Source organism: Somniosus microcephalus, chromosome 25 (genome assembly GCF_052327205.1).
Source record: "Somniosus microcephalus isolate GS21.2 chromosome 25, FLI_Smic_1.0, whole genome shotgun sequence".
NCBI classification, from domain to species: Eukaryota; Metazoa; Chordata; class Chondrichthyes; order Squaliformes; family Somniosidae; genus Somniosus; species Somniosus microcephalus.
This window is the reverse complement of record NC_141011.1, coordinates 57,281,620-57,353,708: the sequence shown is the minus strand read 5'-3', so window position 1 is coordinate 57,353,708 and position 72,089 is coordinate 57,281,620. Positions and strand designations below refer to the sequence as shown.

At 47.3% G+C, this 72,089-nt stretch overlaps 1 protein-coding gene across 2 annotated transcripts; it reads right to left on the bottom strand.

Moving 5' to 3' along the window:
• Positions 1–40,455: 40,455 nt before the first annotated feature.
• Positions 40,456–67,282, bottom strand: LOC147100923 (trypsin). 2 transcript variants are annotated; one of them, XM_085967539.1, is made up of 5 exons: positions 67,065–67,282; positions 52,859–53,006; positions 52,617–52,761; positions 49,128–49,394; positions 40,456–41,137 (listed from the first exon to the last, which is right to left on the bottom strand). In XM_085967539.1, exons 1-5 carry the CDS (start codon positions 67,123–67,125, stop codon positions 40,988–40,990), a joined length of 771 nt encoding a protein of 256 aa, XP_085823665.1. In that variant the 5' UTR covers positions 67,126–67,282; the 3' UTR covers positions 40,456–40,987. The 2 variants fall into 2 exon arrangements, with proteins under 2 accessions (XP_085823665.1, XP_085823666.1); XM_085967540.1 differs by lacking the exon at positions 67,065–67,282 and adding an exon at positions 53,454–56,486.
• Positions 67,283–72,089: the final 4,807 nt, after the last annotated feature.

Below are 72,089 nucleotides of genomic sequence, written 5' to 3'. Positions count from 1 at the left end.
CTGCAATGCTCCATCTCACCCTCAGTAAGCTCCCCACTGGAGTGGAGCTAATCTACAGAACAAACGGGAAACTGTTCAACCTCCGTTGCCTCTAGTCCAGATCCAAGGCCGTCCCATCCTCTGTCATCGAATTACAGTATGCAGACAACGCTTGCGTCTGTGCACACTCGGAGGTCGAACTCCAAACCATCGTCAACACCTTCACCGAAGCGTACGAGAGCGTGGGCCTTACACTAAACATCCGTAAGACAAAATTCCTCTACCAACCTGCTTCCGCCAAACAGTACTGCCCCCCCAATTATCAAAATCCATGACAAGGCCTTGGACAACGTGGACCACTTTCCATACCTTGGGAGCCTACTGTCAACAAGGGCAGACGTCAATGATGAAGTCCAACACTGCCTTCAGTGTGCCAGTGCAGCCTTTGGTCACCTGAGGAAGAGAGTGTTTGAAGACCAGGACCTCAAACCCAGCACCAAGCTCATGGTCTACAGAGCAGTAGTGATACCCGCCCTCCTGTATGCTTCAGAGACATGGACCATGTACAGCAGGCACCTCAAAGCACTGGAGAGGTACCACCAACGCTGCCTCCACAAGATCCTGCAAATCCATTGGCAGGATAGGCACACCAACATCAGTGTTCTCACTCAGGCCAACATCCCCAGCATCGAAGCTTTGACCACGCTCGATCAGCTCCGATGGACGGGCCACATCGTCCGCATGCCCGATACGAGACTCCCAAAACAAGCGCTCTACTCGGAGCTCCGACACGGCAAGAGAGCCCCAGGTGGGCAGAGGAAACACTTCAGGGACACCCTCAAAGCCTCCTTGAAAAAGTGCAACAGCCCCATCGACACCTGGGAATCCCTGGCCCAAGACCGCACAAAGTGGAGGAGAAGCATTCGGGAAGGCGCCGAACACCTCGAGTCTCTTCGCCGGGAGCAAGTGGAAGCCAAGTGCAGGCAGCGCAAGGAGCGCACGTCAGCCCAAGCACCCCACCCACCCGCCCCTTCAACCACCGTCTGCCCCACCTGTGACAGAGACTGTAGGTCCCGCATTGGACTCATCAGTCACCTGAGAACTCATTTTTAATGTGGAAGTAAGTCATCCTCGGTTCCGAGGGACTGCCTAAGAAGAAGAAGAGGCAGAAGATGCAGTAGAAGCCTCACAGAAATATTCAGATCAGCTATGCAATTGGCTGGACAGATGGCAAATGGAATTTATCACTGATTGATGTTAAGCATTGCTCATTGATTGATCGCGTGTGTGTCGTAGGGCTGATTCTATGGTCCTGAGCACCAGCAGAGTCTGCACAGGTGGTGCAGAGGGTGGCACTGAATTGGGAGAACAGCCTCCTCACCAATTTCTTTCTGCACACTTCCTTTCTAGTGGATGAGCTGCGGGTGCCAATTACCTGCATGAGCTTCATTATGGCCCCAGATTTAATTCAATATTAAGCAAACCTCAGCAGCATTAGCACCAAATTTGCTCTTTTTCTCTGAATCCCAATTAACAGCAGCAATGGAACTTCCACAGATCCAGAAGCTCTTAAATAGCCCTTCGAAAGTTACTTGGTTTTGAGCATATTTTAGCTGTTTTTTTGTTAGACATGGGGAACTCCCCTGCTCTTCTTCGAAATAGTGTCGAGGGATCTTTTACGTGCACCACATAGAGAAGACACGGCCTCGATTTAACATCTCATGTGACACCTCTGACGGTGAAGCGCTCCCTCAGTACTGCCCCTCTGACCAGTGCAGCGCTCCCTCAGTACTGCCCCTCTGACAGTGCGGCGCTCCCTCAGTACTGCCCCTCCAACAGTTCAGCGCTCCCTCAGTACTGCCCCTCTGACAGTGCGGCGCTCCCTCAGTACTGCCCCTCTGACAGTGCAGCATTCCCTCAGTACTGCCCATCCGACCAGGGCAGCGCTCCCTCAGTACTGCCCCTCCGACAGTATGGCGCTCCCTCAGTACTGCCTCTCCGACAGTACGGCGCTCCCTCAGTACTGACCCTCCGACAGTGCAGCACTCCCTCAGTACTGACCCTCCGACAGTGCAGCGCTCCCTCAGTACTGCCCCTCCGACAGTGCGGCGCTCCCTCAGTACTGACCCTCCGACAGTGCGGCGCTCCTTCAGTACTGCCCCTCCGACCAGTGCAGCGCTCCCTCAGTACTGCCCCTCCAACCGTGCAGCACTCTCTCAGTACCGCCCCTCCGACAGTTTTTTTTATTCGTTCATGCGATGTGTCCATAGTCGATGCCGAGGTCGATGCTGCGTGGTCCATCCGGTTTTATTCTTATTGAAGCACTTCCTTAGTAATGACTCTCTGACAGTGCAGTGCTCCCTCAGTACTGACTCCCCGACAGTGCAGTGCTCCCTCAGTACTAGCCCTCCAACAGTGCAGCCCTCTCTCAGTACTGCCCCTCCGACAGATTTTTTTTATTCGTTTATGGGATGTGGGCGTCGCTGGTAAGGCCAGCATTTATTGCCCATCCCTAGTTGCCATTGAAAGGTGGTGGTGAGCTGCCTTCCTGAACCGCTGCAGTCCGTGTGGTGAAGGTGCTCCCACAGTGCTGTTAGGGAGGGAGTTCCAGGATTTTGCCCCAGCGACGATGAAGGATTGGCGAAATACTTCCAAGTCAGAATGGTGTGTGACTTGCAGGGGAACTTGGAGGTGGTGGTGTTCCCATGCACCTGCTGCCCTTGTCCTTCTAGGTGGTAGAGTTCACGGGTTTGGGAGTTGCTGTCGAAGAAGCCTTGGCGAGTTGCTGCAATGCATCTTGTAGATGGTAGACACTGCAGCCACGGTACGCCGGTGGTGGAGGGAGTGAATGTTTAAGGTGGTGGATGGGGTACCAATCAAGCGGGCTGCTTTGTCTTGGATGGTGTCGAGCTTCTTGAGTGTTGTTGGAGCTGCACTCATCCAGGCAAGTGGAGAGTATTCCATCACACTCCTGACTTGTGCCTTGTAGATGGTGGAAAGGCTTTGGGGAGTCAGGAGGTGAGACACTTGCTGCAGAATACCCAGCCTCTGACCTGCTCTTGTTGCCACAGTATTTATGTGACTGGTCCAGTTAAGTTTCTGGTCAGTGGTGACCCCTAGGATATTGATGGTGGGGGATTCAGCGATGGTATTGCCATTGAATGTCAAGGGGCAGTGGTTAGACACTTGGAGGTAGTCATTGCCTGGCACTTGTGTGGCATGAATGTTATCTGCCGCTTATCAGCCTGTGGTGATTATTCCTTGATTAGTAAAAGTATTGTGATTCGTTGTTTGTTAACTGCCTTGGGATATGTGTTGTAATCTCATTGGTAGTTGATGATCACATGACGTGTTGTGGCTACCTTAAATTCAGTCCTTTTCTAGCTTTAGTTGGGACTGGATGTGGAAAGATATGCTGCTGATTTTAAAGTTAATAAAGCCTAGCTTTGGAAGGCCAATCTATTCTTTATTTCAACTACATTGACCCGGATGTATATAAATATATTTTGCACTGTAAAACTTATGAAGAGGCTATTTCTACATTGGAAAAGATTTTTGTTAAACCAAAGAATGAGGTATTTGCACGTCATCTTCTATCTGCCCGTAGGCAGCAGGTGGGAGAATCTTTGGATACTTATTTACAAGCACTTCGGTGCCTTAGTGTTGACTGTAATTATAAGGCTGTGACGGCTGAAGAATATAAGGATGAATCGGTACGGGATGCTTTTATTAATGGATTACTGCCTAGATCAATTTGTCAGCGGTTGTTAGAAAATAAGACTCTGGATCTTAAAAGTGCTTTTGAGCAAGCTTCTACATTGGATGTGGCTCAGAGAAGTTCGGATTCTTATGCTCTTTTTAATCGGCCTGCGACTATGGTTTCGGCAGTTTCGGATGAAAAGGAATTATGTGGACTTCATGGGAGTGGTTTACTAGATTTTGAAACAGTTTCTACTTTGGCGGCCGTTGCCTCTCGGATTCAGAAGTGTTATTTTTGTGGGAATATCCAGCACCCTCGTCTAAAGTGTCCTGCTCGGGAGGTTGTGTGTAGTAAATGCGGCAAGAGAGGCCATTATGCACGTGTGTGCAAATCATCAGGTTCAATTACCTTCCCTTCTCCTGGTGTGGGAGGGTCTTCCTCCACTACCTCTTCTGTGACTATTCAGCCTTTAGATCGGGTGTTTATTGCATCAATTTCTGCTGCATTTGCTCATGGCCTAAACAAAGCTATAGTTACGGCTCAAGTTAATGGGTTGGAAGTGAAGGCCCTTATAGATACGGGCAGTACTGAGAGTTTTATAAGTCTTCAGTTTGCGAAGAAGAAGCATTTGAAAATTTCGCCTGTTACGTATCAGGTGTGTATGGCTCAGACGACCCTTACTTCACAAATAGCTGGTTGTTGCTTTGTGAAAATGGTTCTTCTAGGTAATACGTATACTGATATACGCCTATCTGTTTTGCCTAATCTCTGTGCGGATATTTTGATTGGACATGATGTGCTTCAGTTACACGAGTCTCTTAGTCTTTCATTTGGAGGGACTAAGCCACCTTTATCTATTTGTGGATGAACCTCTTTATCTATTCCTCCATTATCACTTTTTTCCAATTTGATGTCGGATTGTAAGCCAATTGCTACCAAGTCAAGAAGATATAGTAGTCAGGATAGAGAATTTATTAATTCTGAAGTTCAACGTCTCTTATTGGAAGGAATCATTGAACCTAGTTGTTCGCCTTGGCGAGCACAGGTAGTTGTCACGACTAATGAGAGACACAAGAAACGAATGGTGATAGACTATTCCCAAACTATTAATAGGTATACTCAATTAGACGCGTACCCTTTGCCTAAGTTTGATGAGCTTATCAATAAAGTATCTCAGTATAAAGTTTTTAGCACTATTGATTTAAAGAGTGCTTATCATCAGATTCCTATTGTTAAGAAGGATCAACCATATACAGCCTTTGAGGCTGGTGGAAAGCTGTATCAGTTTTGCCGAATACCATTTGGTGTTACTAATGGTGTTGCTTGTTTTCAACGGGCAATGGATGCTTTTATAAGTGATAACTCCCTCTCTGACACCTTTTCATACTTAGATGACATCACAGTGTGTGGCAAATCAAGGGTGGAGCATGATTCTAATTTTAAAAGATTCCTTCAAGCTGCGGAAAAAGTTGGTTTAACTTTTAACAAAGAGAAATGTATCTTTTCGACTACTGAGGTAAATCTATTGGGGTATATTATTTCGGGAAATAAGATTAAACCAGATCCAGAACGTCTGCGACCATTGATCGATTTACCTTGTCCTACTAATTCTAAGGCTTTGCAACGAGTTGTTGGACTGTTTTCTTATTATTCTAATTGGATTGCAAATTTTTCACGGAAGATCCGGCCTCTTATTCGGGTTACGACATATCCTCTATCATGGGAGGCCAGGACATGTTTTGAGAATTTTAAAAAGGATATTTTAGGAGCAGCTTTGCATTCCATTGATGAGCAGGTTCCCTTTGTGATTGAGACGGATGCTTCGGATTTTGCAATTGGGGCTACTTTGAACCAAAATGGAAGACCTGTGGCCTTTTTCTCACGTACTTTGAATAATAGTGAAAAAAGACATTCCTCAATAGAAAAAGAGGCATACGCAATAGTAGAAGCATTGCGTAAATGGAGACATTATTTATCGGGGCGACATTTCACGTTGGTAACTGATCAAAAATCTGTGTCCTTTATGTTTGATGTTGAACATTTTGGAAAGATTAAAAATGATAAAATAATGAGATGGAGGATTGAGTTGGCATGTTACCATTTTGACATAGTTTATCGTCCGGGGAAGGATAATGTTGCTGCTGATGCACTGTCGAGGGCTTATTGTTCTGTGATTCACGGAGATACGCTTATAAATCTTCACAATGCCTTATGTCATCCTGGGGTTACGAGGATGATACACTTTGTACGCAGTAAGAACTTGCCTTTTTCAGTTGAAGACGTCAAGCGGATGACTTCATCATGTTCTATCTGTGCTCGGTGTAAACCGAATTTCTTTAAGCCTCAACGAGCTCATCTTATAAAGGCTACTTCTCCTTTTGAACGTTTGAGTGTCGATTTTAAGGGACCTCTTCCTTCAACTACTCAAAACCGATATATATTTACTGTTGTGGACGAGTTTTCAAGGTTCCCTTTTGCTTTTCCTTGTGCAGATGTATCAGCTGCTACAGTTATTAAATGTTTGACTCAACTTTTTGTCATCTTTGGGATGCCTGCGTATATCCATTCGGATCAGGGAAGTTCTTTTATGTCTTCCCAGTTGAAGGAATACCTTCAGAGTCGGGGAATTTCTACTAGTAGAACTACCCCGTATAATCCCCAGGGTAATGGACAGTGTGAACGATACAATGGGGTGATCTGGAAGGCAGTTATGTTGGCGTTGACATCCCGGAACCTTAAGAATACACAGTGGGAAATGGTGCTGCCTGATGCCCTGCATTCCATTAGATCATTGCTTTCAACGGCTACTAATGTGACCCCCCATGAAAGGCTCTTTAACTATCCGTGGAGATCTACTATGGGATATTCGGTACCTTCATGGCTTACTATGCAGGGACCTGTGTTGCTTCGATGCCATGTTAGATTGTCAAAATATGACCCCTTGGTGGAGGAGGTGGAGCTGTTGGAGGCAAATTCCCAATATGCTCATATTCGATTCCAAGATGGGAAAGAAAGTACTGTTTCAATTAAAGACTTGGCTCCTTGTGGGGGCCAGCCCTCTTCTGAGGATATTAATAATGGTCATGATTCGGATAATGTGGATGCTGTTACAGATACTACGAATATTTCCAATCCGATTGCAGATAATCATACTTCTATTAGTCAGCCTTTGATAGATGTTTATGACCGTCCCAGTTCATCTTCTGATGGGATTTCTAATCCGGAAACCGTTGAGAATCAGGATATGGATAGCCTTCCTGTTGAAGATACTTCTGTGCCTTCTGGCGTGGGAGGGCAAGGAATTTCACCAAGGTTAAGAAGGTCGACACGAACAAGATATCCGGTCGACCGATTGAAAATGAACTTTTAAATTGATAGTAATGTTTTAAAAATTGTTGAAATATTATATTATATTGTTTTAGTTGAGAGATACTTAATACTTATGCGTAATGTTATTATTTGTTGTTGTTCATTTAGTATTGTGTTATGTAAATAGTTTTATTCTCGTGCATAGTAAATTGTAAAAGTTATTAGGTTGGAGTATATTTTAAAAGGAGGGGTGAATGTGGTGATTATTCCTTGATTAGTAAAAGTATTGTGATTCGTTGTTTGTTAACTGCCTTAGGATATGTGTTGTAATCTCATTGGTAGTTGATGATCACATGATGTGTTGTGGCTACCTTAAATTCAGTCCTTTTCTAGCTTTAGTTGGGACTGGATGTGGAAAGATATGCTGCTGATTTTAAAGTTAATAAAGCCTAGCTTTGGAAGGCCAATCTATTCTTTATTTCACAGCCCAAGCCTGGATGTCGTCCCGGTCTTGATGCATGTGGGCATGAACTGCTTCATTATCTGAGGAGCTGCAAATGGCACTGAACACTGTGCAGTCATCAGCGAACATCTCCACTTCTGACCTTATGATGGAGGGAAGGTCATTGATGAAGCAGATGAAGATGGTTGGTCCTAGGACACTGCCCTGAGGAACTCCTGCAGCGATGTCCTGAGGCTGTGATGATTGACCTCCAACCACCACAACCATCTTCCTTTGTGCTATGTATGACTCCAGCCAGTGGAACGGTAGCATAGTGGCTATGTTACTGGACTAGTAATCCAGAGGCCTGGATATCAGAACATCAACTGATGACACCCAGCTCCAATTCTCCACCATCTCTCTCAACCTCTCCACAGCCTCGCTGTTGTCCGATTGCTTGTGGGATATCCAGTCATGGATGAACCACAATTTCCTCAGACTGTTTATAGCCTCGACGTCATGAGCTGTGCTCCCGACCCCATATCCTCTCCGTCTCGAAGACTACCTACTTCCACCTTCACAACATCACTTGCCTCTGCCTCAGCCCATCTGCTGCTTAAATTCTCACCCATTCCTTTGTCACCTCCACACTCAACTATTCCAAAGCTCTCCTGGCCAGCCGCCCATCCTCAATACTCTTTGGCTCTTCCAAAACTCTGCTGCACCTACCCTAACCTGCACCAGCTCCCTCTCACCGATTACCCCTGCTGCACCTACCCTAACCTGCACCAGCTCCCTCTCACCTATTACCCCTGTCCTTACTGACTTAAATTGGCTCCTGGTCCCCCAAACCCACCAATTTCAAATTCTCATCCTCATCTTCAAATCCTTTCAACCCTCCTTATCTCTGTAACCTTCTCCAGCCCTACAACCGCCACCCAAACTCTCTGTTCCTTTGGCCTCTTGTGCATCCCCTTGGTCTTCGCCCCACCATTGACGCTTGAGCCTTCAACCATCTAGGCCGCACGCTATGGAATCCCCTCCCTAAACTTTTCACCCTCTCCACCTCCCTCTTCCCCTTTACGACCCTGCTTAAAATGCACTTCTTTGACTAAACTTTTGGTCATCCCTCCTAATATCTCCTTTGGCTTGACGTCGATGTTTGTCTAATTACGCCTCTGTGAAGCATCTTTGGACTTTTTTCTATGTTGAAGGAACTTTATAAATGCAAGTTGTTGTTGTTGATGTTGGAAAAAAATTTGGTTCAGCGAAACAAATTGCAATTTAATGACATGTTCATTGTGTGTAACCTTTTAAAAAGTGAAGACATTTGGCACATTTGGCCAATGTTGTTATGACATCTGGCCTTTGTGAGAAGGATGCGTGTTCCCAGGACTGGTGCACTGGGGTTGTAATATACAATTCGCTTTCTATATAAAACATAAATAAAACTGACACTACAGTTGATCCCTTTGGGAATCCTAAAGAGCCATTCCTTTGAGACAAGTTTCAAAGCAAGACATTGGAGACTGTAATTTAATTCTGCTTCACCGCACAAAACAAGATATTCTCTTTGCACATACTCTGTGACTGCTCGGATTCTATATTCAAACCTGTGCCCATTAGTCAGGAAGATCAAAGATATTTGATATTTTGAGAACAAGGGCTTTCAGTTAAATTTGTTGCTTTAAGTCAATACGTTAACCATATGAAATGATTGAAGTGTTACCTGAGAATTCGTCTTCCTCTGTGAGCAAATCTCAGGAAATGAGGGCACATGCACTTTAACTCTTAAAGGGCTATATTTTCCTCTTTTCATGAATAAAGAGTTATCAACCCTTAGTCAAATCAAAGTTCAGATGGTCGATCCCTTGACTTCAGGTTTTCTGCATAATTCGAATCCATTAACATTAACAAATCAAGTGCAGACAATCAGAATCCAGCTTTAATGATATTACTCTCTCAGTACACTATAGAAACATAGAAACATAGAAAAATAGGAGCAGGAGTCGGCCATTCGGCCCTTCGAGCCTGCTCCGCCATTCAACACGATCATGGCTGATCCTCCATCTCAATACCATATTCCCGCTATGACCTGAATTGCCTGTAATTGGCAATATCTGATCCATCCAGGTGTGGGATGTATGTAACACGGTTTAAATGCCCCACTGAAGATGCTGCAAAGCCCATTATACAAACTGGGAGCTGGACAGAAGATTAAGCCTCCTCGTCAATGCAACTCCCTCTGTCAGCCAGGACCTGACCCACACACAATGTCCATAATAAAACAGGGGAGCTGGAGGCAATCATGCGTTGGGAGGAACCAGGTGTAGTAGGGATTACAGAAAAATCAGAACTGGAAATTAAACATTGCAGGGTATATCGTATTTAGTAAAGATAGAGAAGGGAAAAGGGGAGGTGGAGTAGCTGTACTTATTAGGGATAACATAATGGCAGTAGAAAAAGGGATGTAAATATCAACAAGACAAAAATAGAATCCATATGGATAGAGGTAAAAGATAATAAAGGTTAATCACATTAATAGGTGTAGTCTACAGACCACCTATAGTGGAAGGGAGGTGGAGGAAGAAATATACAGAAAAATTAGAGAAATTAGTAAAAAACATAGAATAATAATCATGGGGGATTTCAACTACCCCGATATTAATTGGACAGAAGAGGTAGGTAAAGGGGATAAGGGAATGGAGTTCCTACAATGTCTACAGGACTCCTTTCTAACCCAATATGTAAAAAGCCCAACAAGGGAGGATTCATTATTGTAGCTAGTTATGGGGAGTGAGCCAGAGCAGATAAGAGAAGTAAAAGTAGGGGAACATATAGGCAATAGTGACCATAATATGCTTTAAGATGATAATAGAGCAGGACAAAAGTATGACAAAAACCAGCTTAATAGATTGGAGAAAAGCTGATTTTGAGGGGCTGAGAATAGAACTTGGGAAGATAAAATGGGCAACAATATTGGCAAACAACGATGTAGAACGACAATGGGGAACATTTAAAACGGTGTTCAACAGAGTGCAGAAAAAATATATTCTGCTAAAAGGAAAGAACAAACTAAACACTAATGAGACTCCATGGATGAATAAAGACATGAGGGAACAATTGAGGGTAAGGAAAGAGGCATACATTAAGTACATAGACAGCAGAGGAGTGCATGATAAGAGAGAATACGAAGGGATTAGGAGAGAAGTCAAAAAAACAATTAGGAAGGCAAAGAGGAAAAACATAGAAACATAGAAGATAGGAGCAGGAGTAGGCCATTCAGCCCTTTGAGCCTGCTCCACCATTCAATGAGATCATGGCTGATCATTCAAATTCAGTACCCTGTCCCTGCCTTCTCCCCACATCCCTTGATCCCTTTAGCCTTAAGAAATATATCCAACTATGAAATTAAATTATCAAGGAACATAAAACAAAATAGTAAAATACTTTACAGGCACATCAATAAAAATGGAAGGTTGGGATGGGAATAGGGCCACTAAGGGATAGACAGAACAATACTACAGGTAACAATAGGGAGATGGCAGAAATATTAAATCATTATTTTGCTTCAGTATTTACCAGGGAGAGAAAACAGGTGGACATGACATTGGATGATGAAATGAGTAATGAGATCAGTGCATTTAAAATAAAAAAGGGGGATATATTAAATAAACTAATCAAACTCAAAAAGGATAAAAACCCTGGCCCGGATAGATTGCATCCACGCATTTTAAAAGAATCTAGGGAAGTGATAGCAGAGGCATTACTACACATATTTAATAATTCATTAGAAAAAGGTGTAGTGCCAGAGGACTGGCAGATAGCTAACGTAATACCGATATTTAAGAAGGGGGATAGAACAAGTCCAGGGAATTATAGACCAGTTAGCTTGATATCGGTGGTAGGAAAAATAATGGAATCCCTACTAAAGGAGCAAATAAAAGAACATTTAGAAACAATAAGTAAAATAATGAATAGTCAACATGGATTTCAAAAGGGAAAATCTTGCTTGGCCAACCTTATTGAATTTTTTGAAGAGGTAACAGAGAGAGTATGTAACGTCCGTGTGTAATTGAGACACGGACTGCAAAAGTTGGTTATAACAGGTGTTTACTGAATGGAGACAAAACTGGAACTACTATACAAAGTTACTACACAGGCTTATATACAGGGGTGGTCACTACTGGTACTGCAGTATACAGGGGCTGCAGAATATAGTTCCTTCTTCAAGGTACATACACTACAATTCCTCCCCTTTTAGCTAAACAGTACACAACATTCGATTAATAATTAAATGACATACTTACAATTACAGTTGCTATATACATTAGCTGAAGTTAATCAATTATAAATTCAGTCTTTGAGGAGGCTTCCTGATTCTGTCCAGATAACGCCTCTTTGGGGTATCAGGTTCTTCTGGCAAAGTTGATTCGGGATCAACGTTGTTGTTTGGTTCGTCTGCTTCCAATATCACCGATTCGGAGGTAGATGCAATTGGTACTTCGGTTTCATCACCAGGTGTATAGGATCGTGGTGTAGATTTGATGTTTTCCAGTGACTCTAGAATCTGGTCAGCATGGCGTCTTACAATGCTCTCTCCAACGTCCACGGTATACATTAGAGGTCCTTGCCGTGTGCAGATCGTTCCTGGCTGCCATTTCTCTGTGCGGTAGTCCTGGGCCAAAACTGGTTGACCTATCTTAAAACTCCTGGTTGGCCTTTCATTCATATTCTGAAACTGCCTGTTCTCCACATCTCTTCTGATGTTTGGCTTAACCAAATCCAAGTGGCATCTTAGTCTTCGATTGAAGAACATCATGGCTGGAGTTTGGTTGGTAACCGCATGTGTCGCATTCCGGTAGGCAAACAAGAAGTTATCCACCTTGTGTTGTAGGGGTATGTCTTCATTACACATTGCCCTGATAGCCTTCTTGAATGTTTGAATGAACCTCTCAGCCAATCCATTGGTGGCTGGATGGTATGGGGCGGATGTGTAATGCTTAACACCATTGTTCTTTAAGAACCTCCGGAACTCTTCAGACACAAACTGTGGCCCATTGTCAGAGCAAATCTGTTCAGGCAGCCCATTACTGGCGAATATGGTTCGTAAGACTGTGATAGTTTTTTCTGTGGTGGTTGAGGACATTTTTATTACCTCTGGTCACTTTGAATGTGCATCCACCGCAATTAAAAACATCGAGTCCATAAATGGACCAGCAAAATCAATGTGTATCCTTTGCCATGGAGATGAGGGCCACTCCCATGGATGTAGAGGGGCTTGTGGTGGGGCGTTTTGGACCTTCTGGCATCCTGTACAGCTCTTGGTCAACTCTTCGATTTCTCTATCGATTCCCGGCCACCACACAAACGCTCTGGCTAAGTTCTTCATTTCTACCCCTCCCAGATGACCCTCATGAAGCTCATTGAGCACTCTATCCTTCAATTTGGGTGGAATTACTACTCTGGATCCACACATCAAGGTTCCTCGGCACACTGACAGCTGTTCTCTTCTCAGCGAGAATGCTGGCAACAGTGGTTCGCCATGTGCTGGCCATCCCTTCACCATTAAATCATAGACCCTGGAGAGTGTCGGGTCATTTCGTGTTTCCTTTTCTATGTTTGCATTCGTCACAGGTAGACATTCGACTATGGTCGAGTGGAATATCTCCACAGGATCCACTGCAGGTGCTTCTTCCACCGTCGGCAACGGTAGGCACGACAATCCATCAGCATTCCCATGCTGTTTAGTTCCTTTGTACTCGATGTCATATTGGTGTGCCCCTAGGAAAAGGGACCACCTCTGTAGCCGTTGTGCTGTCATTATCGGGACGCCCTTCTTAGGGTTGAAAATGGAGACAAGAGGTTGATGATCAGTTAGTAGAGTAAATTTCTGTCCGTGCAGGTAGTGATTGAACTTCTTCACCCCCCACACCAGGCTGAGGGCCTCTCTGTCAATCTGGGCGTAGTTACGCTCGGCTGCAGTTAGCGAGCGTGACGCAAAAGCTATCGGCCTCTCTGAACCATCAAGGGATTTATGAGACAGTACCGCTCCAACGCCGTAGGGAGATGCATCACACGCCAGTCTTATCGGTAGTGATGGGTTGTAGTGAGCCAATACTTCTCTTGAAGTGATCAGGCCTTTACACTTCTGAAAGGCCCGCTTACATTCATCGCTCCATTTCCATGCTACTCCAGTTTGTAGCAGGGCATTCAGTGGGTGCAGAATTGTGGACAAATTTGGCAAAAACTTATGGTAGTAATTCACCAATCCGAGGAATGACCTCAGTTGCGACACATTTTCAGGCGCTGGAGCCTTAACTACCGCTTCAATTTTGTCAGGGGACTTATGTAACCCCTCTTCATCAATCACGTGGCCACAATACGATATTTGTTTCTTAAAAAACTCGCACTTGGGGCGATTGGCTCGTAGCCCATGTTCTCTTAGTCTAGTGAGCACCTGCTCTAGGTTGGCAAGGTGTTCACTGTCATTTTCACCCGTCACTAGGATGTCGTCCAAGTAACACTGAGTCCCCGGAATCCCTTGCAGGACTTGTTCCATCGCTCTTTGCCATATAGCCGGAGCTGATGCAACTCCAAATACCAGTCGATTATATTGGTAAAGACCTTTGTGAGTGTTTATCGTGAGATATTTCCTAGAGGATTCTTCAACCTCCATCTGCAAATATGCTTGCGCTAGGTCAATTTTTGTAAAACGTTTCCCTCCAGATAGTGAGGCGAAAATATCTTCTATCCTCGGAAGAGGATACTGTACTGTGTGAAGGACTGGGTTCACAGTCACCTTGAAGTCCCCACAGGTGCGAACCTTCCTTGGCTCCTCAGACTTATTGTTTAACGTTTTCTTCATGACAGGAACGATGGGTGTCGCCCACTCGCTCCAGTCTACCTTAGTTAACACGCCTGCATTCTCCAGATTCTCCAGCTCTGCCTCGACGGCTGGGCGAATTGCATACGGTACCAGTCTTGCTTTGAAAAACTTGGGAATTGCATTCTCTTCTATTTTTATCGAGGCTGTTACGCCTTTAAGAGTTCCCAGTTCTTGTTGAAATACCTCTTTAGCGTTAGCCAAGATTTTTTGACAATCGTCCAGGTGTGACGTCGTCATCCTTTTTACCAGCCACCGTCAGTGCCTGAATGGAGTGCCAGTCTAAACTTATCTTTCTGATCCATTCACGTCCCAATAACGGTGGTCCACCATCTTGCAGTATGTACAGATTGGATGATCAGCCATGATCACATTGAATGGCGGAGCAGGCTTGAAGGGCCGAATGGCCTACTCCTGCTCCTATCTTCTATGTTTCTATGTTTCTATACAATTTCTGTATTTCCTTGCCGTTGTATTCGACAGGCACCCTTATTTTCCCTCTGGGGTATACTTTCTGCCCCGTATATGTCTTCAAGACAATGGATGTGTCTTTCAAGGGTATGTGTGAGAATAGCTGCTCGTAGTCTCGTCGATTCATGACGGTCAGGGCTGATCCTGTATCCAATTCCATTTTGACTTGGGACCCTGCTATCGTGAGGGTGACCCAAATGGTTCGGTGATCCTCTTTTGTGATTACGTTGTGTAGTTTGAGACAGCTTAGCCTCTTGTTCCCGGATTCACTATCGCTCTTCTGGTCTTCGGAACTACTGTCCATCATCTTTTGTACTTTCCTGTACTTTTCCTTAGTAGTCTTTTTGTTGTTGTTAGTCTTCTTCCCGGACCTGCAAACTCGTGCAATGTGTCCCATCTTTCCGCATTGCCTGCATGTTTTGTCCTTGGACCAGCAGTCCTTCTGGTCATGGGTTGTTCTGCCGCAGCGATAACATTTTTCAAATCCCCGTGTCATTTCATGGGTGCCGTATTCCTGTGGCTTTTGCTGTATTTCCACAGCTCCCCTTGCTGCTGCTTCGTACGATACTGCCACGCTGAAAGCCTTATCTAGCGTCAGCTCTTTCTCTGAGAGTAACCTCTTCTGGGTTCCTTCACTCAGGAGTCCACAGACAAATTTGTCCCGTAGGGTATCTGCCAGTCCTGCTCCGAACTGGCAGTGCTTTGATAGCTTGCGTAGTTCCATAAGGTAATCAGCATTGCTCTCATCTTTATGCTGATTTCTCTTGTGGAATTTAAATCTTTCTGATATCAGCAGCAGTGTAAGATTTAGGTGTTCCTGTAGGATATCAACAATTTCGTTAAAACTCTTCGCCATCGGTTTGACTGGAGTGATCAAGTTCCGCAATAGGCCATACGTTCTTGCGCCCATTAAGTTTAGTAGTACCGATGCCTTTTTCTCATCGGCTACTTCATTTGCCTTGCAATATACTTCGACTCTTTCCACATACGTGGTCCAGTCTTCTATTGCATTATCGAAGGCAGTGATATTGCCAGTCTTCGGCATCTTGGAGATCTAACATGGCGCCTCCTGCGCTTTGCCTTCTTCCCCGATTGAACAAAATGGTGCCTCCCGCACTTTGCCTTCTTCCCCGCTGGATTAAGATGGCGCCTCCCACGCTTTCTGTCTTTTCCGCTGCTGCTAGCGCTGCTGCTGGCGTTTTTATGCCTTGATGGCGACGCCCTATGGTCTTCGCGCACTTCCCCCCCGCGCTGCTGCCAACGCCGCTCTCCGCGGTCCCCGTGGCAAACTGCAGCTCCTCGCGGCTTTCTGCGCTTCTAAGTTCTTTTCTTTTAATTACTGTTCCCGTCGTCAGAGCAGACCCTATGGGACACTTTCCTCCCTCTTCTCGGGTCTGTACGCTGCCCGGCTTCTTGGCACCGGCCGCGCCCTGTGTCCTCCACCCTCTCTCTCTCTCTCCTCTTCCTGACAACGCTGCTCAGCCCCGTTGAAAAGCCACCCGATCGAGCTCTAGCCCGCCGCAGCCCAGGAAGGATCAGTGTACTACCTGCCACCAGCCCGATTAGCTGGAACACCATAGACTGGATAACCAAGCCCAGCTCTCGACAGCCTCTCCTGCAAATCTTCGAATTCGATGAATCAGAGGCGGTTGCCCACGGTCGACACCCGTTTCTTCTGTTTGTTTTTTTTTGGATTTCTTCCTTCTGGCTTCGACCTCTAACAACTTCGCTTCAGGGATGGATCCCCGTGAGGTGGTGCAGAACTGTAGGTAAGTTCGGATCTGTTCATCGCCAGTGTAACGTCCGTGTGTAATTGAGACACGGACTGCAGAAGTTGGTTATAACAGGTGTTTACTGAATGGAGACAAAACTGGAACTACTATACAGGCTTATATACAGGGGTGGTCACTACTGGTACTGCAGTATACAGGGGCTGCAGAATATAGTTCCTTCTTCAAGGTACATACACTACAGAGTAGACAATGGTAATGCAATTTATCTAGATTTTCAAAAGGCCTTCAATAAGGTACCCCATAATAGACTGATGAACAAGGTCAGAGAATGCGGAGTCCGGGGACAAGTAGCAGAATGGATTGCTGGCTGGCTTCAGGACAGAAAGCAGAGAGTAGGAGTAAAGGGTAGCTATTCACAGTGGCAGAAGGTGGGTAGTGGTGTTCCACAAGGATCAGTGCTGGGACCACTGTTGTTCGCAATTTATATTAACGATTTAGACTTTGGAATCAAAAACACAATTTCTAAATTTGCAGATGACACCAAATTGGGGGGATAGTCAATACTGAGGAGGACTGCAACAAATTACAGGAGGACATTAATAAACTTGCAGAATGGGCAAATAATTTGCAAAATAAGTTCAGCACAGATAAATGTGAGGTATTACATTTTGGTAGGAAGAATAGGGAGGTCACTTATCACTTGGAGTTTGCGAGTCTAGGTGGGGTAGAGGAACAAAGGGATCTCAGAGTACAAATACACAAATCACTAAAAGTTGCACCACAAGTTAGCAATGCAAACCAAGCACTAGGGTTTATTTCTAGAGGGATAGAATTGAAATGTAGGGAAGTTATGCTAAACCTGTATCGAACCTTGGTTAGACCACACTTAGAGAACTGTGTACAATTCTGATCGCCATATTATAAAAAGGATATAGAGGCACTGGAGAGGGTGCAGAGAAGATTTACAAGGATGATAACAGAAATACGAGGGTATACATATCAGGAAAGGATGAACAGGCTGGGTCTCTTTTCTCTTGACAAAAGAAGGCTGAGGGGTGACCTAATAGAGGTCTTTAAAATTATGAAAGGTTTTGATAGAGTGGATACAGAGTGAATGGGCTGGATCTTACCAGTCCTGAGGAGGTGGGTTTGGAGGCGGGACTGCTGGCAAAGTGGGAAAAATTGGGAGCGGGTCCCAACCCCGCTCCCAACCTGCCTCCAAACCATCTTCCCGGGAGGCGGGTCCCCGAATTGCGCAGGTACCCGTCTCCTCGAGGCGAGAAGCGGATTAGAGCCAATTAACTGCCTGTTAACAGGTAGCTAACAGGCAGTTTTGAGGCTTCCCGATAGCTGCGAACCTCGCCAGGGTCAGCAAGGCGAGTACTGGGTCTGCGGGGGTGAGAGGGGTCAAAATTTCAGCTGTAGAGGTGAGTGATGGGTGCAAGTGTGGACAGGTAAGTATGAGAGGTGAGTGTAAAGTGTTAGAAAAAGTTTCCTTACCTTTGTTTCTTTCTGCAAGCTTCAACCCTTGGGGATCTGGAGGTGCCTCATCTCAATGGCAGAGATGACAGAATGGCTGCTGCATTCTCAGATGCAGCAACCATCTGCTTTCTGCTGAGGAGCGAGGTCTTGGTGAGACTTCTGTGCAAGGGCTCACCTTAGAACAGAGATTGTATGTGTTTGACAGCTTCTCAAAGCTGTCAAATGCTGACAATTCATCTGTCAAATCATTTTCGACAGATGAAGCTTCATATGCTGACGTCATCGTTAACCGGCTTTCCCTTAATTGGCCGGCTAAGCCCGCAGAGCAGGATTAACAAGGCCAATCAAGGGAAAATAGCATGGATTTGTCAGACATCGCTGGGGGCGGGACTGAAACCCGGAAACCAGAAGTCCTGCCTCCAGCATGGCTCCAGAGGTAAGATCGCGGCCAATGTTTCCACTTGTGGGGAAGAGTATAACTAGAGGCCATCAATATCAGATAGTCACCAAGAAATCCAATGGGGAATTCAGAAGAAACTTCTTTACCCAGAGAGTGGTGAGAATGTGGAACTCGCTACCACAGGGAGTGGTTGAGGCGAATAGTATAGATGCATTTAAGGTGAGTCTGGACAAGCATGAGGGAGAAGGGAATCGAGGGTTACGCTGATAGATTTAGATGAGGAAAGACGGGAGGAGGCTCGAGTGGAGCATAAACACCGGCATGGGCTGGTTGGGCCGAATGGCCTGTTTCTGTGCCGTATATCCGATGGAATCCTGTGTAAAAATCCAATCTGACCGCTGCTGTCAGCCTGGGCCCTTTGGTCACACTCCAGTGAAAGCACTCAACAGTTGACTGTTCAGCCAGTATAAGCTCAGGGCGGTTGGCGATATAAGGGAGTTGAAGATGTAAATATTAGTTTCGTGATGATGTGAATTTTTTTTTTTAATAGACTCTAATGATTTGACTGGATTGGCGAATGGGAAACTATGAATAAAATGGAGAAAGAAGCTGAAACACAATATTTTCATTTCGGTTTTATTTAAAAAGCAGAAGAGTTTGGAATGAGATTTTTTTTTAAACCTGCTTTGTTACTGTGCCGTTAATAATGTTACCCAACCCAAACCAATTTAATCAGCCGAGGCGGGACTGTAATTGTAAAGCAGTAAATACGACACCTTCCTGGTGGCAGTTTGTGGCTGATTCTGTTCAGCGAGTGATTGCTGTGAACTCTGGAAGTAGGCTAGTGCTTTTTTTTTGTATTGACTTAAACAAAAGGACACTATCCATTATTCTGCATTATATTAACACAATAGGAGTCTGTTAATGAGAACATCTCTATGACAACTCAGCGGTCTTTGTGTCTGAATACACCCATTAAAGAGCCATCACCTTCATGAAAAAGTGTTTGTTAAACACATGATACGATTGCATAAGTTGTGTCAAAACACAGCGTCCCATCATTTACGCAGGACATTATTATGACAAAAATTGTTCTTCTCCCTCTCCAAACAAGGAAGGGGTTCTGCCAAGCCCTTGTCCATGGGCTCAGTGCCGTGTTACTTTGTATTCTGATACTGGTTTGTGAGTGTCTGGCAGGAGCTGGGCACTGTCGATTTACTGAGAAACCTGGGTGAAGGACCAGAGCTCATAGCGCAGGACACCAAACTTGAAAAGAGTTGGAAAGAAGACAAGATGATTCAAGAAATATTGATTCGATGATACCAAACTTGAATTTAAAACAAAATTTAGTTTGTAAGTGGGAGGAAGACTAGAGGAAGTCACAAGTTCCACAGTTTTGAGATCCAGAGAAAGAATGGCTTAGGAAAGAAGCGTTTGATTGTGGAATAAACCCTTAATGAACTGAGGCCTACAGATTTGGGCACACCCATTTTTGGGGTGGAGGGACAGGGTATGATTTCTGCAGCAGAATGGTGAGGGACGAGGCAACCCCGATATTGGGCCTTGGGCCTCAATTTCATCGAGTCGCCAAGATGTGGCTGAAGATAGCGGATCTCAGATAGCTGAGCGGGGCGATCGGGTCAGGAGGGGGGCGATCGGGTCAGGAGGGGGGCGATCGGGTCAGGAGGGGGCCGATCGGGTCAGGAGGGGGGCGATCAGGTCAGGAGGGGGCGATCGGGTCAGGAGCGGGGACAATCAGGTCAGGAGGGGGGCGATTGGGTCAGGAGGGAGGTGATCAGGTCAGGAGGGGGGCGATCGGGTCAGGAGGGGGGCGATCGGGTCAGGAGGGGGTGATCAGGTCAGGAGGGGGGCGATCGGGTCAGGAGGGGGGCGATCGGGTCAGGAGGGGGACAATCGGGTCAGGAGGGGGCGATCAGGTCAGGAGGGGGACAATCGGGTCAGGAGGGGGCGGGACAATCGGGTCAGGAGGGGGGCGATCGGGTCAGGAGGGGGCCGATCGGGTCAGGAGGGGGGCGATCGGGTCAGGAGGGGGCGGGACAATCGGGTCAGGAGGGGGGCGATCAGGTCAGGAGGGGGCCGATCGGGTCAGGAGGGGGGCGATCGGGTCAGGAGGGGGCGGGACAATCGGGTCAGGAGGGGGGCGATCAGGTCAGGAGGGGGGCGATCGGGTCAGGAGGGGGGCGATCGGGTCAGGAGGGGGCGGGACAATCGGGTCAGGAGGGGGGCGATCGGGTCAGGAGGGGGCGATCGGGTCAGGAGGGGGGCGATCGGGTCAGGAGGGGGCGATCGGGTCGGGAGGGGGCAATCAGGTCAGGAGGGGGCGGGACAGTCGGGTCAGGAGGGGGGCGATCGGGTCAGGGGGGGCGATCGGGTCAGGAGGGGGACAATCGGGTCAGGAGGGGGGCGATCGGGTCAGGAGGGGGCGATCGAGTCAGGAGGGGGGCGATCGGGTCAGGAGGCAGCGGTGGCCGGGTGGGAGGGGGAACAGTGATGATCAGAAGCGGGGTAAGTGGTGGCCGGCAGTGGCCTGCATTCTTTTAATGGTGCTCTCAGCTCCACCTTTGGGTAAGTATATTGTAAAAATGAAACATCTTGGTTGCGGCCTGCAACAGTCCCTTTAAGGACCTGTTAAGGTGCTTGTAGGCCTGGTTTTCCGAATGCTGCAAACCAATCTTGCAACAGGGGCTCAAACAGGCATAAGGACCCTTATTTGCAAAGGATTTTTTGGCCTTTATGGCGGATGGTGCACATCTGGCTCATAGTGAGCATGTGCTTCCTCCCCGATATATTGGAGGCTCAGGAGCCGTTTAGCGCCCCAAGAATGAGTGGTCGAATATCTAGGCCTAAATGTTTTGGTAAGAGGAAAGAAATTAATACAGAAAGAAGAATTTGGGAGTAAAAAACCCCATATTTGTTTGTGCAAGTAATATGAGTATAACAGCGAAAGGCCATTCTTTAATTTTTTAACATGAAACTCAAGAGTTCCTTCCTGCACCTCGGTGCTTGGTACCATTAATCAGCAGTCCTCATTTCTTATTAGTGGAGCCTGGTAAAGGTAAAGAATAAATTCTTGACCACCCAGACTGGTTGATTCGGAATTAAATTACGACATGCTTTATTTATTTATTTATTTTTAATTCGGTTTTATAGGATGTGGGCGTCGCTGCATCTTATGTTCATTAATAAATAGACATTCTTATTATGAACACAGCGAGCTTTTGTTAGTTACTTTATTGAGCACATGTGGACTAGGTACAGTATCTGTAGAGGCTTCCATCTTGACTGCTGCCTTGTGGGTAGCCTAGTGCCTCATGGGTAATGTAGCCTTAATATATATACAGCTGGGTAGTGTAGTCTTATATACAGCTCTACACAGCTCTACGGCTCCACCTAGTGTCCACTATAGAATGACATGTTATTGATCATTACAGCTGGTAAGGCCAGCATTTATTGCCCATCCCTAATTGCCCTTGAGAAGGTGGTGGTGAGCCGCCTTCTTGAACCGCTGCAGTCCGTGTGGTGATAGTATTCCCACAGTGCTGTTAGGGAGGGAGTTCCACGATTTTGACCCAGCGACGGTGAAGGATCAGTGATATATTTCTAAGTCAGGTTGATGTGTGACTTGGAGGGGAACTTGGAGGTGGTCGTGTTCCCATGCATCTACTGCCCTTGCCCTTATAGGTGGAAGAGGTCGCAGGTTTGGGAGGTGCTGCCGAAGAAGCCTTGGCGAGTTGCTGCAGTGCATCTTGTAGATGGTACACACTGCAGCCACAGTACACCGGTGGTCGAGGGAGTGACTGTTTAAGGTGGTAGAGGGGGTGCCAATCAAGCAGGCTGCTTTGTCCCGGATGGTGTCGAGCTTCTTGAGTATTGTTGGAGCTGCACTCATCCAGGCAAGTGGAGAGTATTCCATCACACTCCTGACTTGTGCCTTGTAGATGGTGGAAAGGCTTTGGGGAGTCAGGAGGTGAGACACTCGCTGGAGAATACCCAGCCTCTGACCTGCTCTTGTTGCCACAGTATTTATGTGGCTGGTCCAGTTAAGTTTCTGGTCAATGGTGACCCCCAGGATGTTGATGGTGGGAGATTCTGCAATGGTAATGCCGTTGAATGTCAAAGGGCAGTGTTTAGACTCTGTTGGGGATAGTCATTGCCTGGCACTTCTGTGGCGTGAATGTCACCTGCCACTTATCAGCCCAAGCCTAAACGTCGTCCAGGTCTTGTTGCATGCGGGTGTGGACTGCTTCATTATCTGAGGAGTTGTGAATGGCACTTTCAAAGCACTCCCATTTCAATTAGAATCAATGTAACTTTGTCAAGGATGGGCATGTTACAGATGTGAGCTGCTAGCAAAAGCAGCTATAAAAAGATATATTAAAATAAAATTAATTTATTCACAGATTTTGAGGGCAATTTTAAGCTATCTCGCCAAGCGGGAAACCCATGGGATCGGGTAGAACGCCAGTTTTACACCTCGCCCGATATTTCTCTTCATTGACTTCAATATACAATTTTGGTAAATGGAGTTCACGGCCAGTTCAGGCTGAGTTTGTAACGATCTTTTCCCAAAGGGGCAGCCTAATGAGAACAACAAAAACTGTCACTACCCTTGCTGAGAGGTAATGTTACAAGGTACTGGTAGCAACCTGTCACCCTCTGTGATGGTGCTGAGGTGAAAATACAATGGCCACCTACAGGTTGGACGCGGCCCATGGGGGCGGCCCCTCTGGCTGCCTGCCTCTCTTCCACGGTCTTGTTCACACCCAGGTGGCCCTGGAGAAGGAGCAGGCAGTGTCCGCTGGTACACTTGAGGCCTTCCGTGACCAGTGGCTCCTCAGAGACTGGAGGGTGTAGTGGATAAAAGTAATAACATTATTATTTAAGTTTCCTTTGCTTTTGTGGTTAAGTTCTTTATTAATTGTGCCCCTTTAAAAGGGGGCACGTTTGTTTGGTTTTCAGTTGGTGACACTGGGGCAATCTGTGTCTATGGGTTATGTTGGAAAAGGATACTTTGAAGCACAAAGAGGATGTGATGGCGCATCCATAAATCATTGCGCAGGCATTACCATGGTAAGGAATTGTGGGACCCCTTTCTTATCTCAAATACCTTTTTTATCTGTTTGGCAAATTTGATTCAGTGCTTATGTTAATTTCTCCAGTGCTTATTGTGAAATACACATCGTGACAGTATTTTAAAAGCAATGGCTGAATTAATATGGTTGGATGGAGTGGAGTTTCCATAATTTGTCAATCACCATCCTCATGCATAGTAATCGCTTTTCATTCATTGGGACTAACTCAGTGATCTAAATTAGATCATTTCTGAAAGAAGTTGTGTCTTTATTGTCCAACAAAAGATCTTCACAGGATCAAATATCTTAAATTAAGAAAACCCTTCCTTGTGAAATCTAATCACAGCACTATTTAAAAAAGGGTCGGTCTGTGAATTTGTGTTGTGTTTAGATATCCTGATACATATTGACGCAGGGAGAGTTATGACATATTGAAGACTTGACCTAATGAAGAATTTCTATCAATTGCAACCTTCGACTTTTAGATATGGAAAAGGCTGTGTGGAAATTTACAAGTTGCTTTTTAAGTTCAGCTTCTTGAAAGCATGTTGAAGCATTTTCAAAACAGTTATTGTAGCAATGATGATTCGTGATTTTACATATATCCATAATAATAAACTAAAGCAACAATGACTACAGTTTGAAAATAATTCACTGAGTGTGAAGCACGTGGGTGTCCTGAAGCTATGAAAGGCATTACATTCATACACGTTCTTTCTTTCTTGTTGGAGGTATAAATTTCACAACTGGATTAAAAACACAATGAAATAGAACAGACTTATTACAAACATCTAGGAATACTGATTAATTTGGATACAAAATCAGTTACAGAGCTGCAGACAGCACACAACAAACATTTATGCCGTGTTATCCAAGACACATCAGTCATTTTTTAACATGATCTCAAACATTCTTACAATATGGTTTCATCTTTTTTCCATCAAAGATATTGCCCTCCAATTTAAATAAAATATATTTTAAAATGTATATATCTAAGAGATATCTTTTTGTTTCTAGATAAGAAGGAAAGCATTAATATAGTACCCATTCATGACCTCAGGATGCCCCAGTGAGCTTCACAACCAATGAACTACTTTTTGAAATGTAGTTACTGTTGTAGTGTAGGAAAATGCAGCAGCCAATTGCGCACAGCAAGCTCCCACAGACAGCAATGACCAGCTCACCTGTTCAGTGATGTTGGTTGAGGGATAAATGTTGGCCAGGAGATCTTTTCTGCTCTTCTTCAAATAGTGCCATGAGATTTTTTATGTCCACCTGTGAGGGCAGACAGCCTCGGTTTAATGTCTCATCCAAAAGATGGCACCTCCAACAGTGCAGCACTCCTTCAGTACTGCGCTGGAGCGTCAACCTAGATTTTGTGCTCAAGAATCTTGAAGGTTGAGGAGTGATCTATCAAGGAATTCAATAGGGTAGATGCAGAGAAACTAATTCTTCTGTTGGGGGAATCCAGAACAAAAGGCGATCATCTTAAAATTAGAGCTAGGTCAGAGTGAAATCAGGAAGCACTTTTTCACACAAAGGGCAGTGGAAATCTGGAACTCTCTCCCCCCAAAAGGCTATGGATGCTGGGCCAATTGAAATTTTCACGGCTGAGATTGACCAGAGTTGCGTTAGGTAAGGGTTGAGGGACAGATCAACCATGACATAATTCAATGGCGGAACAGGCTCAATGGGCTGAATGGCCTACTCCTGTTCCTATGTTTTAAAGAAAAGATTTGGCATGTATGATAGAGCAAAGCCTTAGGCAAATTTGTAAGTCCGCTGTATCTATATATATAAATCGGTCGATCTGTCTGTCTGTCTGTCATTCTGTCTGTCATTCTGTCATTCTGTCTGTCATCGCGTGTGCGTCTGGCGGGCTATGCGCTCGAAAGTTACAGGGCGTACCTACGCGCGCGTTACCTCCAAAGAAAGCTTACGCTTCCGAGACGGTTTTAAGCGTATTTACGTTTCGGCCAGGCTAAAATCGCGCCCGTGGTATCCCAAAAACCTTCAACATTCCACTCATTAGCATCTCATTATCCGCTCATTAGCGACAGAGTGACCTCGAGGTCGACCAATCGTACGGCGGCTTGCTGCCGCGTGCGGCCGGGCCCTCCTACGGTCGAGTGATGGGACGATTGACCAATCCTACGCTTTGGTGACCTGACGGTCGACCAATCGGTGCGTGTGTGGGCAGGCCTTATCGTTCTGAACCGAGGTGAGTCGCCGCCATCTTGCTTCCATTCTTTTTCCTGCTTTCTGCGTCTTTCTTTTCAAATATACATTTCCACCAAAATAAAATTGAATTTATTAAATTGTTTTTAAAAAAATCACTCATTTGTAAACCTAACCTGAACATTCTTTTTCCTACCTTTCCCCGTTTTTTTCTTAGGCCTCAAAGCCTGCGCCTTTCTTGCCCAGCCAGGCCCGAGCTAGGTGATTGCGCTTCTGCTAAGCTCCTCACCCCACCGCCCCCCGCCGTGTCACGTTACCCAGGGCAACGGCGTCAGCCACGAGAGTCAGGGTGCGCGCGCAGCAGGAGCAGGTGAGACGCGGCGTCTCTGTTCCGCGCTCGGCGGGGGGGGCGGGGCTCGGCCGCCGGCCGTCTCTCAGAGCCGCAATCGGGCTCGGCGGGGGGGGGGCGGGGCTCGGCCGCCGGCCGTCTCTCAGAGCCGCGATCGGCCTCGGCCGGGGGGGGGGGGGGCGTGGCTCGGCCGCCGGCCGTCTCTCAGAGCCGCAATCGGGCTCGGCCGGGGGGGGGTGGGCGGGGCTCAGAGAGCGGGGCTCTCGGCCTGGGCCCCCCCCCGCCCCTTCCCCCCGCCCCGTCCCCCCCCGCCCCCCCTTCCCCTTCCCGCCGCCCCCTTCCCCCCCGCTGCCCCCTCCTTCCCCCCCCGCCCCCGCCCCCCCCTTCCCCCCCGCCCCCGCCCCCCCTTCCCCCTGCCCCCCTCCCCTTCATGCCCCCCCTTCCCCCCCTTCTCCCCCCCGCCCCTTCCCCCCTGCCCCCCCCACCCCCTCCCTTCACCCCCGCCCCTTCCCCCCCACCCCTTTCCCCCCTCCCTTTCCCCCCTCCCTTCCCCCCGCCCCTTCCCCCCTCCCTTCCCCCCGCCCCTTCCCCCCCTCCCTTCCCCCCGCCCCTTCCCCCCCTCCCTTCCCCCCTCCCTTCCCCCCCCGCCCCTTCCCCCCTCCCCTTCCCCCCCTCCCCTTCCCCCCTCCCTTCCCCCCCGCCCCTTCCTCCCCTCCCTTCCCCCCCGCCCCTTCCCCCCCGCCGTCCCATCCCCCTCCCTCTCCCTTCCCCCCTCCCTTCCCCCCCGCCCTCCCTTCCCCCCCGCTCTCTGCCCCCACCCGCTCTCTCTCTTACCCCCAGTTGCTATCTCTCTTCCCCCCAGTCGCTCTCTCTCTACCCCCCAGTCGCTCTCTCTCTTCCCCCCCCAGTCGCGCTCTCTCTCTCTCTTCTCCCCCGCCCCCCCCCCAGTCGCTCTCTCTCTCTCTCTTCCAACAACAACATGCCCTTGAAAAAGCCTCGGCACCGCCGGGCACTTCAGCTAGTCTATATATATAAATCGGTCGATCTGTCATTCTGTCTGTCACTCTGTCATTCTGTCTGTCATTCTGTCTTTCTGTCTGTCATCGCGTGTGCGTCAAGCGGGCTATGCGCTCGAAAGTTACAGGGCCTACCTATGCGGGGCGTTACCTCCAAAGAAAGCTTACGCTTCCGAGACGGTTTTAAGCGTATTTACGTTTCGGCCGGGCTAAAATCGCGCCCGCGGTATCCCAAAAACCTTCAACATTCCGCTCATTAGCATCTCATTATCCGCTCATTAGCGACAGAGTGACCTCGAGGTCGACCAATCGTACGGCGGCTTGCTGCCGCGTGCGGCCGGGCCCTCCTACGGTCGAGTGACGGGACGATTGACCAATCCTATGCTTTGGTGACCTGACGGTCGACCAATCGATGCGTGTGTGGGCGGGCCTTATCGTTCTGAACCGAGGTGAGTCGCCGCCATCTTGCTTCCATTCTTTTTCCTGCTTTCTGCGTCTTTCTTTTCAAATATACATTTCCACCAAAATAAAATTGAATTTATTAAATTGTTTTTAAAAAAATCACTCATTTGTAAACCTAACCTGAACATTCTTTTTCCTACCTTTCCCCGTTTTTTTCTTAGGCCTCAAAGCCTGCGCCTTTCTTGCCCAGCCAGGCCCGAGCTAGGTGATTGCGCTTCTGCTAAGCTCCTCACCCCACCGCCCCCCGCCGTGTCACGTTACCCAGGGCAACGGCGTCAGCCATGAGGGTCAGGGTGCGCGCACAGCAGGAGCAGGTGAGACGCGGCGTCTCTGTTCCGCGCTCGGCGGGGGGGGGCGGGGCTCGGCCGCCAGCCGTCTCTCAGAGCCGCAATCGGGCTCGGCGGGGGGGGGGGGCGGGGCTCGGCCGCCGGCCGTCTCTCAGAGCCGCAATCGGCCTCGGCCGGGGGGGGGGGGCGTGGCTCGGCCGCCGGCCGTCTCTCGGAGCCGCAATCAGGCTCGGCCGGGGGGGGCGGGGCTCAGAGAGCGGGGCTCTCGGCCTGGGCCCCCCCCGCCCATTCCCCCCCCCGCCCCCCCTTCCCCTTCCCGCCGCCCCCCTTCCCCCCCGCTGCCCCCTCCTTCCCCCCCCGCCCCCGCTCCCCCTTCCCCCCCGCCCCCCCTTCCCCCCTGCCCCCCTCCCCTTCACGCCCCCCCCCGCCCCCCCTTCTCCCCCCGCCCCTTCCCCCCTGCACCCCCCTTCCCCCCTCCCTTCACCCCCGCCCCCTTCCCCCATCCCTTCCCCCCGCCCCTGCCCCCCTCCCTTCCCCCCCGCCCCTTCCCCCCTCCCTTCCCCCTGCCCCTTCCCCCTCCCCCCACTCCCCTTCCCCCTCCCCTTCCCCCCTCCCTTCCCCCCCGCCCCTTCCTCCCCGCCCCTTCCCCCCCCGCCCTCCCTCCCCCCTCCCTCTCCCTTCCCCCCTCCCTTCCCCCCCGCCCTCCCTTCCCCCCCGCTCTCTGCCCCCCACCCGCTCTCTCTCTTACCCCCAGTAGCTATCTCTCTTCCCCCCAGTCGCCATCTCTCTTTCCCCCAGTCGCTCTCTCTCTACCCCCCAGTCGCTCTCTCTCTTCCCCCCCAGTCGCGCTCTCTCTCTCTCTTCTCCCCCCCCCCCAGTCGCTCTCTCTCTCTCTCTTCCAACAACAACATGCCCTCGAAAAAGCCTCGGCACCGCCGGGCACTTCAGCTAGTCTATATATATAAATCAGTCGATCTGTCATTCTGTCTGTCATTCTGTCATTCTGTCTGTCATCGCGTGTGCGTCTGGCGGGCTATGCGCTCAAAAGTTACAGGGCGTACCTATGCGGGCGTTTCCTCCAAAGAAAGCTTATGCTTCCGAGACGGTTTTAAGCGTATTTACGTTTCGGCCGGGCTAAAATCGCGCCCGCGGTATCCCAAAAACCTTCAACATTCCGCTCATTAGCATCTCATTATCCGCTCATTAGCGACAGAGTGACCTCGAGGTCGACCAATCGTATGGCGGCTTGTCGCCGCGTGCGGCCGGGCCCTCCTACGGTCGAGTGACGGGACGATTGACCAATCCTACGCTTTGGTGACCTGACGGTCGACCAATCGGTGCGTGTGTGGGCGGGCCTTATCGTTCTAAACCGAGTTGAGTCGCCGCCATCTTGCTTCCATTCTTTTTCCTGCTTGCTGCGTCTTTCTTTTCAAATATACATTTCCAGCAAAATAAAATTCAATTTATTAAATTCTTTTAAAATAAATCACTCATTTGTAAATGTTTTATCTAACCTGAACATTCTTTTTCCTACCTTTGCCCGTTTTTTTCTTAGGCCTGAAAGCCTGGGCCTTTCTTGCCCAGCCAGGCCCAAGCTAGGTAACTGGGCTGCTGCTAAGCTCCTCACTCCCCCCCCACCCCGCCGTGTCACGTTACCCAGGGCAACGGCGTCAGCCACGAGGGTCAGGGTGCGTGCGCAGCAGGAGCAGGTGAGACGTGGCTCGGCCGGGGGGGGCCGGGGCTCGGCCGCCGGCCATCTCTCAGAGCCGCAATCGGGCTCGGCCGGGTGGGGCGGGGCTCGGCCGCCGGCCGTCTCTCAGAGCCGCAATCGGGCTCGGCCGGGGGGGGGCGGGGCTCGGCCGCCAGCCGTCTCTCAGAGCCGCAATCGGGCTCGGCCGGGGGGTGGGGCGGGGCTCAGAGAGCGGGGCTCTCGGCCGGGGGGGAGCGAGGCTCGGAGAGCGGGGCTCTCGGCCTGGGCCCCGCCCCTTCTCCCCCGCCCCCCCATCCGCCCCCGCTTCCCCTTCCCGCCCCCCCTTCCCCCCCCGCCACCCCCCCTTCCCCCCCCTTCCCCCCGCCCCCGCCCCCCCTTCCCCTTCCTGCCCCCCTTCCCCCCGCCACCCCCCTTTACCACCCCCCGCCCCCCCCTTCCCCTTCCCACCCCCCCCGCCCCCCTTCTCCCCCCCGCCCCCCTCCCTTCCCCCCCGCCCCTTTCCCCCCTCCCTTTCCCCCCCTCCCTTCCCCACCGCCCTCCCTTCCCCCCCGCTCTCTTCCCCCCACCCGCTCTCTCTCTTCCCCCCAGTCGCTCTCTCTCTTCCCCCCAGTCGCTCTCTCTCTTCCCCCCCAGTCGCGCTCTCTCTCTCTCTTCTCCCCCCCACCCCCCCAGTCGCTCTCTCTCTCTCTCTTCCAACAACAACATGCCCTCGAAAAAGCCTCGGCACCGCCGGGCACTCCAGCTAGTCTATATATAAGAGGCCATTTTCTGCAGGTTGTACAGTTGTATTTATTTAACTACTTTCCTCCAGTTAGATCCTAAACTAGTCAAGCTGATTGGAAAGGAGGACAATAGAGCATTCAAAAGCAAAACACCTTGGGCTAAAAATTCGGTTTCGCCGCGCCAGGTCTTTAGTGCCCGAAATTTTGCGCTGGCCCGGATTCCCGTAGCGCCCGCCTGAAATTCAGTCGCGCCGGCCCAAGACGGAGGCGGGCGCTATTGTAGGGTTTGGCCGCCTCGTTTGGGGCGATGTATGTAAGTTTCAGGCGTCCAGCTGCCGCTGCGGCACCTGATGCGGTGCGGCAGGCTGGGGTACTGCAGGCCTCCTCCTTCTCTTAAGGAGGAGCTGCCTGCAGCCGTGAGTTCGGCGTGGGATTCCCCCGGCAAATGAGCCCGGCACCCCGGAGAAGTGCTGGGCTCGCGGGAGTCACACATCAATGCCGCGGGGGGGTGGTGCAGGAGTCCGGGGAGGGAGGTGCGGCCAGGCGGCCGCTGGGAAAGCGGCCGGCCGCCCCTCCACCTTTATGCGCCGGCCTTTCGGAGCTGCAAGGCACCGTTTTACAAACGCTGTTTGCGGCCGCCACGAGTGAGGCGGCCGCAACTGAATTTGGCCATCGGGCCAGAACAGCATTGCAACCGGGGCGCTGCGCACACCGATGACGTCATCGGTGCCGGCGCAGCGCTACCGGCTAACGCCGATGTTAGGGTCCATCTGAATTTCGGGCGATAAAAAACTTCAGGCACAAACCACTTTATAGCCAATAAGTGGGCGCAAACGCGACTGAATTTCTAGGCCCTTGTTTCATGGATGCCAAGGGAGTGATTATCCGTGGCTGCTTTTACATTTTGCATTTGAATGCTTGGATCAAAGAAAAAAGGAATATCTTCTAATGCACTTTATCACTCTTCCCATTGGCGGATAACCATTAGAAATTGAGATGGGGGACAGCCCAAGACCATTATACATGGCACCTTTATAATTAGCAGAGAGAGTACATTTTCATTTCTTTTATATGAGCTTGATTCACACCCAGCTAACATCGGTGGTAGAAAAAATAATGGAATCCCTAATAAGGAAAAAATAAAAGAGCATCTAGAAGCCAAAAATATAACAATGAATAGTCAACATGGATTTCAAAAAGAAAAGTCTTGCTTGACCAACCTTATTGAATTTTTTGAAGAGGTAACAGAGAGAGTAGACAAGGGTAATGCAGTAGATGTAATTTATCTGGATTTTCAAAAGGCCTTTGATAAGGTACCACATAATAGACTGATGAATAAGGTCAGAGAATGCGGAGTCCGGGGACAAGTAGCAGAATGGATTGCTGGCTGACTTCAAGACAGAAAGCAGAGAGTGGGAGTAAAGGGTGGCTATTCACAGTGGCAGAAGGTGGGTAGTGGTGTTCCACAAGGATCAGTGCTGGGACCACTGCTGTTCACAATTTACATTAACGATTTAGGCTTGGGAATCAAAAGCACAATTTCTAAATTTGCGGATGACACCAAATTGGGGGGGATAGTCAATACCGAAGAGGACTGCATCAAATTACAGGAGGACATTAATAAACTTGCAGAATGGGCATATAATTGGCAAATGAAGTTCAACACAGATAAATGTGAGGGATTACATTTTGGTAGGGAGAATAGGGAGGTCACTTATTGCTTGGAGGGTGCGAGTCTGGGTGGGGTAGAGGAACAAAGGGATCTCGGAGTACAAATACACAAATCACTAAAAGTTGTGCCACAGGCTAGCAAGGCCATAAAAAAGCAAACCAAGCACTAGGGTTTATTTCTAGAGGGATAGAATTGAAAAGTAGAGAAGTTATGCTAAACCTGTATCGAACCTTGGTTAGACCACACTTGGAGTACTGCGTACAGTTCTGGTCGCCACATTATAAAAAGGATATAGAGGCACTGGAGAGGGTGCAGAGAAGATTTACAAGGATGATAGCAGAAATGCGAGGGTATACATATCAGGAAAGGATGAACAGGCTGGGTCTCTTTTCTCTTGAAAAAAGAAGGCTGAGGGGTGACCTAATAGAGGTCTTTAAAATTATGAAAAATTTTGATAGAGTGGATACAGAGAGTGTTTCCACTTGTGGGGAAGAGCATAACTAGAGGCCATCAATATAAGATAGTCACCAAGAAATCCAATAGGGAATTCAGAAGAAACTTCTTTACCCAGAGAGTGGTGAGAATGTGGAACTCGCTACCACAGGGAGTGGTTGAGGCGAATAGTATAGATACATTTAAGGGGAGGCTGGACAAGCATATGAGGGAAAAGGGAATAGAGGGTTATGCTGATAGATTTAGATGAGGAAAGACAGGAGGAGGCTCATGTGGACTAGAATGGACTGGTTGGGCCGAATGGCCTGTTTCGGTGCCATATATCCGATGTAATCCTATGTAATCTCTGTAGCATGGGTGGCAGGAGAGTGGTATCCATGCACCAGCTCCCCACATTTACATTGGAAAACCAGCCCCTCTATCCTGACAAATGAATAATTCTTACTCCTGTGTTTTTGTAGGTAAGAATAAAGAAATTGGTTTTTACATTGTAAACAGCCACTGCTTAGATGTTTTTCTCTTGCGATCTCAATTATACAAATGCTAAATATTAAAACTGCCTGTAGCCGAGGCAGTCGATATCTGGAATTGGATTAAAACACCAGACCAGTGTAGTGCAAAACACCCTTCCACCGATGGGAGCTGGGTGTGAATCAAGCTCATATAAAAGAAATGAAAATGTACTCTCTCTGCTAATTATAAAAGTCCCATGTATAATGGTCTTGGGCAGTCCCCCATCTCAATTTCTAATGTGTACGAAAGGTTGATATTTAGTAGACGAGAATCATATACATATAAATTCAAGTGTAGCCATTGACCAAATAATATTACCCATAATTACACCTGGGTAACTAAAATGCAAAGACTTGTTCAGAATGCAGCTGCAAAGGACAGTCAAAAACAGTTTTGACTAAGTTTTGATAATAAACAGCCACAGATTGCGAGTGAAGGTTAAATTGCTTAAAAAACATATTATGATGCTAAGTAGAAATTAGAATTCGCTTACCAAAACTAATTGCAACAATATTTAAAGGATAATTAGTAAAAGGACATAAAATGAGAGAGATCATGGAAGTTAAGGTATTTATTTGGTAGATTAAAGTGAGATAGTCTGGATACCTCAAGACTAGTGAAACAGCGTTGATATGGGCCCTTGGTATAAAGGCCTTGTACCAGGGGGACAGAAAATGAAAGAGATAAAGTAAATTCCAATGGGGTGAAAAACTATAAACAAGATAACAAGACAGCAGAATAGGGTTGATGGAAAAATGCTGGAAAGGCGGGATGCTACCTTAGTCTGAGGGACAATGGTATTTTGACCATTAGAACCAATTAAATAAAGTGATTTTGTTAAAGTCCATAAATGGACACTGGCCAAACCAACTTTTGATAAGAAAAGGGTTAAAACCTCGATACTCAAAGAACAGCTTTACACAGACTTACTGCAAGAACAAAGGAACGGAGTTAAGACGACGTCATCTGTGTCCGAGAGGTTCCAGAGGCCAAGGGCTGTGAGCTACTCATTAAAACTACACTGTAAGCTTAATAAATCTTGATCTATTGCTCAAACATACTGGCTGCTGCCTATTGGTGCCTTGCCGAAGAACTCAAAGATCATTTAAGATCTACAAATGGCTATCTGCCAATGGGAAGAGTGATAAAATGCATTAGAAGTTATTCCTTTTTTCTTTGAGCCAAGCATTCAAAGTAAAATAAATGCAATAGCAGCAGGCTGTTAACAGAAACATGAGAACAATTGTTCAAACACAGGAGCTCAGGAAAGGATGGGGATCAAATTCAGCTGTTCCAATAATGAAAAGTGGCTCTTCTGGAACCCTTTTTCTTTTCTCAAACACTGTTGACAATAATTCTGCTTTCAGTCTTCTGAATTGGATTGCCCAGCATTCACCTCCCCAGGTCATAAAACATTAATGGCCCAGAAATTCGGGTCGGGGGCTTCCCGCGGGTGTAAGCCCCCAATCTGCACTTAGCTTGCGCGCCGGCTGTTGAGCTGTGGACCCCTGTGGAATTCCGATCCGGGGCCTGGTCCAGCTGCCGGCGCGCAGTGCTTGCGTATCCCAGGGGCGCAGTTAGTTCGATGCGTCCCCTGGGATCACGTGGGCCATGGGGAGCCAATCGGAGCAGGGAATGCTCCATTCATAAGATTGACAGGAAGAGCTGTCAAGACTTATAAATACTACGGCCCCAAAACAGCACTAAATCTTCAAATAAATTTCAAAAAACATCACATTTTTAAAATAAACTATAAATTACATGAAACAATAATTTAAATTTTTGAAAAAAATAATTTTATTTTCTAACGGGGCTAAAAATAAACTTACCTTGCTTTAAAGTATTTAAAAATAATAAACCTGTGGAAAAAATGTTTTAATTTTAATTAATTCACCACTTACCTTGTAAAAAGCAGGCCTTGTGACTGCTTTTTAAAAGTGTAACTGCTGGAGACTTACCCTCACAGGAAAACCTGCAAAAACAACTGAAGTTCGATGCGCACGCACAGCCTCTCCCACGCACGTGTTCGACCTCTGAACCCCTTCGTTCAGAGGATCGAAAGTGCCGGTTTCCCACGCATGCGCAGTGCATGCAGGAAACCGACACTTCCATTGGGCTTACGGGTGAGTACCCCGTGCGTACTCACCCGTGGAGACCCGAATTTCTGGGCCATGAATTTCAGGTGCTCAGGAAGTTCATTACAGCTCATTTCACTTAATTGCATGCTTGCTAATTCCCTCAGTATAAATGTGCAGCCTGGTGTGGCAGTTAGTGCAGAGACTAGCAAGGCTGCAATTTCAATCACCGATCTGCACCACAGATCACAGAAATCACAGAAACCCCACAGTGCAGATAGAGGCCATTTCGGCCCATCGAGCCTGCACCGACACATATACCACCCGATCCCCGTAACCCCTACACCAACACATATCCCACCCTATCCCTGTAACCCCACGTATTTAATCCCCCTAACATTAAGGGTCAATTTATCATAGCCAATCAACCTAACCCGCACATCTTTGGACTGTGGGAGGAAACCGGAGCACCCGGAGGAAACCCACGCAAACACGGGGAGAATGTGCAAACTCCACACAGACAGTCACCCGAGGCCGGATTCGAACCCGGGTCCCTGGCGCTGTGAGGCAACAGTGCTAACCACTATGCCACCATGCTGCCCGAGTTAGTTGAATCAGAAGGCTGTGGGTGGAAGCCCCACTCCTGAGACTTGGCTAAATAAACTTCTCCTTAGGCAGTCCCTCGGAACCGAGGATGACTTGCTTCCACATTAAAAATTAGTTCTCAGGTGACTGATGAGTCCAATGCGGGACCTACAGTCCCTGTCACAGGTGGGGCAGATGGTGGTTGAAGGGGCGGGTGGGTGGGGTGCTTGGGTTGACGTGCGCTGCCTGCGCTTGGCTTCTGCTTGCTCCCGGCGAAGAGGCTTGAGGTGTTCGGCGCCTTCCCGGATGCTTCTCCTCCACTTTGTGTGGTCTTGGGCCAGGGATTCCCAGGTGTCGGTGGGGATGTTTCACTTTTTCAAGGAGGATTTGAGGGTGTCCTTGAAGCACTTCCTCTGCCCACCTGGGGCTCTCTTGCCATGCCAGAGCTCCGAGTAGAGCGCTTGTTTTGGGAGTCTCTTATCGGGCATGCGGACAATGTGACCCGTCCATCGGAACTGATCGAGCGTGGTCAAAGCTTCGATGCTGGGGATGCTGGCCTGAGCGAGAACACTGACATTGGTGCGCCTATCCTGCCAATGGATTTGCAGGATCTTGCGGAGGCAGCATTGGTGGTACCTCTCCAGTGCTTTGAGGTGCCTGCTGTACATGGTCTATGTCTCTGAGGCATACCGCAGGGCGGGTATCACTGCTGCTCTGCAGACCATGAGCTAAGTGCCGGGTTTGAGGTCCTGGTCTTCAAACACTCTCTTCCTCAGGCGACCGAAGGCTGCACTGGCACACTGAAGGCGGTGTTGGACTTCGTCGTCGACGTCTGCCCTTGTTGACAGTAGGCTCCCGAGGTATGGAAAGTGGTCCACGTTGTCCAAGGCCTTGTCGTGGATTTTGATAATCGGGGGGGGCAGTACTGTGAGGTGGGGGCAGGTTGGTAGAGGACCTTTGTCTTATGAATGTTTAGTGTAAGGCCTATTCTCTCGTATGCTTCAGTGAAGGTGTTGACGATGGTTTGGAGTTCGACCTCCGAGTGTGCGCAGACGCAAGCGTCGTCTGCATACTGTAATTCGACGACAGAGGATGGGACGACCTTGGATCTGGACTGGAGGCGACGGAGGTTGAACAGGTTTCCGTTTGTTCTGTAAATTAGCGGGGAGCTTACTGAGGGTGAGATGGAGCATTGCAGCAAGGAAGATTGAGATGAGTGGTGGTGCCTGGTGTGCAACGGCCACCCCACGTTAAAAGAATTCACGCACAGGCATCTTCCACCCTTTAAAATGAAGTTCAGGACCTGGAACGTCAGGACCCTCATGGACAACCCCAACAGTGACAGACTGGAACGCCGTACTGCTATCGTTGCCCGGGAGGTCAGACGTTTCGATATTGACATCGCCACCCTAAGTGAGACCCGGCGGGCAGGGGAAGGACAGCTCAAGGAGCAAGGCGTTGATTTACACCTTCTTCTGGAAAGGCAAACCCGAAGAAGAACACCGCCTCCATGGGGTAGGCTTCGCCATAAAAAATGAACTGGTCGGGTGTCTCAGAGACTCCCCTAGTGGTATAAACGAGCGTCTCATGACTCTTCGGCTCACCCTAGCCTGAAACCAGTGCGCTACGGTCATCAGTGCGTACGCCCCAACACTGGAAGCCACAGACGAGACCAAAGAGGAATTCTGCTCCAGCCTCGAACAATCCCTGTCCCGAGTCTCAATGGGTGACAAGCTGATCCTCCTTGGAGACTTTAACGCTGGAGTTGGAAAGGACACAGGCCTCTGGGGAGGTGTGATCAGCAGAGAGTGGGTAGGGAAAGCCAACTCCAATGGTACCCTCCTCCTGTCAAAATGCTCAGAACATGGCCTTGTCATAACCAACACCTTTTTCCGTCAGAGAGACAAGTACAAGGCTTCATGGCAGTGCCCTCGCTCCAAACACTGGCATCTGCTGGACTACGTCATCATCCGAGTGAGGGACCGCAAGAACGTCCGCATCACCCGCGCCATGACAGGAGCTGACGACTGCTGGACAGACCACCGCCTAATCCGCTCTGTCATCTCCATCAATGTAGCCCCAAAACAGCGGCAGCAACAGAAACAATGCGCAGGAAAATTAACGCTGGAGCACTCAAAGACGCCGCTAAGAAAGCTCTATTCAGCCTGTGCCTCACAAACAACCTGATGACTCCCAGTGATGCAGAGACACAGAGTGCCCACAGCACCTGGTCTGCACTCAAGGCCTCCATAATCAGCACCTGTGAAGAGACGCTCGGTCACTCGACCAGGAAACACCAAGACTGGTTCGACGAGAATGACCAGGAGATCCAGGAGCTAATAATCCGCAAGCGCAAGGCATTCCTGATCTGGAAACAGCAACAGAACTCGAGAGCAAGAAAGCAGCTCTACAGACGCCTGAAGGCCGAGGTCCAACAAAAAACTCGCAACCTAAAGAAAATATGGTGGGTTGAGAAAGCACAGGAGATCCAGCAGCTAGCCGACAACCATGACATGCGGGGATTCTTTAGCACAGTCAAGACCATCTACGGCCCAAGCAACCACGGCCCTACCCCACTGAATGGAGAGGTACTCATCAAGGACAGAGAGGCAGTCAGTGCCCACTGGAAGGAGCATTTAGAAGATCTCCTTAACCATGACTCCGACTTCGACGCGAGTGTCCTCAACTCCATCCTGCAGCATGCTATCTGCCACCATCTCAGCACAACCCCAGCCTGGCATGAGGTTGAAAAGGCCATATGACAACTGAAGAACAACAAGGCCAGAGGAGCAGATGGAATCCCCGCTGAGGCACTAAAGCATGGTGGAGAAGCACTACTGGTGTGAATTCATGAACTCATTTCTCTTATCTGGAAGGAGGAGAGCATGCCAGGGGATCTCAGAGATGCCGTAATTGTGACCATCTTCAAGAAAGGTGACAAGTCCAATTTCGGTAATTACAGAAGAGTTTCCCTGCTGTCTGCCACAGGGAAAGTCATCACAAGAATCCTCCTCAATCGCCTTCTCCCAGTGGCCGAAGAGCTCCTCCCAGAGTCGCAATGCGGATTCCGCCCACTAAGGGGCACAATGGACATGATCTTCACCGCACATCAATTACAAGAGGAATGCAGGGAACAGCGCCAACCGCTGTACATGGCCTTCTTTGATCTCACAAAGGCCTTTGACACTGTCAACCATGAGGGATTATGGAGTGTCCCCCTCAAATTCGGCTGCCCTCAAAAGTTTGTCACCATCCTCTGCCTGCTTCATGGTGGCATGCAAGCCTTGATCCTGACCAACGGTTCCACCACAGACCCAATTCACGTACGAAGCAGGGTCAAGCAAGGCTGTGTCATCGCACCAGCATAAACTAGGCTGAGGTAGTACTACATAGGTGCCATCTTTTGGATGGAATCTATAGCCAAGGCCTGGTCTGCCCTATCAGGTGAATGTTAAAGATTCCATGGCATTATTCTAAGAAGATTAAGGGAGTTTTTGTGTCCTGGTCTACATTTACCTCATAACTATCAGATTATCTAGTCACATCTCATTGTTGTATGTGGGAGCTCGCTGTATGCAAATTGGCTGCCATGTTTCCCTACATTACAACAGTGACTACATTTCAAAAGTATTTAATTTCTGTGAAACACTTTGGGATGTCCTGAGGTTGGTAAGGTGTTATTTAAATGCAAGTTTTCTACTACAGCCAGGGAGGCAGTAGGGATGCCACAATTATTGCCCCTTGTACCACTTGACTAGGGAGGAAAGTAAAGCAACCAGCTCCTCACTGCTACCTAATGATCTCTGCTGTAAAGTGCATGTGTGGAAATAAGATGCAATCAGGCTCAGCTACAATGCACCTGTACCAGTAACAGCAGTACAGCAGGACTCAGGGCACCCACCCCACAGAGTGAGCATGACTCGGGACTCCCACCCCACAGAGTGAGCATGACTCGGGACTCCCACCCCACAGAGTGAGCAGGACTTCCCCCCCACCCCCCCCCCCCCACCAGGACTCGGGCACCCACCCCACAAAGCCAGCAGGACTCAGGGCACTCACCCCCCACCCCCCGCAGGACTCGGGACCCCCACCCCACAGAGCCAGCAGGACTCGGGGTGCCCACCCCACAGAGTGAGCAGGGCTCAGGGCACCCACCTCACAGAGTGAGCAGGACTCAGGGCACCCACCCCACAGAGCGAGCAGGAGTCGGGACCCCCACCCCACAGAGTGAGCAGGACTCAGGGTGCCCACCCCACAGAGTGAGCAGGACTCGGGGGCCCCACCCCACAGAGTGAACAGGACTCAGGGTGCTCACCCCACAGAGTGAGCAGGACTCAGGGTGCCCACCCCACAGAGTGAGCAGGACTCAGGGCCCCCACCCCACAGAGTGAGCATGACTCGGGGCCCCCACCCCACAGAGTGAGCATGACTCAGGACCCCCGCCCCACAGAGTGAGCAGGACTCGGGGCCCCCACCCCACAGAGTGAACAGGACTCAGGGTGCCCACCCCACAGAGTGAGCAGGACTCGGGGCCCCCACCCCACAGAGTGAGCAGGACTCAGGGTGCCCACCCCACAGAGTGAGCAGGACTCGGGGCCCCCACCCCACAGAGTGAGCAGGACTCAGGGCCCCCACCCCACAGAGTGAGCAGGACTCAGGGCCCCCACCCCACAGAGTGAGCATGACTCGGGGCCCCCACCCCACAGAGTGAGCAGGACTCAGGGCCCCCACCCCAGAGTGAGCAGGACTCAGGGCCCCCACCCCACAGAGTGAGCAGGACTCAGGGACCCCACCCCACAGAGCGAGCAGGACTCGGGGCATTTGATTTATAAAGACCTGGATTTAATATGTGTACTGTAACAAATATGTAAATGTGAATAATCTAAAGTGTAGTAAAATTCAACAAAGAGGTTTCTTCAAGACTATAAAAAAAAGTTACAAGTAACAGCCGCTTTATTGTTAGCAATATTACAATCAATATTGGGGTTAATCATAAATTAAAGCAGCATAGACATCATTTTATAAGCAAACCTCTACAAAAATAACACAACTTTGTCAGTCAAATGCCTATCTGCCTCTTTCAGTCTTATTTCAATAAAGTCTGTTTTCTGAGTCATTACAATTCAAATTCCTTACATGCTGATGCAAATGTTCAGAATTATAACATTTTAATTGGGACTGTCGGAAACAACTTTCAAATTATCAAAGCAATTTCAACCCCGTAGGGGAGTGGGTCTAATTGGAGAGCTCGACCAAAGAGCCGGCACAGGTGCGATGGGCCGAATGGCCTCCTTCTGTGCTGTCTTATTCTATGATAATGTGATACTCTGAATTCAAAACAAACTGATTGTCTTACTCTCCTTTGTTTGAAGTTTGTCCAGTCATTCGTGCAATTAACATAGGCTAAAACTATTAGAAAAGTTAACAGAATAATGATCAGAACTACATGCGAAGGTTAAACAAGCTGCTTTATGATCGTTTGATGGTCCTGATAATCCAGTTCCGAAACTTGGCCACAGCGGTGTATACCCCGGGAAACCTCCCGTCTCCACAGACCTTGCCCCAGGACACGATGCCGTATATTCTGCCTTTACAAATCAGCGGACCACCAGAATCCCCCTGTGAGAGCAAAACAGAATACTGCCTATCAGTTAATGAAATATAGCCCAAATAAACCCTGGCACACGCTCATATAATAACATCAATCATTTCCACTTCATGCGCGTCTTAATCAATGCCAAAAGTAACAAATACGTGTTGCTGGTCTAAGTAACTGTGGGAATGTGTTGATTAGTCACGTTTACTCTTTGCTCATTCACAGGCCTGCAGATTTTGATGTTTACAACTGATGAGAAAAAATGGAAATGGATTATAATTTGAAAGGTTAAACTCTAAACTCCGCTCAACAAAACAGATCTTCACAGAACATTGCTTCAAATATATCACATTTCTGTCAGAGAAATCATAAAAGAGTTTTGTTTGAAGAATGAATTGTCCAAGGGTTGTAAAAGAAAAACATTTCACTCAAATAGAGCCTTTGCCTCATAGTGCAGGCTTAGTGAGGTCAGGTGCAGATCTAAGATACTCTTCATCGAGAAATGTCAACATTGAGTTTAGGATTTAAAGAGAGGCGGATGTCGATCTTTACGGAGCAGCAGTGTATCTATAGTGCAGTTATGAACAACGAATTGTTGTTTCTACACAGCCTGATGGTGCAGGCGGGAGACACTTTCGAAATATGTGTTTTCATTGGCTAATAAGCAACCTTGCGTTTCAGCCAATCAAAGACTCAGAATGAAAAGGTTCAAATGATAGCTCCATGGGTCAATCTTTGATTCTGTATCGAGAGTTGGTGAGTAAACGTGAGGCTGGCTCCAGAGCCTGGCCAAGCCTAGGCAAGTAGACTCGTCTACAGCAGGTGCAGAGTTAAAATCCCTGAACAAACATCAACACGGGATTTTGTTCTATTTGGATACTTTCAATGAGCTTCAGCCATCTGAAGTGCCAGGTTACCCATCACAGGCCCGGCGGCATCACAAATCATGGGCATCTTCACCAGCTCCACTAGCAAAAACATCGGCAGAATGATTTGTACCAACACAATCCAATACACCACCACCACAGGCACTAATCTGGCACAAAGGATGCAGGAAAGCGAATTGTTGGAGCTCACTTCAGATCATAGACCTCCGGCATATAAAGAGGAGCAATTGTGTGCAACAGCAGTAGGATAGATAAACTTATCCTGTGGTGTTTCCAGCCCAATGGAAGAAATATGCGATGTTGGAATCTAGACTCGCTGCATCTTTGGAGCATCTGTCAACCTATGCTGTGGCTCGAAGTCCACCTTCTAGAGGGAATGTAGACCAGCAAGTAGCTGAACACACCCTCTATAACACATGGATCCAGCAATATAATCAACTGTTCCGACAGAGGTTGTATCAGACTAGGAATGAACTCTCCCAATATCTCTGCGAGCAGGGCTGGCAGATCTTGTCGAGTGATTCCAGTGATAATGGAAGGTTTGTTGTTAGGGATACCATTCAGGTTATGCTGCACTCCATGTGGTGTATGTAACTTGTTCCACCTTAAGAGAACTTAAACCTGTTCCACCTTAAGAGGTGTACTACTTTCTCTGGCTGCTGTATACGGTAATACCGGTGGTGACCACCGGTATATAAGTGCTGTGTAGTAATTTGCTGGGTAGTTCAGCCCTGACCTTCGACTAGTAAAGACCTGTTAAAGTTATTCTTGTGGCCTGTGTGCAGTGATTCATATTAACCATAACTGGAACACACAGACTTAACAGTGGCGACGAGTACGATCTTACCCTGTGGCAGAGATACATCCAAGGCAGTTTAACGGGCATCGAGAAGAGGCATCCGCCCTCATCATCCTGCTGAGAAAAGACTCGGGTCTGAAGAGCAAAGGAAGAATCCTGACACGAAGCCTTCCATCAGCGACAGGCAGTGATCATCCCTTCTACCACGGTGGTGGGTAAGCCGATCAGCGACGAGCAGCAAGTCGGCCACGTTGGCTGTGGAGTAGGGGAGGGAAAACAGAGGATACAAGGGCGGAGAACTCAACCACGGCCGGGGGAAAAGAGCCGGACAGAAGTCGGGGCCAGAGGCGCTGAGACTGGGGCAGCGTAAGGCACGGGAGCCGCGGTGAATGCAAATGCAGCCGGTGTAAAAGACCGGGCTGCAAGCGGGCTGGGAGACGCAACAGCGTCGAGAGAGAGCTCGACCGCGACCGGTGAAAAAGGCCGGGCAGCTACCGAGGCCGCGAGGCGCAGCGACCGGGACAGCGTAAGGCGCGGGAGAAAATTTAAAAAAACGCGGAGAACTCAGCCGCAGCCAGTGGAAAGGACCGGACTGCAAGAGGGGCTGGGAGGCACGAATTGAGAACCGCTGGGGAGGTGTGAACGGCAGCAATATGGCAATCGCCATTACAGCCAGCGGGGGAAGAAGACAAGCGCGGGAAACCGCCATTTTAAAATAAAAGAAAAAAGAAAAGAAATTTTTTTTTTGTTTCTCAAGAAGATTGCAAGGATGCCTAAGCGTGGTAAAATCAACGATTTCAATGCCGATGTTGAAGATTGGGCCACGTATGTAGAACGCATAGAAGTTTATTGTAAAGCAAATAAGATATCAGATGAGGATAAAGCACTAACCTTATTAAACTTAATGGGTGCGAAGACATACGGGCAATTGAAACACCTTCTATCACCAGAGAAACCGGCGGATAAGACTTTCGCGGATATTGTTACCGTCCTGAAAAATCATTTAAGCCCCACGCCGCTGATGCTAGCGGAACAATTTAAATTTTACAGCAGAAAGCAGCTGAAAGATGAAAGCAATGCTGAATTTTTAATTGAATTGCGTAAGCTAGCAAAGTACTGTCAGTTTGGAACAGGGCTAACAGATGCGCTAAGAGATAAATTTATGTGTGGATTGTTAAAAGAGACACAAAAGCGACTGCTTGAGGAAAATGAGCTGACGCTTGATAAAGCTGTCGCTATGGCAGCATCGCACGAAGCCACAGCGAGAGGCACGGCGGTAATGCAGCTACGGTCACCGGAACTCAGCACAAATCAAATGGTCTTGGGTACAGTAAAATGTTATCGTTGTGGAAAGACAGCGCATGATCAGAACCAGTGCTGGTTCAAAAAATAAGGAATGCAGAAAATGTGGCAGGCTTGGTCACATAGCTAAAGTATGCCGGTCAGGAGAGAAGACCAGCAACAAAAAGTCACCGCAGGGAAGGTACAGAAAGGTACACAAGGTGACAGAGAACAGTTCGAACGAACAGAAGTCAGATTCAGACGCCAGCAGTAATGAACTGGGTAGCTTAAGAGTACACAACGTTGGTAAGGAAGCAGACCTCCAGACAATTTGGGTCACACTTCAGATAGCAGGAGTCCAAGTGAAGATGGAATTGGACACTGGATCGGCATTGACGGTCATGAATAAGAAAGATTACAAAAGGTTATTCCAACATATTCCCCTACGGGATACGGAGATTGTATTGAAAACATACACGGGGCAAAGAGTATACCCCATCGGAAAGATAGAGGTAAAGGTGGTCCACAAGGGCAAAGAAAGCCGAGGAATGGACTTATATGTGCTACCTGAAGGAGGTCCACCACTACTGGGACGGGAGTGGATTAGAAAAATGAATATGGACTGGCATTCCTTAAAAGCACAAACGGTAGATGCCAGGGAAACAGATGTCAAACCTAAACGATTGTCCAGAATATTGGACGATGCTAAAGAGGTGTTCCAGCAGGGACTGGGAACACAGAGGAATTACGGCAAACATCAAGATTGAAGAACATGCACAACCAAAATTTTTCAAAGCCAGACTGGTACCCTATGCGATACGACCTGCTGTGGAAGCGGAGCTGGAAGCGCTAGAACGTTCAGGAGTACTGTCTAAGGTAGACTGGAGTGAGTGGGCTACGCCCATTGTTCCCGTGATGAAACGTCCTTCGAGCAACAAGCCGGGAGAACCAGGGAAGGTTCGCATCTGTGGAGATTTCAAGATCACTGTTAATCCGGTGCTTCACATGGTGCAGTATCCGCTTCCGCGGATTGAGGATATCTTCGCTTCATTGTCGGGTGGGAAACACTTCACCAAGATAGACCTGGCGCAGGCGTACTTACAGATGGAAGTTGAGGAATAGTCACGCCAGTACCTCAAGATCAACACGCATAGAGGCTTGTTCCGGTATAATAGACTGGTTTTTGGAGTGGCATCGGCTCCAGCAATTTGGCAGAGGGCCATGGAGCAGGTATTACAGGGAATTCCAGGCACACAATGTTACCTGGACGATATTCTGATTACAGGAGAGGGTGACGCGGAACAACTCGCAAATTTGGAACTGGTGCTCATCAGATTGAAAGAATATGGACTTCGAGTTAATCGGCAGAAATGTGAGTTCTTTCAGAAGCGGATCTCGTACTGTGGCCATGTCATTGACCAGGAGGGACTTCATAAGTCTCCTGACAAGATCGAAGCGGTTGTGAAGGCTCCCGCTCCGGTTAATGTATCTCAGTTGAGGTCATTCCTAGGATTGATTAACTATTACCATAAGTTTCTGCCAAATTTATCCACGGTACTGCACCCGCTGAACGCTCTTTTGCAGAAGGGAGTACCATGGGAGTGGAGCGAGGACTGTAAGAAGGCCTTTCACAAAAGCAAGGAATTGATAACCTCAGAGGAAGTGTTGGCTCACTTCAACCCAACACTGCCTATTCGTTTGGCTTGTGATGCTTCTCCATATGGTATTGGGGCAGTACTCTCACACAAGTTGCCAAATGGCACGGAGAGGCCAGTCGCGTTCGCATCCAGATCATTGACCTCCGCTGAGCGCAACTATGCTCAGATAGATAGGGAGGCTCTCAGCCTTGTGTGGGGAGTAAAGAAGTTTAATCATTACCTGCAGGGCCAAAAGTTTACGCTTCTGACAGACCATCAGCCGTTGGTATCCATTTTTAACCCTAAGAAGGGTGTGTCGGTGATGACAGCACAGAGACTCCAGAGATGGTCCCTTTTCCTAGGGGCACATCAATATCAGATAGAATTCAAAGGTACAAAGCAGCATGGTAATGCTGATGGGCTGTCGCGCCTGCCACTACCTGAAGAAGAGGAGACAACGAAGGTTGACCCTGTTGAGTTATTTCACTCGACCATCATCGAGTGTTTACCAGTCACCAATGCAAGTATTGAAAGAGAAACCAGGAACGACCCGACACTGTCCCGAGTCTACGAGGTGACAGTGAAGGGATGGCCAGCACATGGTGATTCTCTGTTACCGGCATTCTCGGCAAGACGAGACCAGCTGTCCGTCTGTCAAGGAACATTGATGTATGGAACGAGAGTGATTATTCCTCCTAAGTTAAGGGAAAGAGTTCTAAAGGAACTGCATGAAGGTCATCTGGGGGGAGTCAAGATGAAAAGCCTTGTTAGGGCTTATGTGTGGTGGCCGGGTATCGACCAACAGATAGAGGAGCTGACGAAAAGCTGCTCAGGGTGCCAAAAAGTGCAAAATGCACCTCCGATTGCACCACTGCATCCATGGGAATGGCCTTCAGCCCCATGGCAACGCGTACATATTGACTTTGCTGGTCCATTCATGGACTCCATGTTTCTAATTGCGGTAGACGCACATTCTAAATGGCCAGAAGTGATCAAGATGACTACCACTGCTTCAGAAAAGACAACTGCGGTGTTAAGAACGATATTTGCAAGGAACGGATTGCCAGAACAAATATGTTCTGACAACGGACCACAGTTCGTGTCAGAAGAATTCCAAAAATTCTTAAAGAAGAATGGGGTGAAACATTATACCTCTGCCCCATATCATCCGGCTACAAATGGGTTGGCCGAGAGATTTGTACAAACATTCAAAAAGGCAATAAAGGCCATGAGCGAAGATCAGATTCCACTACAACATAAGGTGGACAAGTTTCTACTGGCATATCGAAACGCCGCTCATGCAGTGACAAACCAAAGTCCTGCCATGATGTTTTATAACAGGAGGTTGCGGTCCAGGTTGGACTTGTTAAAACCAAATGTGCGGAGGGAAGTTGAAAACAAACAGTTCCAGCATATAAATAACAAGACCACTCGGAGTTTCGAGGTAGGACAACCAGTGTTGGCCAGGGACTATGGAAACGAGAAATGGCAATCCGGAACAATTCGGGCCAGACAAGGACCCCTGATGTACACGGTAGATGTTGGTAAAAATGTAATACGGCGTCATGCTGACCAACTGGTAGAATCGAGAACAAGGGTCGAACCCATGGTTACGACAGAGACAACCGTGGAAGAAGTTAGTGAACCTGAAGCATCTACCTCGGCAGTGAATGTACCTGATGATGATGTCCAAGACATAAGAGACCAACTAGAGGAGTCACCTCAGCAACAAGAATCAGAGACCCCTGAAAGGCGTTATCCAACTCGAATCAGGAGGCCTCCTGAGAGACTGAACCTTTGAACTGTTTCTACATGAAGTTGTATATGTATATATGTTATTATGTTATGTTAAATGGGGATATAACTGTTAAGCTAAAAAGGGAGGATTGTGGTGTATGTAACTTGTTCCACCTTAAGAGAACTTAAACCTGTTCCACCTTAAGAGATGTACTACTTTCTCTGGCTGCTGTATACGGTAATACCGGTGGTGACCACACCGGTATATAAGTGCTGTGTAGTAATTTGCTGGGTAGTTCAGCCCTGACCTTCGACTAGTAAAGACCTGTTAAAGTTATTCTTGTGGTCTGTGTGCAGTGATTCATATTAACCATAACTGGAAAACACAGACTTAACACTCCAGGTGCTTGGCCGCCTTCATTATCTGCAAACCACAATTTGGACAAAGTTTTGGATATCATAGCAGGTTTGTCTGTAGTGAAGCAGACCTGTGTCTCGACTTCTAACTGGTACCATCGTGAAGTAACAAGGGTCACAATCAGAAACAACCGCAACATCGTGAGAGGCATCAGATCTCAGGGTAAAATATAAAAATAAGGCAAATCACATTTAGTGTCATAAAATCAGAAAATGCTAGAAATACTCAGCAGGTCAGGCAACATCTGTGGAGAAAGAAACAGACTTAATATTTCAGGTCGATGACCTTTCATCAGAACTGATTTCAGATTTCCAGCATCCGCAGTATTTTGCTTTTGTTTCACAATTAATGTCATGTTTGTCGAAGTATTTTAAATGTAATTTTTCATTTAGTTCCTGTCCCTTTTATTCGCTTTCTCCTTCCGTCTCCTTTTATTCTCCAATTCTCTTTCATTCTTTGTCTCTCTCAATGCTTTATCCGCACAAGGTCTTTTGGTTCTCGCTCTCTATCTCTCTCCGACACCAGGACTGTGGCTCTGGGAGGAAATGTGGCTGCATTTACTGACCACCTTAGACATGAAACATCAATGGTCATCTTTGATAAAGGAACTTGAAGTGGAAAAGCAAATAAATGTTTTGCTCCCTGTTCAAATTGTAATTCTGAAGTGCATTCCCTAATTAAAGAGCGATACCCATATGATTGACAACCTCTGCAGATGCAGAGCAAAGCTCCTTCTCTGCTCCAGTCATGTGCTCAGCCCAAACTCAAAAGTCCAGTGACTACTGCATCAAAGAGGCTTGTCCCATTTTCCAACCAGCTATGTTTGTGATTTCCTTGAATGAGATTGCGATATTGAGCTAAGTTTTGCGAGTCCATGCTAGCAGGCGGTGAGTTACTTTGCTGTCAGTGCAGACCCAGAATATTCAGGCTTGGATGTCAGTTGAAAGACAGCTTTCTGCAATTTTGTATTTTTGTACCCAAAGCCAGTTCTTCCAACCAGCAGGGAGCAGAGACTTTCATCACTTTACTCTGGGCTGGATTCAAATCCATGTGTCACAACTGAAAGGCTATTGTTCTGAGTCACTGCGCCACCCAGTTCACTTGGGTCTGTCTGCCTATCATATTTTATAAATTTGCTAAGCTGTTTTAAGCTTATAAGTCCGTGCATTTATTAGTTTATTCTGATAGAAAGTAGAGGCACTCTACATTTTAATCTTTACTAATGCCTTAGTGTTGAAGTAAAGGTATCAATACCTGGCATGAATCCTTTCCTCCAGTAGTGAATCCAGCACAGATCATGTTGGCGGTAATGTTCCCACTGTACGAACCAGTGTGGTTACACTGTGAATTGGACACAATGGGTACTTTAACTGCCCTCAGCATTCTTGGCACGTGCCTTCCATTAGGACTGATGAAACCCCACCCAGACACGCGACATAATGTGTCTGCTTCTAACGATTTTTTTTGGCGAGGCAGAGCTACAATCCCAACGAAATAGTTCAGGTTGGCAGTTCGGGAAAGCTGTTTGAGATACATAAGACAGCCTTGGTCAGAAAAAACATCATGCCTAGTATGTGTTAGTTATAAACAATTTTAATACATTCTAGTCTGTCTACTTTAAAGGAGGGGGCACTCCTGAAATTTTATATCGGGGAAGAGATTTGTACCAAGGTGAAATGGTAGAACTAAAAGTCTTGCATTTATATAGCGCCTTCCACAACCACCAGATGTCTCAAAGTGATTTACAGCCAATAAAGTAGTTTTTCTTTTAAGTGGAGTCACTGTTGTAACAAGGTCAAGAACAAACAGCAATATAAGAGCCCTACAATTTTTCCGAGTGGCAGGCAGTGACTAGTGGGGTACCGCAGGGATCGGTGCTAGGACCCCAGCTATTCACAATATATATTAATGATCGAGACAAGGGAACTAGATGTAATATCCCCAAATTTGCAGATGAGACAAAGCTGGGTGGGCGTGTGTGCTGTGAGGAGGATGCCGAGAAACTCCAGGATGATTTGGACAGGTTGGGTGATTGGGCAGAAGCATGGCAGATGCAATATAACATGGATAAATGTGAGGTTATCCACTTTGGTGGCAAAAACAGGAAGGCAGATTATTATCTGAATGGCAATAGATTGGGAAAAGGGGAAGTGCAACGATACCTGGCTGTCCTTGTGCACCAGTCGCTGAAGGTAAGCATGCAGGTGCAGCAGGTGGTTAAGAAGGCAAATGGTATGTTGGCCTTCGTAGCAAGAGGGTTTGAGTACAGGAACAAGGATGTCTTGCTGCTGTTGTACAGGGCCTTGGTGAGACCACATCTTGAGTATTGTGTGCAGTTTTGGTCACCTTATCTGAGGAAGGATGTTCTTGCCATGGAAGGATTCACCAGGCTGATACCTGGGATGGCAGGAATGACGTATGAGGAGAGATTGGGTCAATTGGGCTTATACTCGCTGGAGTTTAGAAGAATGAGAGGGGATCTCATTGAAATTTATAAAATTCTGACAGGACTGGACAGACTAGATGCAGGAAGGATGTTCCCGATGGTCAGGGAGTCCAGAACCAGGGGTCACAGTCTAAGGATAAGGGGTAAGCCATTTAGGACAGAAATGAGGAGGAATTTCTTCACCCAGAGAGTGGTGAACCTGTGGAATTCTCTACCACAGAAGGCAGTAGAGGCCAATTCATTAAATATATTCAAGGAGGAGTTGGATATATTTCTTAAGGCTAAAGGGATCAAAGGATATGGGGAGAAAGCAGGGACCGGGTACTGAATTTGGATGATCAGCCATGATCTCATTGAATGGCGGAGCAGGCTCGAGGGGCCGAATGGCCTATTCCTGCTCCTATCTTCTATGTTGCTATGTTTACAATATGGCAAGTATTCCAATGCAGGGTAAAATCACTAGAAACCCATAACTTGAATGACGATTCGGTGGATCCCAACTGTCAGCCTCACACTGGATGGGTTCTGAATTTCCCACTAGTGTACGGATGTTTTTTTTCTAGTTTTCTTTCCCGCTCCTCCAGAGGGAGCAGGGATCCAGATCCACGGGTACTAGCTGCCCTTGAGAATCTCACCCAAGGGACCATTCTGCATCTGTAAACCTAGACAGGAACTGATAGTAAACCATTGGCCCATGGGGGTAGCATCAATGCCAAGTCCAATACTGACTCCACCCAACCTCTAATCTACACATTTTCCATCACTGACATCTTCAGCTTACCCATCAGGGAAGCTCAAAAAATACATTCAAAAAAATATTTAACATCCTAAATCAACTTTAACCATTCTCTGATGACTGAATTAATAAGCAGAAAGGTTCAGGTCCTTAATGAAAAACATGTTTGGCAAATCCTTTCTCAATGGATTACAAGTTTATGAGGCCAACTTAAATCAAGTCAAACTGCATTATTAGCTCACTTGCACATGACACCATCCAGACAAAAATGCCTCCTGTTTCATCTCCTTCTCCAAACAATGCCAAAGCCTTGTTCATGGAAAGGTGCCCAGTGCCTTCATGTGTCCCAGATTATTTGGATGTTTCAATTTTAGTGTGGGGAAAATTGCCTCCCTCATCTAACCAGACATGTTGTGAATTGGCACAAATGTCAGATGTGTTGGCCCTTCATTCAACAGGACTGCATATTTTTTTTTTTTTTTTTAAAAGCATTGTCATTCTTTTGTCCGATTGCCTGGACCATCAAGCAATGATTTATTATATTCAAATTTGTCAAAGGCGTCCTTTGTTTTGGCTACATTAAGGCAAATAGCCAGCATCCTCCCGAAACAGTGCCATCTAGAGAGCAGGGTTACAGCGGTTCTGAGGACCGCCTCAGAAGGAGCAACACCTGGTAAGTGAAACAATACTTTGTGGGTTTTTTACCTTTTAGTTGGAAAAGCAGGTATTGAACTCTTTGTGCTGTTATTTATCTTGTATATTCTTCAGGGGAGGCATTTCAGATCCAGATTAATAATAATTAAAAATAAATAAATAAAAGCACCATTGTTGGATTATAAGAACACTTCGATTTCCATTTAGTGGTGTACAAATGACATTATTCCTTTTTAATGATAACAAAGAGTGAAGGGGCCCACATTATTAAGTCAGGTAAGATAATACACACAGAAGAAAATTGGTGTTCCTGGCTTTGGCCATTTGTCCCTGGCTTTTGGGCTGTGTCCCTGATTGCCTGCATCCAGAATTTCAAGATATGGTAATAGCCCTTTAACTTTAAACACTGAAACCAAGGTTGTACAGAAGCTCGGTAGAAAAACTCTGAAAAGGCTGTTTCATTGGAGAAAACATGTTCTGTGGCTTCGGGGATTGATTACAGTCTAAGTAGGCCAACTGAATTAGATACCCATTCCTTCAGTTTTGATGATTATGGTGGAGTTTTTGCAAACTGTTCTACTCAAAAGCCCTGCCTAGGTATAAATTGAATGTTTGTTTAGGTATGTGTTCAATCCCATTTATCCAATTGTATATGGAATTTGAGGGGTCCTTCAATGGAACACTATGTTTGTAGATGAGTGAACAATATACACTATTAAAGGAAAACTAATTAGCTTTGATATTTTTATGTCAGCATTTATTGTTCTAGCTAATACATTACATAGTTACAAATAAGAATTTCTCTTTGAAAGGTTCATTCTATTGCAGGAGAAACGTGAAGGTACTTTACAGAGGTTAACACTTACTAAGGTTCAATACTGATAGGTGTCTATGACTAGATATTTACCTTAATCAACATGATATCAGAATCTTTTTTCTTTGCGTCATACTGAGGATGGGGTATGATCTTAGATGGGCGAAACAGTTGTTCTGTACCTTCATATCTGGATAATGAATGGTCTCCTGCTACTATTTGTATAGAATCAGCACCGCTGTAACGAAGCAGGAATACGTGTTTCATAGTTGTGCATTAACACAGTCTCCTTCATTACTAGAAATGGAATATTTTTAATACAGAATTCCACAAACCCATAATTGCAGTGTGCAGCTGTCAAAACCCATCTTCGGTGGATCAGAGACCCTCCACAGTAATGCGATCCTCCTGGTCTCTTCAGGGAAACCTGGTATTTGATGGAATGAGGCAACACTGAATAGCCACCGACAATCCGGGACCAGCCTTAGGAAGAGTTCAAATAAAGCTTCCAAGTTATACCATTTGATCGCGTTCCTACAAGGCTCAAGCTGACTGATTACAATGCAATCAATCATACATTGACAGCTACAAGATGAGCAGCGGTATGATATCTTGTTATATACTCTATTATTCCCACCCAGTATCAAAACTTTCAGCAGTTTGCTTTATTTGGCTTAACATTCTTGCTTGAAGGAAAGTAAGTAGCAACTGGGCTTCAGGTGTACATGGCAACCTTCTCAAATTTCTTGAGTTGAGATTACACATCTTAAATTTCAGTAGACAAAAGTAACACAACAATGTTAAAGAAGTTAATGTACTTCTGCTTTCAAAATATTCTCAACAAAAAAGGTAGAATGTAAAACAGCAATCAAGACTCATACATGGCTTAATGAAGTCATGAAAATTCAAAGTTAATGTGCAAACACTTACCATACGTTGACGGTAATTTTAAGAAGAGCAGAATCAGTATGTAAATATTGGAGACATTCATTTTGTGTTTATGGAGATAGAAAGATCAAGCAAGCATCTAGCTGAGTAATACTGAGCTCACCAACTGGGAACTACGAAGAAATTTCAGCATGTCAAGTGTTCTTTTATCCAGTTACTGAGTTTCCCCCGGCAGGTTCCCTTGTAACCTTATATATTGTAATTGGGTTTAAATGGGAATCTGCAAAACTGCAATCAAGCATTAACAACATGTATCAGATTTACCTGTAATTCTCTGCTTGAGGTGAAAGTGATAAGGTTTACAACTACTGTACTTCCACATATTCAACGCTGCTTAATTTTGGCCACAACCCATTCTTTTCAGTCAAATGTTTAAAGTAACGTGTTAAACTTTGCAAATAGAGGGGACTACTGTCAAAAGGGTGGATTCTGCTTGCAGGCAAATTGCAAGCTTTCATACTTAATGGTTGTTTCCAAATAGCTCAATAGATGTATTTATTGAAGGTTAAGAAGTGCTTTGCTTTTGAACTACACCCATCTAGTATTACAGAATAAATCAGGTTTTTTTTTTTTTTTTTAAGAACTGTCCTGGATGCTCAGAAATACATGTTTTTTAAATAAGCCTAACATAAAACCACATCAGGACAATTTAAATAAAATCCATTCATTCATAGATAAACTCCTGGACTTCCTCCTATTTACATTTAATGGTGAATCCCACTGAAGTGGGTGAATCTTCTTTACTTTCCAACCAATGTGAGTCGAAATGCAATAGAAAATAGCGCAACTCATGAAAAAAGCCAGCATTGCCTGGATGAGTGCAGCTCCAACAACACTCAAGAAGCTCGACACATCCAGGACAAAGCAGCCCGCTTGATTGGCACCCCATCCACCAACTTAAACATTCACTCCCTCCACCACCGGTGTACTGTGGCTGCAGTGTGCACCATCTACAAGATGCACTGCAGCAACACACCAAGGCTTCTTCGGCAGCACCTCCCAAATCCGCAACCTCTTCCACCTAGAAGGACAAGGGCAGCTGGCACTTGGGAACACCACCACCTCCAAGTTCCCCTCCAAGTCACATACCATCCTGACTTAGAAATATATCGCCGTTCCTTCACTGTTGCTGGGTCAAAATCCTGGAACTCCCTCCCTAACAGCACTGTGGGAGCACCTTCACCACACGGACTGCAGCGGTTCAAGAAGGCGGCTCACCACCACCTTCGCAAGGGCAATTAGGGATGGGCAATAAATGCCGGCCTTGCCAGCGACGCCCACATCCCATAAACAAATTTTAAAAAATTGAGACAAAAGAAGCAGTTACCGTGGTAACTTGCTTCCTTAACTGAACTGCAGGCATAAGTCACGCTGTTCTGTTGTTAAAAAACTGCATCTTTTTCAAGGAGCCGGCACAAGCACGATGGGCCAAATACCCTCCTTCTGTGCTGTGTTATTCTATGATTCTATAAGTGACTAAACAGACACTTAAACCAATCAAATAATAGCGGAGGATGTGGGAAACTGCAAGAAATTAAACAGAACAAATTATTTATACAGGCAGGTCAATCCTGGATTTTGAAAGACTATAGTATTTGCTTTTCCATATCTTTGAAATCAAACAGTGTATACAACAATTCAAGTTTTAAGATCTCACATACTGAGGAACTTCCAAGGTGTTTTAAACCAATAAATTAATTCTAAAGGGCTTGTGTTGCTGGCAAACATTGCAACAATTTGCATGCAGCAAAGGTTTAGAATGCATGTACGTATATGCACAAAGTGTGGTGAATACGATTGGTGAGCTACAAGCACAATTAGTCATGTGGCAATATGATGTTCTGGCTTAAAAACGGTGATGACTGGGCACTTAATATTCAAGGGTACAAGGTGTTCAGAAAAGATAGGGAAGGAAAAAAGGGAGGTGGGGTGGCAGTGCTGATTAAGGAAGACATTGTAGTGTTGGAAAGGGATGATGTTCTTGAGGGGACAAGGACAGAATCCATTTGGTTAGAGTTGAGGAGCAAAAAGGGTATGATCACACTATTGGGGGTATTCTACTGGCCTCCAATTAGTGAGACGGAGGTAGAGGAGCAAATCTGCAGGGAAATGCAAGAGCTATAGTGTGGTGATATTGGGGGACTTTAATTACCCAAATATCGATTGGGATAATGCTAGGGTAAAGGGAAAGGAAGGGGAGGAATTTCTGAAATGTGTTCAGGAGAATTTCCTTGACCAGTATGTTCTTGGCCCAACTAGGAAGGAGGCATTGCGGGTTCTGGTGCTGGGGAATGAGGTGGGCCAGGTCGACCAAGTGTCTGTGGGAGAACACTTGGGGACGAGTGATCATCATATCATATCATAAGATTTAGATTAGCAATGAGAGGAGCAAGGAACAATCTAGAGTAGAACTTCTAAACTGGAATAGGGCTAACTTCAATGGGATGCGAAAGGATCTAGCCAGGGTAAAATGGAACCAAAGGCTGACAGGAAAAACTGTAATGGAACAATGGGTGATCTTTAAGGAGGAGATGTTCCAAGTACAGGCTAGGTACATGCCAACAAGAGGAAAGGGTAAGGGAACAAAAGCAAGGGCTCCTTGGAGGACGAGGGAGATAGAGAAGATAATGAAACAAAAAAAGAGGGTGTATGATGCATGTCAGGTGAATTCTTCAAGGGAGAACCAGACCAAATACAATAAGTTGAGAGGGGAAGTGAAGATGGAAATAAGATTGGCAAAGAGAGAATATGAGAGTAGAATGACAGTTAACATAAAAGGGAACCCAAAAATATTCTACCGACATGTAAACATTACAGGGTAATAAGAGGCATATTAGGGACAAAGAAGGTGATATATGCTTACAGGCACAGGGCAAGGCTAGAATACTCAATGAGTACTTTGTATCATTGTTTACTAAGGAGGTGGATGCTGACAAAATATCAGTAGAAGTGGAAAAGGTAGAAGCAATGGAAGGGGTGAAAATTGATAGACAGGATGTACTAGAAAGGCTGGGTATGCTTAGAGTGGATAAGTCTCCTGGTCCAGATGGCTTGCATCCCAGGTTACGAAGGAAACTGGGGGAGGACATAGCTTGCCATAATTTTCCAATCTTCCCTAGATGCAGGGGAGGTGCCTGAGGATTGGAAAGTGGAAAATGTGACACCATTGTTCAAGAAAGGGTGTAAGGATAATCCTAGTAACTACAGTTTAACATCAGTGGTGGGTAAAGTTTTAGAAACAATAATCAAGGAAAAAATTAAGGGCTCTTGGAGAGGTTTAAGCTAATTAAAGAGAGCCAACATAGATTTGTAAAAGGCAGATCATGTTTGACTAATCTAATTGAATTTTTTGATGAAGTAACAGGGAGGATTGATGAAGGGAATACAATGGATGTTGTCTACATGGATTTTCGGAAGGCGTTTGACAAAGTACCACGTAACAAAATTGAGGCTCAATGAATAGGTGGGTCAGTGGCAGCTTGGATAAGGAATTGGCTTAAGGATGGAAAACAGCGAGTTGTGGTAATTGGCTGTTTTTCCAGACTGGAGGATGGTGGACAGTGGTGTTCCTCAAGGGTCAGTGCTGGGGCCACTGTTTTTTTTGACAGATATAAATGACATGGATATTGGAATACAGAGTAGAATTTCTAAATTTGCCGATGGCACCAAATTGGGGGTGTAGCAAATAGTGAGGATGATACCAATCGACTGCAACAGGACATAGAAAGGCGAGCAGAATGGGCAGACAAGTGGCAAATGGAATTTAGTACAGAGAAGTGTGAGGTGATGCATTTTGGCAGAAGGAACAGGGAGAGGCAATATACACTTAATGGCACAGTTTTAAAGAGTGTGCAGGGACAGAGGGACCTGGGAGTTAATGTGCATAGGTCCTTGAAGGTGGCAGGACATATTGAGAGAGTGGTTAACAAAGCATATGGGATCTTGGGCTTCATAAATAGAGGTATTGAGCACAAAAGTAGAGAAGTTTTGCTGAAACTTTATAAAGCGCTGGTTAGGCCACAATTGGAGTATTGCATCCAGTTCTGGTCACCACACTTTTTAAGAAGGATGTGAAGGCCCTTGAGAGGGTGCAGAGGAGATTTACCAGAATGGTTCCAGGGATGGGGGATCTTAGCTACAAGGACAGGTTGGAGAAGCTGGATTTGTTTTCATTAGAGCAAAGGTTTTAAGGGGTGATTTGATAGATGTGTACAAGTTTATGACAGGTTTGGATAGGCTAGACAGGGAAAGGCTGTTCCCACTAGTTGATGGTACAAGGACTATACACAGATTTAAGGTTTTGGCCAAATGATACAGGGGGGATGTGAGGAAAAATCTTTTTTATGCAGCAAGTGGTGAGGACCTGGAACTCGCTGCTGACGGAAGTGCTGGAGGCGAAGGCATTCAGTGTTTTCAAAGGGAGACTGAATAGGCACTTGAGGGAAATGAACTTTCAGGGCTACGGGGATAGGGCAGGGGAATGGGACTGACTGGATTGCTCTACAGAGAGCCGGTATGGATTCGATGGGCCGAATGGTGTCCTTCTGTGCCGTTATGACTCTATGGGCTGGATTTTGCCAGCCCTGGGGAGGCGGGTTTGGAGGTGGGACTGCCGGGAAAATGGCAGTATTTGGAGGCGGGTGCCCAACCCACCCCAACCCGCCTCCATGCCATCTTGCCAGGAGGCGGGTAGCCGACCCGCGCCGGGTCCTGCCTCCTCGAGGCGGGAAGGGGATTAATGCCAATTAACTGCCTGTTAACAGGTAGTTAACAGGCAGTTTTTTGGCTAATCCCTATTTTGAGCCCTGAAGTGTGGGCTTATTTAACGGCTCCAAACCTCGCCAGGGTCAGCGAGGCGGGCCGTCGGTCTGCGGGGGTCGGAGGGGCCGAGATGTCCGGTGTGCAGGTGAGTAATGGGTGCATGTGTGCAGAGGTAAGTGTGTGAGGTGTGTGTATATAAAGTGTTTTACTAAGTTTTACTTACCTTTACTACTTCCTGCAGGCTTCCTTCCTTCAGGTCTCGGGAGTCCCTCAGCTCACCGGCATTCGCTGACATCACCTGTAACTGGCTTTCCCTTAATTGGCCTGCTGAGCCCGCTGGGCAGGCTTAACATGGTCAATCAAGGGAAAATAGCGTGGGTTGGCCACAAGTCGATGGAGGCGGGACTAAAACCCAACAAGTGGGAGTTCCACCTCCAAAAGCTCCCCATTGACAAAATCCAGCCCAGTGACTCTAAGTCCCATGACCAGTAAATAAATGAATGACCAGATCACCTGTTTTTAGTGGTGTTGGTTGAGGGATGAATGTTTGCCAGGTGACAGGGAAAACTTCCTTCTCTTCTTCAAACAGTACCATGGGATCTTCAACATCTACCTGAAGAGGCAGACAGGGCTTCAGCTTAATGTCTCATCTGAAAGACACCTCCGACAATGCAGCACTCCCTCAATACTGTGCTAAAATGTTAACCTAGATTATGTGATGGTGTGGAGATGCCGGTGTTGGACTGGGGTGGACAAATGTAAGAAATCACACACCAGGTTATAGTCCAACAGCTTTATTTGAAATCACAAGCTTTCGGAGCGCTGCTCCTTCGTCAGGTGAAGTGGAGAGATGCATAAAAACACAGCTTATATAGTCAGAAAATAATGTCAGATGTTTACAGGTAATCTTTCTAACTGCCATTTATCACACCTCGGCAGAGAGATAATCACAGCAATCAAAGGTGTAAATGGTGTCCAAACAGGTCAGTCAGGAAAACATTACATCAAAGAACAATGAGGTGGGGTCACAAGGGGTCAAATGTTGCAGATGCTGGGGTCTGTATGAAAAACAAAAAAAGACAAACATGTTTTTTGCTGGAAATCACAGCAGGTCCGGCTGCATCTGTGTGGAGAGAACAAGCCAACGACAACTCAAGTCTGGATGACCCTACGTCAGGTGGGGTTACATGTAGCGTGACATGAACCCAAGATCCCGGTTGAGGCTGTCCTCATGGGTGCGGAACTTGGCTATCAGTTTCTGCTCGACGATTTTGTGTTGTCGTGTGTCTCGAAGACCGCCTTGGAGAATGCTTACCCAAAGATTGGAGGCTGAATGTCCTTGACTGCTGAAGTGTTCCCCGACTGGGAGGGAACACTCCTGCCTGGCGATTGTTGCGCGGTGTCCGTTCATCCGTTGTCGCAGTGTCTGCATGGTCTCGCCGATGTACCATGCTCCGGGGCATCCTTTCCTGCAATGTATGAGGTAGACAACGTTGGCCGAGTCACATGAGTATGTACCATGTACCTGGTGGGTGGTGTCCTCACGTGTGATGATGGTATCTGTGTTGATGATCTGGCATGTCTTGCAGAGGTTGCCGTGGCAGGGTTGTGGTGTCATGGTCGCTGTTCTCCTGAAAGCTGGGTAATTTGCTGCGAACGATGGTCTGTTTGAGGTTAGAAACATAGAAGATAGGAGCAGGAGTAGGCCATTCGGCCCTTCGAGCCTGCTCCGCCATTCAACGAGATCATGGCTGATCATCCAAACCCTAGCACCCGGTCCCTATACCGACAGCCATCCCACCCAAGCCCTATCCCCGTAACCCCACGTATTTAATCCCCCCTAACACTAAGGGCCAATTTTTATCATGGCCAATCAACCTAACCCGCACATCTTTGGTCTGTGGGAGGAAACTGGAGCACCCGGAGGAAACCCACACAAACACGGGGAGAATGTGCAAACTCCACACAGACAGTCACCCAAGGCCGGATTTGAACCCGGGTCCCTGGCGCTGTGAGGCAACAGTGCTAACTGTTTGACGGCTGTTTGAAGGCGAGTAGTGGAGGCGTGGGGATGGCCTTAGCGAGGTGTTCATCATCATCGATGACATGTTGAAGGCTCCGAAGAACTTGGCGTAGTTTCTCCGCTCCGGGAAGTACTGGACGACGAAGGGTACTCTTTGGTTGTGTCCTGTGTTTGTCTTCTGAGGAGGTCTATGCAATTTTTCGCTGTGGCCCGTCAGAACTGTCAATCGATGAGTCGAGCGTCATATCCCGTTCTTACGAGGGCATCTTTCAGCGTCTGTAGGTGTCCATCGCGTTCCTCCTCGTCTGAGCAGATCCTGTGTATTCGCAGGGCTTGTCCATAGGGGCTGGCTTCTTTAACGTGGTTAGGGTGGAAGCTGGAGAAGTGGAGCATCGTGAGGTTGTCCGTGGGCTTGCGGTAGAGTGAAGCGCTGAGGTGTCCGTCTTTGATGGAGATTCGTGTGTCCAAGAATGAAACCGATTCTGAGGAGTAGTCCATGGTGAGTTTGATGGTGGGATGGAACTTGTTGATGTTATCGTGTAGTCTTTTCAGTGATTCTTCGCCGTTGGTCCATCGGAAGAAAATGTCGTCGATGTATCTGGTGTATAGCGTTGGTTGGAGGTCCTGTGCAGCGAAGAAGTCTTGCTTGAACTTGTGCATGAAGATGTTGGCGTATTGGGGTGCGAATTTGGTTCCCATGGCTGTTCCATGTGTTTGGGTAAAGAACTAGTTGTCGAAGGTGAAGACATTGTGGTCAAGGATGAAGTGGATGAGTTGTAGGATGGCGTCTGGAGATTGGCTGTTGTTGGTGTTGAGTACTGAGGCTGTCGCAGCGATGCCGTCATCGTGGGGGATACTGGTGTAGAGTGCCGAGACGTCCATCGTGGTGAGGAGTGTTCCTGGTTCAACTGGTCCGTGGGTGCAGAGTTTCTGTAAGAAGTCTGTAGTGTCATGACAGAAGCTGGGGGATCCCTGTACGATGGGTTTCAGGATGCCCTCGACATATCCAGAGAGGTTCTCACACAGGGTTCCATTGCCTGATACGATAGGACGTCCGGGTGTGTTGGCTTTGTGTATCTTTGGGAGGCAATAGAAGGCTCCCACGCGGGGAGTACGTGGGATGAGAGCACGTAGGATGCTTTGAAGGTCTGGATTGAAGGTCTTGATCAGTCTGTTGAGTTGGCGGGTGTGTTCTTTGGTCGGATCTGCGGGTAACTGTCTGTAGTGTTCCTGGTTGTCCAGTTGTCGGTATGCTTCTTTGCAATAGTCCATTCAGTTCTGTATGACGATGGCTCCTCCTTTGTCTACTGGTTTGATGACGATGTTGCGGTTGGTCTTGAGAGCGTGGATGGCGTTGTGTTGTGCTCGGGTGACATTCTGGACTGTCTTGAGTGTGGCTGATGAATCTGGCATTGATGCATCTCCTGACAGCTTGAGCATACATGTCAAGCTTAGGGCAGCGACCCTCCGGAGGGGTCCAATTTGACTCTTTCTTCTTCGGTTGCTGCACTGCGGATCCCTCTGTCTGCTGTTCCGGATCATTGATTGTCTCATTGGGTTCGCTGCTGACATCTTGGGATTTGTGGAAGAATTCCCGGAGCCTCATTCTCCTGATGAATTCCTCTGTGTCTGCCGCGAGACCGATGGGGTCCATTTTGGTGGTGGGGCAGAAATTGAGCCCTCGGCTGAGAACTTCAATTTCGTCTGGTTGAAGGGTGTGGTCGGACAGGTTGACGATGGACTTCCCCGGTACCACGGTTGAAACCACAGGGGAGGCTTGGTTGCTGCTGCTGGTGATGCCGAGTTTCTCAAGCTTCCTGTTCTTGGTGTGCATGTAGGCAGCGTAGTTCCGTTGCCTCGTCTGTTTGGCGGTGTCTCGTAGCTGATCTGTTGTGTCCTGAGCACAGGCTGAGAACATGGACTCCATCTCGGTTTCGAGGTTGCGGCGTCTGCTGTAGAGCTGGTGTACGAGATGGTTGAGGAGTGTCTCTCCACTTCACCTGACGAAGGAGCAGCGCTCCGAAAGCTTGTGATTTCAAATAAAGCTGTCGGACTATAACCTGGTGGTGTGTGATTACTAGATTATGTGCTCAAGTCTGCAGTGGGGCTTGTACCCACAACCTTCTAACTCCGAGGTGCAAGTGCTGAGCTAAGCTGACAGATAAAAATGTTATCAAAATAATGCCTGCTTGTGTAATCTGCATTGCCAATACTAGTTAATTTCTTGGTAAGTCATAGAGTCATAGAGTTTTACAGCACAGAAAGAGGCCCTTCGGCCCATCGTGTCTGCGCCGCCCATCCATCCCTGTCCAGTCTAATCCCATTTTCTAGCATTTGGTCCATAGCCTTGTATGCAATGGCATTTCAAGTGCTCATCCAAATGCTTCTTGAATGTTGTGAGGGTTCCTGCCTCTACCACCCTTTCAGGCATTGAGTTCCACATTCCAACCACCCTCTGGGTGAAAAAGTTCCTCCTCAAATCCCCTCTAAATCTCCTGCCCCTTACCCTGAATCTATGCCCCCTTGTTATTGACCCCCCTACTAAGGGGAAAAGTTCCTCTTTGTCTACCCTATCTATGCCCCTCATCATTTTGTACACCTCAATCAGGTCCCCCCTCAGCCTTCTTTGCTCCAAGGAAAACAACCCCAGCCTGTCCAGCCTCTCTTCATAGCTGAGGCGCTCCATCCCAGGTAACATTCTGGTGAATCTTCTCTGCACCCTCTCCAAAGCAATCACATCCTTCCTATAGTGAGGCGACCAGAACTGCACACAGTACTCCAGCTGTGGCCTCACCAGCGTTTTGTACAGCTCCATCATAACCTCCCTGCTCTTATATTCTATGCCTCGGCTAATGAAGGCAAGTATCCCATATGCCTTTTTAACCACCTTATCTACCTGTTCCGCTGCCTTCAGGGATCTATGTACATGTACACCAAGGTCCCTCTGACCCTCTGTACTTCCTAGGGTCCTACCACTCATTGTGTATTCCCTTGCCTTATTTGTCCGTCCAAAATGCATCACCTCGCACTTTTCAGGGTTAAATTCCATTTGCCACTTTTCCGCCCATCTGACCAACCCATTTATATCGTCCTGTAGCCTGAGGCTTTCCTCCTCGCAATTTACCACCCCACCAATTTTCGTGTCATCTGCGAACTTACTGATCATACCTTTTACATTCTCATCCAAATCATTTATGTAGATCACAAACAACAAGGGACCCAGCACCGATCCCTGAGGTACCCCACTGGACACAGGCTTCCAGTCACAAAAGCAACCTTCGACCATCACCCTCTGCCTCCTGCCACTCAGCCAGTTTATGATCCAACGTGCCAAGGCACCCTGGATCCCATGGGCTCTTACCTTCTTGACCAGTCTCCTATGCGGGACTTTGTCAAAAGCTTTACTGAAGTCCATGTAAACCACATCCACAGCATTTCCCTCATCCACCCCCCTAGTCACCCCCTCGAAAAATTCAATCAGATTTGTCAGACATGATTTACCCTTGACAAAGCCATGCTGACTATCCCCGATTAATCCTTGCCTCTCCAAGTGGAGACTAATTTTGTCCCTCAGAATTTTTTCCAATAATTTCCCTACCACAGATGTTAGGCTCACTGGCCTGTAATTCCCTGGTTTATCCCTGCTACCCTTCTTGAATAATGGTACTACGTTAGCTGTTCTCCAGTCCTCTGGTACATCCCCTGTGGCCAGAGAGGTTCTGAAAATTTGTGTCAGAGCCCCTGCAATCTCCTCCTTTGCCTCCCACAGCAGCCTGGGATACATCTCGTCTGGGCCTGGGGATTTATCCACTTTTTGGCCTGCTAAAACCGCTAGCACCTCCTCCCTCTCGATGCTAATATGTTCAAGTATGTCACAGCCCCCTTGCCCGATTTCTATGTCTGCATCGTCTTTCTCCATAGTGAACACAGATGCAAAAAATTCATTTAAAACCCCGCCTACATCATCTGGCTCTACACACAGATTGCCACTTTGGTCCCTAATGGGCCCTACCCTTTCCCTGGTTATCCTCTTGCCCTTAATATACTTATAAAACATCTTAGGATTTTCCTTTATTTTGCTCGCCAGTGTTATTTCATGGCCCCTCCTCGCCCTCCTAATTTCTTTTTTAAGTATGCCCCTGCATTTTTTATACTCCTCTAGGGCTTCTTCCGTCTTTAGTCTTTTGTAACTGCCAAAAGCCCCCCTTTTATTTCTAATGCATTTTTGTATCTCCCTTGTCATCCAAGGTTCCCTTTGCTTGTTGGTCCCACCCTTGACCTTTACAGGAACATGTTGGCGTTGTACTCTCTATTTCCCTTCTGAAAGTCTCCCACTGTTTTGATGCGGATTTTCCTATAAGTAGCTGCTCCCAGTCCAATTTGGCCAGATCCTGCCTTATCATATTAAAATCGGCCTTCCCCCAATTTAGAACCCTTATTTCCGGGCCGTCTTTGTCTTTTTCCATAACCACCTTAAATCTCACCGAATTGTGGTCACTGTCGCCAAAATGCTCTCCTACTGACAGTTCCACCACTTGCCCGGCTACATTCCCCAGAATTAGGTCCAGTAAGTCTTGTCCTTTTTTTGTACAGATTTATTTTAACTTAAGGGAAAGAAAGTATGCAAGTGATCTGTGCATTGCAGCATTTTAACCGTTTAAAATGCCACTGAGCCAAATATTATTCAGCTGTTTAAACCACCGGTGAGCAAAGCCCAGTAGATTGTTGAGCGGGATGTATAATCCCCAGCAGAGCCTGCACTCTCTGCCTGTCGTCGCTTACCAATGGCAGCACTACGAACAATGACGGACAGGTAAAGACCCTCTGGTCATCCCGCCTATCACGCACAATTGCGATACCTTGTGTATCACAGTATATACTCTCCACCCCACCTAAAACCACATGACCTCCTGGGAGAGGTGGAAAAAGCAGATAAAAACCCAGGCTAATTTCGGGTGGGGAAATCTGGGAAATTCCTCTCTGACCCATCTAGGCAATCGAAACTAATCCAAGAGATCACTCTGGCCGTAACTTCCCTGAAGTACTGACCTCTTGTAAGAGGTGATCTCCGCCCCAGTCAGAAAGAGGTCCAGCTCTCACTTGAAGGAATTCAGCGAATTGCATCCACCGCACGAGACGGCGGCCTATTCCAGAGGTCCACTATTCTCTGGGAAAAGAACCACCCCCTGACATCCAACCTAGATCTGGCCTTACATAACTTCAATTTATGACCCCTGGTCCTCCCTAATCTATTTAATTGGAACAAATTGTCAACTGGAACACAATCTATTCCCTTCATCATCTTATAAACCTCAATCAGATCACTTCTAAGTCTACGCTTCCCTAAAGTGTAGAGTCCCAGCTCTTTTAGTCTATCTTGGTAACTAAGATGCTTTAGACTGGGAATTAGTCTAGTGCCTCCTCCTCTGCACCTTTTCCAAAGTCTCAATATCACTCACCATGTGAGGAGACCAAAACTGGACACAGTATTCCAAATGAGGCCTGACCAATGTCTTGTACAAGGATAAAATAGTATTCCTTATCTTATATTTAATCATCCTATGAATGCATCCCAACTCTATCAGCTCTAGCTCTCTCATCACAGCATTGCTCATGTACCTTTAGAGAGCGATGCACTAGAACACCCAGATCTCTTTCTTTCTCCACTTTCTTTAATGCCTTTCCCTGACAGGTGTATGAATGTTGAGCATTCGCCTTACCCACATGCATAACACTGCACTTATCCAAATTAAGCAACATTTGCCAGTCACAAGCCCAATCTCCCAACACATTAAGATCCACCTAATGCCATCGAGCAACATCTACAGTCCTAACACTCGCACAGATCATCGAATCATCTGCAAATTTGCAGATCGTGCCCTCAACACCTACATCTGGATCATTAATAAAAATAGTAAAGAGCAACGGCCCCAACACCAATCCCTGTGGGGCATCACTGGTGACCGTCTCCAAACAGGTCCAAATCCAGCTATAACTAGTTTTCACTTATGTCGTGCAAGCCAGTTTTCAATCCACCTCAATATGTTACCACTAATACCAGAGGTGTAAATCTTGTAGAGAAGCCTCTTGTGCTGTACCTTATCAAAAGCTTTTTGGAAGTCTAAGTAGACAATGTCTACTGGGCTTCCCTCATCCACTATCTTTGTAACTTCTTCAAAAAATACAATTAGATTTGTAAGACACGACCTCCTTATGAAGCCAAATATGTCCCTCTCTATCCAAGCATATATTGCATCCCTAATGATTCCCACTGAACCAACTGATCTAACCATTGACACAAAATCCATGTTACATAGAATTACATAAAATGTACAGCACAGGAACAGGCCATTCAGCCCAACAGGTCTATGGCAATGTTTATGCTCCACATGAGCCTCCTTCCACCCCTCTTCACCAAACCCCATCAGCATATCCTTCTATTCCTTTCTCCCTCGTGTGTTTATCTAGCTTCCCTTAAATGTATCTCTGCTCTTCACCTCAACCACTCCCTGTGGTAGCGAGTTCTACATTCTCACCACTCTAGATAAAGAAGTTTCTCCTGAATTTGTGACTATCTTGTATTTATGACCCCTAGTTTCAGTCTCCCCCACAAGTGGAAACATCTTATCTATGTCTACCCTATCAAACCCTTCTATAATCTTAAAGATCTTAATAATGTTGAATGGATACTCTTGTCAAATACATTTATCAAAATGCTTTTCATTATTAATCTGTAGTTTTACTAAAGGTAAGTCACTACTTTTCAAATGTAACTATGGATGAAAATATTTGAAGATTTTATTACTCACTTTCTTCCTGTAAGCAAGCTATTTCCTCAAGTATCCTTTCATGGCAACCTGTTGACAGCATTAGACATTCTGCTAAAGATTAGTGTGGAATATCTCAATAAATCATTGCTTCAATCTTCTACCTCTCTTCATGTACAGAGTACAAGTACAGCTCTGAAGTGATCAAATCTACAAATAAAAAGACCAGAATTAAACTCTGATATATAATATTTTTATCAAAGACCATGGGCTCGATTTTCCCAGCCCTGAGGCGACGGGTTTGGAGGCGTTAAAATCACCAAAACTGGCGGGTGGGCCCGTTCCCGCCTCCGAGCGATTTTCCCAAGTGCGTGTTTTCTGACTCGCTTTCCATCCCGCCTCCAAGAGGCGGGATAGGCCCTTAAGGCCATTAACAACCACTTAAGTGCCTCTATAATCCCATTTTGGGAGGCCTTTCCGATTTTAGCACATTTCCCCCATCCTACACGCCTCCTCTGGAACATGCCAGTTAATCCTGGTGGCCTCACTAGTGGATTGCTTACAAACAGCTGCAGCTCCACCATTACAAAAAGGAGTTTTCACCGATGATCATTTGCAGCTGGCAGAACTTTGTTGTCTCAGGTCTGGGGGAACTTTTAGCAGGCATACTCAGTGTTGTGGAAGTTTGGAGCCTGACACCCATCTCCCCACCTTGACTAAGCACTTCTTCAACTGAGGCATATTCCAGAAGCATGGTGAACATTTAATTCCTTTCCTCCTTGACATCAGATTCGGATGAAGACCAGCCACAGCAGCAGCAGAACCATGAGCAACAGCAGCACCAACAGCAGGAACATCAACAGGAGCGCCAAGCTGCTAGTCACCCACCTGAAGATGCACAGGCCAGAAGGTACCAGCGCGCAACAACATTGCCGCCCGGGATGCAAGGGATGCACTCATCCTGGCCAGATTTGCTTAGCCTGCACAATCAAATACTTTAGTCTCGCTCTTTCTTACCAGATCATCGACAATGGAGAAGAATCTACGGAATCCTATCACTCTGACCACCATTCTGATAATCGCAAGGCGCCCTAAGCCCTCAATCTGAAAGTCCCATTTGCGAAATGACACAGACCACAACTTCAACAGTTTGCCATCAAAACACTTTATAATACAATCACAATGATGGCTGGTCCAAAAACAAAACAACACAGAACACAAGTGACTATCCTTGTGACTACTTGTGCTTTATCTTCCTCTTACACGTGCTCCTACGTGGTGCTTCAGCAGATGTGGAGGCCCCTTGCTCGCTCTCTTACTGCTCCTGTCTCGACACCTTTGGCAGGCGTCCTCTGGGGTTGTGAACCTGTGAGGGCTCGGCAACAGTCTGCTGCTCCTGCGGCTGTGCAGGGGTTGAGATGCCGATCTCAGTTGGGTGGGGACTCTGGTGGGGCACTGACCGAGGGCTTTGCAGTGGCATGGTCGTGTGAGCGCTTGGAGAGGAGCCCCCACTTCCTTGTTGTCTGCCACCAACATCCCTCTCATGGGTCAGCCCCACTTCAGAGGTAGCAAGTGGCTTGACAGCACCTTGCTGCACTGCAGGGGGCCATGAGGACCCATTTCTGCACTGGAAGTCCTACTCCAGAGGACTTGCATGAAGGTCTGCTTTGTTTGCTCAATAGCTGACCATTGCTCCTCAAGAGATGTCATTCTATTCTGAACAATTACCATGTTTTCAATACCCTTGCGACTAAGCTCCTCCATGGACCATGGAAGGAGTGAGTGTAGTGAATGCATAGCATAGATGCTTAAAAGGATACAAAGGAAGGGGGGAAAAAGAGTGGGAGAGCAATAGTGGTAGGGGATTCTATAGTAAGGGGAACAGATAGGCGTTTCTGTGGCCGTAGACGTGAATCCAGGATGGTTTGTTGCCTCCCTGGTGCCAGGGTCAAGGATGTCACTGAGCGGCTGCAGGGCATTCTGGAGGGGGAGGGTGAACAGCCAGTGGTCGTGGTCCACATTGGTACCAACGACATAGGTAAAAAGAGGGATGAGGTCCTGCATCAAGAATTTAGGGAGCTAGGTAACAGATTAAAGAGCAGGACCTCAAAGGTTGTAATCTCTGGATTACTCCCAGTGCCACGTTCTAGTAAGTATAGGAATGGGAGGATAGAGCAGATGAATGCGTGGCTAAAGAGTTGGTGTAGGGGGGAGGGTTTTACTTTCCTGGATCACTGGGCCTGCTTCTGGGAAAGGTGGGACTTGTACAAGTCGGACGGGTTGCACCTGAACCAGAGCGGGACAAATATCCTTGCGGGGAGGTTTGCTAGCACTGTTGGGGGGGGGGGGGGGGGGGTTTAAACTAACTTGGCAGGGGGATGGGATACAGAGGGGAGCTGAAATAGGGGGGGGGATGTGCTGCCAATTATAGAGAAAAAAACAAGTCAGCTTGGTAGACAGGGCAAATATATAAGGGCAAGGCTGGATGGCATCTATTTTAATGCAAGGAGTCTTGCAAATAAGGTGGATGAACTGAAGGTGTTGATAAACACATGGGAGTATGATATTGTTGCTATCACAGAGACATGGTTGAGGGAGGGGCAAGACTGGCAGCTCAATATTCCGGGGTACAGAGTCTTCAGGCGAGACAGAGGGGGAGGTATAAGGAGGGGGTGTCGCAATATTAATTAAGGAGTCAATTACTGTAGTAAAGAGGGATGATATATTAGCAGGGTCCTCTAATGAGGCCATATGGGTGGAGCTTAAAAACAAAAAGGGGGCAAGCACTTTGCTGGGAGTGTACTGTAGGCCTCCAAACAGTCAGGGGGAGATAGAGGAACAGATATGTAGGCAAATCTCAGGGAAATGTGCAAATAATAGGGTAATAATAATGGGGGATTTCAACTTCCCCAATATTAACTGGGATAGTCAGAGTGTGAAAGGCTCAGAGGGTGTAGAATTCTTAAAGTGCATCCAGGAGAGCTTTTTGAGCCAGCATGTAGAAAGTCCTACAAGAGAGGGGGCGGTACTGGACCTAATTCTAGGGAATGTGGCCGGCCAAGTGGAAAAAGTGCTAGTAGGTGAGCACTTTGGTGATAGTGACCATAATATGGTAAGATTTAAGGTGGTCATGGAAAAGGACAGGGATGGGCCGGAAATAAAGGTTCTAAATTGGGGGAAGGCCGATTTTAATAGGATAAGGCAGGATCTGGCCAAACTGGACTGGGATCAGCTACTTGTAGGAAAATCCGCATCGGAGCAATGGGAGGCTTTCAGAAGGGAGATTGAGATCATACAATGGCAACATGTTCCCGTAAAGGTCAAGGGTGGTTCCAAAAACCACAGGGAACCTTGGATGTCAGGGGATATACGAGAATGGATTAGGAAAAAAAGGAGGGCTTTTGGTAGATACAAAAGGCTAAAGACGGAGGAAGCCCTAGAGGAGTACAAAAAGTGCAGGGGGATACTTAAAAAAGAAATTAGGAGATCAAGGAGGGGCCATGAAATAACACTGGCGAGCAAAATAAAGGAAAATCCGAAGATGTTTTATAAGTATATTAAGGGTAAGAGGATAACTAGGGAAAAAATACGGCCCATTAGGGACAAAAGTGGTAATCTGTGTGTGGAGCCGGAAGATGTAGGAGGGGTTCTAAATGAATTTTGCATCTGTTTTCACTATGGAGAAGGACGATGTAGACATAAAAATAGGGCGGGGGGACTGTGATATGCTCGAACATATTAACATCGAGAGGGAAGAGGTATTGGCGGTTTTAGCTGGCCTAAAAATGGATAAATCCCCAGGCCTGGATGAAATGTATCCCAGGCTGCTGTGTGAGGCAAAGGAGGAGATTGCGGGGGCTCTAACACATATATTCAGGACCTCTCTGGCCACAGGGGATGTGCCAGAGGACTGGAGAACCGCTAATGTAGTACCATTATTCAAGAAGGGTAGTAGGGAAAAACCAGGGAACTACAGGCCAGTGAGCCTAACATCAGTGGTAGGAAAATTACTGGAAAAAATCCTGAGGGACAAAATTTGTCTCCACTTGGAGAGGCAAGGATTAATCAGGGATAGTCAACATGGCTTTGTCAAGGGAAGATCATGTCTGACTAATTTGATTGAATTTTTTGAGGGGGTGACTAGGTGTGTGGATGAGGGTAACGCAGTGGATGTGGTATACATGGATTTCAGTAAGGCCTTCGATAAAGTCCCGCACAGGAGACTGGTCAAGAAGGTAAGAGCCCATGGAATCCAGGGTGCCTTGGCACATTGGATACAAAACTGGCTTAGTGGCAGAAGGCAGAGGGTGATGGTCGAAGGTTGTTTTTGTGACTGGAAGCCTGTGGCCAGTGGGGTACCACAGGGATCGGTGCTGGGTCCCTTGCTGTTTGTGGTCTACATTAATGACTTGGATATGAATGTAAAGGGTATGATCAGTAAGTTCGCGGATGATACAAAAATTGGTAGGGTGGTAAATAGCGAGGAGGGTAGCCTCAGTCTGCAGGACAATATAGATGGGTTGGTCAGATGGGCGGAACAGTGGCAAATGGAATTTAACCCGGAAAAGTGCGAGGTGATGCACTTTGGGGGGACTAACAAGGCAAAGGAATACACAATGAATGGAAAGACCCTAGGCAAGACGGAGGGTCAGAGGGATCTGGGCGTGCAAGTACACAGATCCCTGAAGGCGGCGGAACAGGTGGATAAGGTGGTAAAAAAGGCATATGGGATACTTGCCTTCATTAGCCGAGGCATTGAATATAAGAGCAAGGAGGTTATGATGGAGCTGTATAAAACACTGGTTAGGCCACAGCTGGAATACTGTGTGCAGTTCTGGTCGCCACACTACAGGAAGGATGTGATCGCGTTAGAGAGGGTGCAGAGGAGATTCACCAGGATGTTACCAGGGCTGGAGCGCTTCAGCTATGAAGAGAGACTGGGCAGATTGGGTTTGTTTTCCTTGGAGCAGAGGAGGCTGAGGGGGGACATGATTGAGGTGTACAAAATTATGAGGGGCATAGATAGGATGGATGCTGAGGAGCTTTTTCCCCTTAGTAGAGGGGTCA

Bases quoted from the DNA above. Each gene is read 5' to 3' on its own strand.
- LOC147100923 (XM_085967539.1), bottom strand. From the start codon at position 67,125: ATGCTGTCAACAGGTTGCCATGAAAGGATACTTGAGGAAATAGCTTGC. The intron at 53,007-67,064 runs GTGAGTAATAAA...ACTCTTCCTAAG, and splicing joins AGCTTGCTTACAGGAAGAAA to GCTGGTCCCGGATTGTCGGT. The intron at 49,395-52,616 runs GTAAATATCTAG...TATCTCAAACAG, and splicing joins CTGATATCATGTTGATTAAG to CTTTCCCGAACTGCCAACCT.